General features: G+C 42.2%; 2 long non-coding RNA genes across 2 annotated transcripts in view; both read right to left on the reverse strand.

Annotated features, from left to right (window-relative positions):
• Positions 1-6014: 6014 nt before the first annotated feature.
• Positions 6015-39173, reverse strand: LOC141575844 (uncharacterized). The gene is made up of 5 exons (XR_012503775.1): positions 39104-39173; positions 22240-24208; positions 22029-22124; positions 6757-8072; positions 6015-6231 (listed from the first exon to the last, which is right to left on the reverse strand). It is a non-coding gene; the product is annotated as an uncharacterized LOC141575844 (long non-coding RNA).
• Positions 39174-68797: 29624 nt separating this feature from the next.
• The window catches only part of LOC123617648 (uncharacterized), a 19737-nt gene continuing 16445 nt past the window's right edge, over positions 68798-72089 (reverse strand). Inside the window, exon 3 of the long non-coding RNA XR_006725810.2 lies at positions 68798-70442. This is a non-coding gene — a long non-coding RNA (uncharacterized LOC123617648). The remainder of the gene's footprint in view (positions 70443-72089) is intronic.

The following is a 72089-nucleotide window of genomic DNA, read 5'->3' on the forward strand; positions in this document are numbered from 1 at the left end:
CTTCAAGGATAACAGAGGCCCCTCCACGACGATCAGGGCTTGAAAAGAAAAATCAATTTTCTAATTTGTCTCACTGAAAATGGATGTATGGAAGAAGAGTATCTTGGGAGACGGAAATCCTGTTCTCTAGCTTTGTTTCCCTTCTGACACTCACAGTGGCAGATTGTGAGATTGGCAGGATGGCAAACAGTATCATGACACAGACACACAGTGATTAAAAGAATGGGACTTGGAGTTGGACAGCTCAGGCTTCTACTCCTGGGAGAGTTAATGAGAACCTGTGTGAGATTAGACCGTTCAGTGCAGGCTTCTGTCCCTTGATTTTCTCATCATTAAAACCAGGGTGATTGTAGCACCTATTTACAGATTATTCATTCAATTGCAGGTGGGAGGAAATTCTACTCCGCTGGCTTAAACAATAAAAATGCTGCATTGGCTCGTGTATCCTGAAGAACAGAGGGAGGGAGGGTAGTTGTCACAGGGTGTGTTTCATTCAGTGGCTCAGTGATGTCATCAGGAATCCAATTCCAGTTCTCTTGTTGTCTCCCCCTGTGGCACTTCCTTCCAAGTTAGGCTTCCTTTATGGTGACAAGAAGGCTGCAGCGACTTCAGGGCTCATGTGCCCATAATTTATCATCCAGAAGAGAGACAGAACCTGTACTCAGCATTTGAAACAAGATCGCATGCCATCCTTGAACAATGGACTAAGGCCATGGGAATGGAACGAGACGATTGGCTTGGTCAATAAGGATCCACTTCTTGACTGGAAATTGCATTCAGAATTCGTAATAGTCAAGAAAGGCAGCGTTCTGCTACAGTAACAATACAAGATGACATTTTAAGGGCTTAACACAATGGGAACTGATTTCTGGTTCAAGTCATCTCTTGTGGGTGCAGCAGCTCTCCTCTCAGCTATAACTTGGAAGCCTAGACTATTTCAATTTCATGCCTCTTCTATCTCATAGTTTCCAAAGCTCCCCCTGAATCATTTGTCCAGCATTTGGAGGGAAAAGAGCAAGGGAAGGAAATCCATCAGACACTTAAACTACCATCATTTCCATCTGTAACCGCAGAGCCAGCCAGAGCTGACCCTATCCTGTTTTTAACAAGATACTGAGTTGTTCTTCAGAGACAAAAGAACAAAACTGAGAGTCATGTAACCATAGCATGAGTAGGAGAGATAACTTTGAACTCAAATGACCCGTAGATGAGATAACTTTGAACTCAAATGACCTGAAACCAAAGTTGCTTCCCCCAACGTAGAACCAAAGGGCTGAGACCTGACCAGAACCGGAAGGCCAGACACATTTCAGAAGGGAAGGGTCCTTTTCCTAGGGAGATCTGATGTTGAATCACCTTGACAAACCTTACCATGAATGACCAAGCTCCGAAGGCCTCCAGTGGAAACCTGCCCCGCCAGCACTTCCACATACCAACCCTCCTCCCCTAACTCGTAAAACCCCAGGTCGGAGAGACAGATTTGATCCTTGCCCTCCTGTCTCCTTGACAGTTGACCTCACAATGAAGCGTTTTCTTTTCTCAAATAGCACTGGCCTCTGTGCATGTTGGGCAGTGAGCCCTTGCTGGGGAACAGAGTTGCTTTCCATTTGCCAGAACAAACCAAATGGCAAATCCAAATCCAAGTGATTCTGGGAACTATAATAAGCACATGGTTGCTGGTGAACACTGATGTTTTTGATCTGGTCTTTGAGAATCCCCTTCCTTTCTCCTACCATGTATACGACATACTTACACTCCAGAGGCATAATCCAAAGCACCATCCACTTCTTACGTCGATCACCAAAGCAAGGGCTTCTCCATGAGATCTGCATGTGTCCCCTCCCAGACTATCAGCCTTCAAACTAGAAGGCAGAGTTCATCTTTTCACGTACACAGTCCATACACAAGGGGTCTGGACAGAGCCATACTAGATTTAGTACACTCCCATTTAGAAAAGGGAAAAATAGGAATTGTGTTACCCAGTGTTCATTAGGTGAATTCTGAAATCCTGGGATTCTAGAAGCGTGGGATTTCCATGCGTGGGAGCAGAGGAAGCTCCTTGACTGGATTCTGTGTTTCTCTCTGGAAGTAATCCCTTTTGTCCTTTGTTCACCAGAGCCTCTGGCTCTGCTCTCTTGGAGGTTCTGCCTTTATTTTATTTTATTTTATTTATTTTTTGCCTTTCTAGCCTGTCTAGACTGGACTTTGTAGAGCATGTGCTCTTTGAAAATTCCTGCCTCTTAGTCATGAACATTCTGGGGACACCCGGGCTTGTTTAAGTCTTCAACATCAAAGCTGCTTTTGCTTACACTCTGATGTTTGTCTGTTTGTTTTGTTTTGTTTTGACAATACAATTTCAAAAAAAAAATTTCTTAGGCCTCTGATTTACTTACTTCTGTTCAGTTCCATGGACAGTAACCACCAGCCAAGTTATTTTTCAGATATGATTCTAGAATCTGATTTTGTTTTCTTACCTCTGCATTTCTCCCCTTTTGCAGTTTAAGAGCTTCTCCCCTGAGACGGTCTGGAATAGCAGATTAGAGAGCTGCATTCTTCAGTCTGATCTTCACCCTGAGTAACTTTCTCCACTGAGAAGTTGTACCTTGAGTGGATTTAATCAATGAGGCGTTTCACTGGGCCTTAGTTTCTCAGTGTCTTTTCTAAACCCAAGTCTTACTGTTTGGGGGATTTTCAACCATCCCAGGATCTGAATCTCTGGGCTTTGTTTCTTCCTTCTATTTCTGCTTGCAAAACATACAATTATTTCTTAATCTCATCTTGCTCGGTAACACTCTGCCAAATACAGCCAACAGTAGCTAACATGCACTGTCAACAGCCTTTTTTTTGTTTGTTTCATCTCCCAACCCCTTGCCCTGGCGTTATAAAGTCAGTAGATCTAGTCTGTCTTTCTAGTTACAGAAGTCCGTTTTACAAAATGTTTTGCCTCTACATAACACGGATCCTTAACTCTGCAGGCTCAGAAATCAATTTTCTTACACAGTGCTCAGTGACTCATGACCCAAGGCCACATAGTTTGGGACCTTTTTACTGGTATTGTTGTTATGGCAGTATGCCACACCTAGGATAAATTTTCTATTCGTCAGGATAGAATAGGCTATACCGCAGTAACCAATAAACCCTCAGGTCTGAGGGGCTTGGCACAATAGAAGCTCATTCCTTACCCAGTCCAGCTTAGACTTACCAAGTGTCCTCCAGGAAGTGATTTAGATCCCAGGATGCTTCAGTCCTCTGGCTCCACAGTCCTGTAAATTCCAGGTCACTCTGACATTCCTCAGCCAGCAGATGGGGAAAGATGATCACTATGGAGAAATCACACTTTACCACAAGCCACACGTGCCATGAGCCTAGAAGCATGTTTCACACTGTCATTGCACTGGCCAGTGTTACTCAGATTCCTGACCTGACTATAATAAAGACTGGGAAATTAGAGGAACACAGGGATATTATTGGATACTAACAATATCTACTACAGAGTCATCTGAAGTATATGGGCAATTCTATTAGAAAGGGAATAGTGGAAAATAAATACAGAGAAGGAACCAATAATGTTTATCACAATGTATTTCAACAGGTTGTTGTGCAGATCAGGTATGCACAATACTTAGCACACTTAAGTACTCCATAAACTGCACTCACTATCTTATAATGTTTGTCACCACCACTTCCTTACATGTGAAATTGGACTTGGAATACATGCTCTTGAAAATTTCCTCCAGCCCAGACATTGTATGTTTCTAATTTTCTCATTTTGTCCTATGAATGAGCCCGAGAAGAGGGCACTTCCATTAAACCCATTTCTGTCTTCTGTGCGAATGTCCTGTTCTTCAAGTTTTATTAACAGCCTTTCTGACACCTACTATTATCTTCTCCTTGCTCTTCGGGTCGTTTTTCACATCAAGCCATCACTGAGATTGATCAAATACATTTGACCATAGATGTCCCCTCTCAAAGTCCAAGAGGGCTTGTTGACCTGGCTTCTGTTTCCTGATGGGTTGAAAAATCACGTGTTTCAGCCAAACACACAAAAAAGTAAAACTAACATGATCCCTCAAGGCCAGTGTGGCACAGTGAGGCTATGGGTAGCCTAGAAAACAAGCTTTCACGCAGGGAAAATGCTGTCACCTTGATACTTGCGATACTGTTAATAAATACCTTCTGTGCGTGTGTGTGTTTTAATGCGCAACACAGAACGAGAAGAAAAGGTCAGCCTTCCTTTGCAAAGAGAGCTCCCTTAGCATCTATGGGTGGACTATGGGAAGATTCAGAAGAATTAGATCAATTCCCCCAAACCTCAGGAATACACTATTTAATAAAGAGCCTAAACAGATCTAGCAGGTAAATGTAAATTAAATATTAACATCTTAAATATATAAACAATGAGACCAATATTGGCATATGTGCTTAGGTGTAATAATTTTTTAAATGACAAAAGAAAAAAGAATACGATAAGTTAATGTACAGTGGTAGTTAGGGATGAGGATTAATAGTGATACGGAGAAAATGTGTGAGTCGCCAAACACAACGGCTGCTGCCTGAAGGCTTACCTCTGTGCACCCCCTTAAAAATCATGCAAAACAACAAGAAGGAAAGTCATATCACTTGCAAAGCACCATGTTTACACCGAAAATCAACTATAAATAAAAAAGGAAAAGGAAAAGAAAACAAATTCCAGTGAGCAGTTCCTGGCGCTGCTACCCCAGAACTCTGCTGCAGACGAGAACGGTGTGACAAAAGCAGCAGCAGTGACATCAAACAGAGGAAGAACAACAACAACCCCCCCCCCCCACTGCGCATAGAAAAGAGCAGGCGGGGGTGAGCGGCAGGTCTAAAATGTCTGTGAAATTTGTGCCAGAAGGAGCGAGCTCACGGCGAGTATGAGAGCCTGAAAGAAGCTTCAAGTAGTTCAGGACACTGAATCCACAGCCGAAGTTTTAAGTACGTGTGATTTTAAGGAGCAGCTTTCAAATGATATGCCTTCTAAAGACAAAAAAAAAAAGAAGAAGAAAGAAAAGCTCTCCTTTGGAAATTTAACATCAGAGGAAACTTTAGGGTCTTACAAAAACAAAGAACACATTTTCAGACCCACAAACCCTCTCCGCCACCACAAAAATAAAGCCCTTCATTAAGGGGCTGCCCTTCTCCCCACTGATGGCACCAGTGAACCAGGAACTTTTTCAGTCACCGTCACATTTATAAAATGAGTGGAAGAAAATTATATATGTCTACAGATAATTCCTATTAAAAGAAAAAATTTTAATTTGAAAATAAGAATCAACACACCTCAACTCTCAAAATGCCTTCCCTCAGCCCATCCCCTCCACAGCACACACGTGTAAAACACGAAGCAGAAAAAGCTGTAACGCAACACTGCAAACTAAGCTAAATGTACCCAAACAAGCATTTGGAGATTAAAACAAACAAACACAAAAACGTTTGAATCAGAAACTCCAATGTTAAAGACAGAAATGTACAAAAAGAAAACCCAGAAAGAAATGAAAGTAGAGTGTATTTAATTCAAAATAAAAGAAAACAAAACCCAAATCATCTCAGGCATAAAAAAAAAATCACAAAGTGTGTATGTATGTGCATTTACAGAATTTGGACCAGATGAGCCAGTTAAACGATGTATCTGAGAATTAGCTGGTTTTATTTATGATCCTGTAAAGAACTAAAATATTTCTTGGGAACTTGGATCAGATAATTTTAGTGGCTCGGTAAATATGTTACAGTACTATATTTTTTTCCCCATGAGTGAAACTTGCTCATAAACACAGTAAAACCGGACCTTACTCTCCTTAGGACCATACTCCAGTTGATCCGTTAGATAGTGGCTACTCCATAGTTTATATTTACATCCCAAACAGGTTGTTTGTTTGTATTTATACCAATATTTGTTTTACTACATGTATTTATTTTATGTTTGTTTTACCACTTACATTACTTTCCTGTTGCTGCTGCAGATAAAAATAATGAAGACAAACAGTGGCTTAAATAGAACAAATTTATTGTCTTAAAGTTCTTGAAGTCAGAAATCTCACTCAGCTAAAATCAAGGTGTCATGGACGTCATTTCTTCTGGAGGCTCCAGGGGAAAATCCACTTCTTGCTTTTCCGGTTTCTAGAAGCTCCCCGCATTCCTTGGCTTGTGGTCCCTTCCTCATCTTCAAAGGCAGCAAGGGAGACTTGAGTGCAGGAAATCACCCTGAGGGTCCTGTAAGCAGGACCTTTGTAATTATATTAGACACACCCAGGTAATTAAGAATAATCTTCCCATCTCACGTTCTTTAACTAAGTCTCATCTGCATAGTCACTCTTGCCACAAAAGCTAACATACTCACAGGGCCCATGGACTAGTAGACGGACAACTTGTGGGAACATTGTCCTGCCTCCCACCCCACTCAACTGTTTATGTTTTACAGAACTCATACAGAATGCATCAAAAACATTTTCCAGAAATTAGTTTACACATCTCCATGAGATGAGTATTGGATCACAAATAATCCTTCTCATTAGAATCAGAAAGACTACCTCACAAAGAAGTTACCTTATATACACAAAGTCATTTGATGGGTTAAAGAGGAGAAATACTACATCTTTTGTTCTTGATGGCCTTTATCTAACAAAGCAGCCCCACATCTTTGCAACTTCAACACCTGCCTAAATTTCCTGCCACAAATCCCATTTTGGAATTCGGTTGCAAAGAGGCCAGATCATTTATATTTCTCAGACAGCTTACCTCCTGGAAATCCCAACGCAAAAATGGACCCATCTTGCTTTTGTGAGAGCAGCATGCTCCAGGTGGGCTTAGATAATGCCAAAATCCTCTATTTTTTAGTTGCTTTTTTTCCTCTGTATTAAATGCTGCTGCAAACCCTTTAAAAATATTTGAATTCATTGTGTCTCTATTTATTGTGTTCACACCTTGAGGCGATTTAGCAGAGAGTGTAATTTTTAAATTCTGAAAAAAAAATGTATTAAATGGAAACGTATTTCAGGAAAGGAGCTCTAGAGGTCACATGTTTTGCCTACCACCTGCAGGCAGAATTCTCCCCAAGCCTCTCCTAGATAAGTTGTTTATTATCTTTCTGGTACACAGTAGCCAGCAAGAAAGAATCCCAGTAAATACGACAAACAGATTACTTTAGCAGAAAACAAAACACAAAGAGAAGAAATGTCACCTTAAAAATAAATGCGTAAATAACTGCATGGTCTTAACCACCCACAAACCATGCAGGGTTTAGGTTACTCATCAGAAAGGGCGGGGGGAGCAAAAGATGGGTGATCACGTGATCACTGAAGGTCACTAAAAGATCAGGGCTGTGCAATTTATATGGATCAGTATTTTATAGGTATTTACTTTATATTCTAGGAAGACTGAACACTGTTGAGAAAGAAGAAATGTACCTTCTCTTCTCTCGCATTGTAACATTGTCTGTAAGGTACCCTTACCAGTATGGAACAATCACAGAGAGCCTGCTCCTTCTCTGTTACTTAGATGTGATAAAATAAATGCTCAAATATCTAGGGTTACCAATTTTAAAGACACAAGTCGTTTTGGTGGTATGGATGACACCATATATTTGTTTGTTTGTACATTTATTCACTCAACAAACTTGCTTGTCATTCACTATCTACTAAGTAATGCGTAGACATTGGGAAAAATAACTAAGTGAAACTCTTTACTCTTTCACGGGGGTTTTTCAACTTTTTGCCCAGATTCGCAGTAAGAAATACATCTTACATTGAGACTTAAATACAAAACCCCATAAAACAGAAACAAAAATCCATGCAATCATACCCTAATATCACTTTCTAAATTTCATCTTGCCTTTTTTGTTTTCTCTTTTCTTCTCCTTTGTATCATTATTCTTCTCTCATTAAAAAAATACTCATCGCAGTTGCAAAATAGATTCACTACTGAATAATGGGAAGTGGCCTGCAGTGTGAGAAGTCCTGCTCCGGAGCCATCCTGCTTCAAGTGCGGTCAAAGGACGGTAACCAGCATGGCCATTTTTCAGCAGCTCGTTAGAACTGCAGGATTTAATCCTGTCCCTATATCCAGATATAAAGAATTAGAGTCTGCCTTTTAGAAAGATGCTTAATTAATCCCTGAAACAATTCATGCACATTTAAGGTTGAGAAACAATACTCCAGGACTCATTCTTAAGTGCAGAAGACTTTCGATCTCCTGGAAGAATTTCGAGAAAATATGTAAACCACCACACATCTTTTAATCAAAATGTAAAGTTCTGCATCATAAATTGTAAATAGTTGCAAAGGGTATAATTTTTGTATTTTAAATATTGTTACTTTAAATGAAAATGTTTCCATGTCTATCTGATGACATTTAATACAGTAATGATTTGATACCCATGGTCTTCCATTGATGAAAATATATAAACAAACCCTGCTTTAACAGTCAAAATTTATATTCTTTCTTTTAATTCCTAAAATCAGGTTTTCAATCATCTTCCCCAAAGAATTGTACTTGAAATTAATAGTTTTATATTGAAAAATATCTTATTTATCACTGTATCAAAATTCTTTGCTTTGAAAATATTTATACACACATCTAGTTGTCAAATCTTTCTTCTGGATCAAGTTACATTGCAATTACTCAAATAGAATTAATCTATCTCAAAATCCAGTAAGTAATTATCTGATACACAAAGTTCTTTTTTTTTTTAGGAGGGAGGTGATTTATCTCATGATAAAAGAGATAGGAACATATGAAGCATTGAGTAAAGGAAGGTTTGGCCAATAATAGCATTTTGAATTATGCCTTGCTTAGCTCAGGGTAATGTTCAGAAGTAAGATAGGGTGAAAGCTTCGTCTTTATTCTGTTAAGTGTGAGTGAGAAGAGAAATGGCTAAAGGGACTTTGATAGACAAAAAAAAAAAAAAAAAAAGAACCAGCATAACCATAAGTGAGTTCAGAGGAAAATCAATTTTAGGGAACGTTGCATGTGAAAGTTGAGAACGTGGAACTTGATTACCTAAATTCATTCCCAGGTACCCTTTAGAAAGTCTGCTTACCCCAGCTCTAAGGAGACTCTAGTTTGAGACCCACTGCACTAAACAGTGACTCGAATATCCCCAGATAACACTAGTGTATCTAACATAGATACAGGGAATTATAGTACACGTGTGCAGAGCCATGAAACACCTACTAAGTGGTACGCAGCACAGAGAGAGGAACTCCTGACCGCCAGTGGGGGAGGGAAGTAAAGCTACTGGAGAGAGCGAATTTAATTCCCAAAGATGGCAATGAAACAACACATTTGAAAGCACAGCATAAAAATGTGAAATTAATGACGAAAGATGAGGCGAGGGCCAGATTGTAAAAGGACTTCTAGACTGAACCCATATTGGGTGTTATTTGCAGAGCAATGATTCTCATATCTGGAATTTTTTAAGTGAGGGTTACATGACTAGGTCCTCTCCAGTGATTTGAACTTAGGAGGTTCCCAACCTCGGGCTAACAAGAGCCTAGGAGCTAAGGGATGTTTCTAAGACATATGAGAATAGGTATCAATGCTTTATTAATTTTTAAATTTTTTGTTTATTTTTTAAATTGAAGTATAGTCAGTTTACAATGTTGTGTCAATTTCTGGTGTACAGCCCAATTCTTCAGTCATACATGAACATACATACATTCATTTTCATATTCTTTTTCACTGTGAGCTACTACAAGATATTGAATATATTTCTCTGTGCTGTACAGTATAAACTTGTTTATCTATTTTTATATTTTATATTTTATATATACCACTCAATGTCTGCAAATATTCCCAGTTTATCCCTTCCCATCCCCCTTCTCCTTGGCAACCACAAATTTATATTTTATGTCTGTGGGTCTGTTTCTGTTTTATATATAAGTTCATTTGTCTTTTTTTTTTTTAAGATTCCACATATGAGTGATATCATAAGATATTTTTCTTTCTCTTTCTGGCTTACTTTACTTAGAATGACATTCTCCAGTGCCATCCATGTTGCTGCAGATGGCATTATTTTATTCTTTTTTATGGCTGAGTAGTAGTCCATTGTAGAAATATACTACAACTTCTTTATCCAGTCATCTGTCAGTGGACATTTAGGTTACTTCCATGTTCTGGCTATTGTAAATAGTGCTACTATGAACACTGGGGCACAGGCGTCTTTTTGAATTAGAGTTCCCTCTGGATATATGCCCAGGGATGGGATTGCTGGATCATATGGTATGTCTGTTTTTAGCTTTTTGAGGAATCTCTATACTGTTTTCCGTAACAGCTGCATCAAACTACGTTCCCACCAACAGTGGGAGTGTAGGAGGGTTCCCTTTTCTCCGCATCCTCACTAGCATTTATCATTTGTGGACTTTTTAATAATGGCCATCTTGACTGGTGTGAGGTGATAATTCATAGCAGTTTTGATTTGCATTTCTCTGATAATTAGTGATATTGAGCATTCTTTCATGTGCCTATTGGCCATTTGTATGTCTTCACTGGAGAATTGCTTGTTTAGATCTCCTGCCCATTTTTGGATTGGGTTGGTTTTTTTTTTTTTGTTATTAAGTTGTATGAGCTGTTTACATATTCTGGAAATTAAGCCTTTGTCACTTGCAACATTTGCAAATATTTTCTCCCACTCTCTCTGTAGGTTGTCTTTTTGTTTTGCTTATGGTTTCCTTTGCTGTGCAAAAGCTTATAAGTTTAATTAGGTACCATTTGTTTATTTTTGCTTTTATTTCTATTGCCTGGGTAGACTGCCCTAGGAGAACATTGCTAAGTTTTATGTCAGAAAATGTTTTGCCTATGTTTTCTTCTAGGAGGTTTATAGTGTATGGTCTTGTATTTAAGTCTTTAAAGCATTTTGAGTTTATTCTGGTGTGTGGTGTGAGGGAGTGCTCTAACTTCCTTGATTTGCATGCAGCTGTCCAGTTTTCCCAGCACCACTTGCTGAAGGGACTGTCTTTTCTCCATTGTATATTCTTGTCTCCTCTGTTGAAGATTAATTGACCATAGTCTGTGAGTTTATTTCTGGGCTGTCTGTTCTGTCCCATTGATCTATATGTCTGTTTTTGTGCCAATACCAGGCGGTTGTTTTAAACAAAACAAAACAAAACTGTTTTCCACATAAATGAACTGCAATTTTTCAAAATTATTGAAGATGCAGCTGTGGCACAAAATAATCTGGAAAGGTTCCACCATCCACGCTGATTTGTGTGTTTGGCAGGGAGTTGTGGGAGGCGGAGTCTGTCATATATGTTTTCAATCGACAGACACCATGAGGGCTTAGTCCAAATCGTTTCTCACTATAAAAAGCAAGATCACTTTTATGGTATGGGCCAAAAAAGGTCTGATTTTTCATTATGCAGGAAAATAGAGTAAGCTGGCATAGGTCTGAAGAAGGACATTCAACAACTTTCAAAGTTATGAAGAACACAAATGAAAGAAGACTGTGTTCCCTTCTGCATGGGATCTTACTTTAGGCAATCCCAATGTTTAAAAATCTGGGTTTATATAAAGGCTAAATTTAGAAACTAATTATTCACTTTTTAAAGGAGTCACAGTAGGACATAAGTCAATAGAAAACTCTCTGGCATATTTAAAATAGAATTCAATTTACATGCAACTTTTTGGAATTCCTCCTATTGTACCAAGCAAGGTCGACTTGTAAGCCAGTTTTGTCCACTCTTTAATTGCCACACAGTGAAACGATGGAGCACACCACTCTTGAGAAATCCAAAGTTGAATCTATGGATCTGAGCACCTACGATGTCCACAGTCCACAGGCCATCTTCCACTAAAGCAAGAATAGATACATTTTCAATGCACAAACCCAATGATAGGATCATGTAGCCACGCAGCCAGGCCCACAGCTGCTGGACAGCGATCAGCACTTGACTCAGACATAGAGTAGGTGTCTTTGAGGGACCTGACAGAAGAGGAGCTGAATTTGGGAAGATGAATTCTCAGTCCATCAGATAGTAAGTCCCGAATCATTTGAACGTGAGTGCTATAATGAGGTAGAAAGTTTCAGGTAGAAGCAAAATAAATAAACAAATAAATGATCACTGAGTTATCATCATGGTCAGTACATTAGGTCACTTTTAATTATAAGAGAAAGAAATCAGTGCAAATTGATTTAGGCAAGGAAGGGAATGATTTGTTCATGCAACTAAAGGTCTACAGGTAAATGAAACTCAGGAATAGTTGGGTCCAGGTGGTTAAAAAAGTGGAAAAAATATCATTGGGAATCTGCTTCTTTCCATCTCTTGATTTTGTTGTCTCATTTATTGACCTCAGTTTCCTACAAATGATGATGGAAAGTCTTCACGAAACATTTGTTGCCCTTAGCTTTAATCAGATTGATAAAACCATGAAAAGTCTTCTAGTATCCATGAGGATAAAGCTACTTCCTCAATGAAAGTTTTCCCATTGATGGTAATCCCAACCCATAAGACTGCTGAATACATTTCAAAAGGCACAAAACTGTATCCGCTATTTAAAAAAAAAAATTTCCCTAGCAGTGCTTAGAAGAGTCACTAATAAGTTTTATAAGAACTCAGATTGCATTCAGAAGTTATTTGGAATTCTTAAAAACCCTCCAACTCTTTGTTTTCTTGCTATTTGTTCTAGCCATAGTGCCATCACTGGCTCTGTGGCTTTGAGCAAACTGCCTGAACAGCTATGAATCTAAGTGTTTTCACTGAGACAATGAGTCTTAATCTCAGAGAGTGGTGAAAATTAAATTATTAAGTGGCATGTTTGTAAGTCTCCTAGCTTGGAGTCCGATATGCAGCTCTTTTAGGAACTGGACTCACAGGTCCTATGATGGGCATTCATGATGCTGTGGGGGAACAGGTACTTGCCTTGCGCAGGGAAGAACTCAAGAGCAAGGCATGGTAAAGCGAAGGCAAGTTTGTTTAGAGAGACACACACTTCATAGGCAGACGGGGGTCCGTCTCACTCCAAAGGGAAAAAAGCTGAGGAGGTACACACTCTGCAGGCAGAATGTGGCCCATCTCAGAAAGGTGAGAGGGAGAGAGACCATGAGGTATGGGGGTATTTAGTCCAAAGTAAAAGTAGATACACACTCTATAGGCAGAGTGTGGGCCATTTCAGAAGGCAAGAGAGAGAGTGACCGGGAGGTGCAGAGTTGTTAGGTTTTATGGGCTTGGTAATTTCATATGCTAATGAGTAGGAGATTATTCCAACTACTTTGCAGAAGGGGCAGGGATTTCCGTGAATCGGGCCCTCACCCACTTTGGGATCCTTTAGGGTCAGCCTAGGCATGGTCATGGCGCCTGTGGGTGTGCTGTGAGGCCCAAGGTCTACTGGAAGTCGAATCTTCTGCCATCTTGGCTCTAACCAGTTTGTCCTGTCCTCAATTGCTGTGTCATTCCTTCAGTGGTTGTGTCCTGCCCCTTCCCTCCTGTGTCAGTGGGACAAAATGCTGCTCTGTAGTTTATCGGAACCCAGATCTCCTCTCACAGCACACGTCCAGCAGGAAATAACCTTTGCATGCTGTTGGAAGACCAGGTACTAGTGTTAACCCTCCAGCTAGCCAAATTTAAGACCTTAGCTCATTTCCTTCATTCCTTTGGGTTTTAAGTTTACTCGTTCATAAAAAATAAGTTCTTGAACGAGAATTATTTCTAGAGCTTCTGAATATGTAATACTTTCTGTTTTTAACATATCTTCTCTCTCTATATATATGTATATAACTCTTCAAGAACTTTACTTCTCTACACCAGTTAATAGAGTTTTATCTTCAGGGACAGTAAACCTCAACTTAATTGGGGTAAACAATAAGGAATTTATTACTTCACATAATGAGAAGACTGAACAGAGAGTGATTTTAGAGCTGATTTATTCAGTGCCTCCATGATATTTTTATGGATCCAGACTCCTTCTGTCTTCCCACTCTGTCATCCTTGGTGAGTTGATAAGATCTTTACAGCAACTCTAGACAGCACATACTGTACATTGCTGCTTGGAGAAAAAGAGAGACTCTTTCTTCTTGAACATTTTTGTAAGAAAAAGGAAAGCATTTTCCAAAAGAATTGTAGCTAGGGTGACTGAATAATTTATCTTCCAAACACAGGCTATTTTGAGAGTGAAAACGGGACTGTGACCAGCTTGGACTAATCACATTTTGCCTTCTGCATGGGAGTGGGGCTGGGGTGTTCCCCCACCCCCGACACTTGGAGGGGAATATCTGTACAAAGGACAGAATGGTTGCTGGAAAGACATATAACAGTCAATATGCACTGTCCATGCATCTTTTCCAGCCTCATCGCTTGCTGTTCTTTGATTCACATTCAGAGGCAAGCAGCCTGTAGTTCCAAAACACATCGCGCTGTGGCTTGCCTTTGTTCTTACTTCCCCCTTGCCTGGAATTATTGTCATCCATCCATTACCTTCTGGCCCCTACGTGACTAATGATTCTCCGTTATTAAAGTAAAAGTACTTCCATCTCCCTCCCCACACCTCCACCCTCTGCTTCCTTTGGGTGGAATGCTTCTTCCCTGGGCTCCCACGGGACTTGATCTTATGCCTCTTTATTTTCCACTGTGTAGATTTGGCTTGAGTCTTGGTTTGTCTTTCTAAACCTAGGGCTGAATAAATGCGGGCAGAGACCGCTTCATCCATCTTTGTATCCTAAGTGCCTAGCACAGCCAAGCAGCTGGAGTAAGTTCATGGAACACAAATCAAATTAAGAAATGATTGAATAAGCCCTAATCTGGATCAGAGAGTTCAGATACTTTTTACCATGAAGGGCCTGAGATTAAGAAAATAGAAATTGGATTTCCAGAGTCCAAAATCCTAGTGCCCATCCTATCCAATCCAAATAAAGAAGTCCTCAGCTGAATAGTAATGTGAACTAATGGGGTTTAGGGGAAAAAGCAGGGCTGACTACTGACAGCATCTGGGGTTGAGAGAGATGTCCCTATTATTAGGGTATAATTAACAACTTTCCTCTCATAGACATTAATTTATTTGTCATTAAATTAATTAGAATTAAACAAGCCTTTAAATCATTGCTTGTTCCTGGAAGAAGAAAGGAATTTTTTAATGGAAAATCAAACAGTTTCCCACCACTTTCTTGCCCCTGTAAAGAGAGAGAGAGACTGCCTTCTGGAGAGAGTTCCTTTAGGGTTCCCTAAAACAAGCCTGGGTGCAGGAGCACATCTCACAGGAGTGATGCTTGGCTGTGCTTCTCTGAAGACAGTGAAGCAAGAAGAAATGCCAGTGGAATGGACTTTCAATTATCACGGAGCTGGAGCCCACGGAAATTTTGGGCTTGTTATTTTTAAACAAGTTTCCTCTTTGGTAAAATGAGGTAACAGAGTCTACCTCATAGGGTTACTGTGAAATAGTTAGCTAAATAATACAAGTGCCAAGAACTCATTAGGTTTTCAATAAACTCTACTTAACTTCCTCCCTCTCCCTTAAGCTGAGATTCAAATTTGACTTCAGATAAAATTCCGCAGAAAAAATTAATTGGGAATCTTACTCCCTGCAAACAGAAACAAAAACACAAAACACAACTTTACATACTAGATAATTACATCATAAATTCTTTATATATTTACTCAGAAAAATCTCTTTTCCTTGATTCTACAAATTCTGTGCCCTCTTCAGTTCATTCAATGCTCCTAACTCCAAATTCACCCATCACTTCTGCTCCTTTCCCTCAAACACTACCTGCACCCCCTCCGCTACCTAAGAAACTCTCCTTGATTAAAGCAAAAAGTGATATGGTTCTCTTTTTATCTTCCTCTCCATGCAGAGATCAACAAAGGAAAAAAAAAAAAACATTGAACATGCTCAAATTACAATATGCGTTGTGCATTTGGTTTTTAGTGCAAATTTTAATCTGCTCTTTCTCAAAATAATGCATGTCCATGACAGAAGCATTTTGCAACGTAAACTCTTAGAAAGTGAGACTATTTTTGAATTATAGCCTAGAGGGTCTTTTTAGAATTTTATGTGCTTGAAGACTGTATGGGAGGATCTCTTGAGATGCCCACAGCTCCAGAGCTCCGTGGATCTGTAAGTCAATGGCATTCCCTAGCTTCAAGGAAAGCACCTGTGTTCTCTTAATGAGAGTAGGGGCAAAAGGTTACACTCTTTACTGGTGAATCCACAATTCAGACCTACTAAGGCTTCAGCCCAGACACCCTCGTAGACTCTGATGACAGCTCAATTTTAGAGTGGAGATGCAAGTATTGGCCTAGACCCAGACTTCTTAAAAGACAATACTGGGGAAATGGACTGCCATAAAGGGTGCCTCAGACTGAGAGAGAGGTGACATAGAATAGCCTGTCTTCTCCTGAGTCTGATGGTTAACTAGACAGGTCAGTTTCACCACGTTGAGAACTAAACTGCTTGTGGTCGTAGATCTACCAAGATGTTCAACACTCATATTTAGCCTTGAAGCAAAAACACGAGTAAATAGAACATGTACTCTGGCCTGACAGATATTTAACTGAATAAAATCAACCTGTAACTGAGCGACTCTGAGTGATGTTGACAGCGGTGCTGAGTGCTTTTTCCTCTTGATCTAACAGAATAAAAGCTAAAAGCTGCATTTTTTTTCTTTAATTAATTCTACAGCATTATCAGGCTTTAGAAGACTGAACAGAATGCACAAATGAATTGCTATTTAATTAAGCTTTCCAAGAAACTTTTGAAGGCAGCAGATTAAATATGGACTTTTACTTTTTGCAATATTTTAAGGAACTGTTAATTGTTTTTCTCATGGTGGATAAACATTAAAAAATGTAAAATCAACACAATGTAAGCTGAGAAAAGGAAGCCAATAGAGCCTTTTGTTTTTCTTTTTTTTTTTTTTCTCTTTACTTATTGTTAATGTCAAGAGGCCAGCACTGGGCGATTTCTGTGGATACATCTCTGTATGTGCTTTGAAAGTACATATATGGACCTATGCCTTGCTGACGATGACAGTTATAACCATAAATGTTCTAAAATCTTAGAGAGAAAAAAATCACTTTTGTTAAAAGAGCTGGATTTAAATGTTCTTAGTCACTTACCTAGTTGTAACAAGTATATAAGTAAGTTTAGGCCTAAAAGTTTTGAGCATAAAATAAAATTGCTTGTCATTTAATAACCCAATTGAAGTGTTTTTGAATCTCCACTCCACTTAACTAGCAGTGACCTCGATCTTATAAATAGACCACCTCTCCAAACATAACCTAGAATCCCCAAAGATACTACGTGTATAATCGAATGTGTGCTTGTCATCACTCAGACATCACTGCCATCCAGGAATTCAGAAATCAGCCCCGCCCGTGGGCAGCTGCCGGTGAGGGGTTTGCAGGAGGAGCAGCTGTGCTGAAACCCCCCTAGTCCGAGGTATGCGTGATCCCGGTGGGACTGCTGGCCCTAATGCTTTCCTCTCTCTATCCTCTCATGCCACGAAGTTACCGCTCTTCTGGCCCTATTTACCTTCCATTTGTTTCTCAGGATAAAAACTACCAGTCAATGGAAGTTCTCTGAAAAAATGACCATGTCCCAGTTTTATGACTTTTTGATAACATGGACAGTGACTTTACTCAAGGCACAGCCACGGCAGGATCACAGACCCAGACGGCTTCCGCTGCCGCGTTCAGCCTGAACTCGGTCTAGAGTAGCAGTCTGCTCCATCTCCCCAGGCCAGCGAATGAGCCAAGACTCAGTCCAGACTCTCTTCTCTTAAGGTGCATCGCTATTTATGGGCTCTCATCTCTGTCTGTAACCACATCTCGTTTTGGATTTTTCAGACTTATTTTTATTTGTCAGACACGTTTTTATGGAGGGAGAGGGTGAGAGTGATGTTCCAACTCCTTCCCCTCAGAAGACTCGGAATTATTTAAATCAATGCATGCAGATATTTAGAAAGATCGAGTTCTACTTATTTCTAAGACTCAGATGCAAAGAGAAATGTTGGGAGAGAAACGTTCCAGTTTCCCCCTGTGAATTGCATATAACTTCCAGCCTCCTGCATCATTTAAATGATCACTTACAAGTCATTACCGTTGATTGTGTGACTAAGGTGTATGAAAAACACTGTTGACTGACAGAGGTTTGCAAAATGTGTGACAGTTCCTTCCTCAAAGAGGTTAATAGTTTAGTTCAGTAGTTTTCAAATGAGTTTCATGCTTAAGTGTTTTTTCCAAGCATTTGATTAAACTTTTGTTTTACTTTTCTATCCAAACTAAGGTTAAAACTATAGTAAAATAAACACATTCAAATGCATTCTATTCCAACTTTCTACATACCGATAGATATTAATTCAGTAGCTTGTTCTGCCAACTCAACTTGGTTTTGAGTAGACCTGGGAATAAAACTTTGAACTTTTTATAAATATGTAATTGATTAGGAATGATGTGTCTGGGCAATAATCTTTGTAATTAGGGCTTCAAATGTCTGCTAGGGTAAAATTGTGTAAGGAAGTACAGTGTGACACCTCTTTAAATGCCAGAGAAATCCAGCATCTCTAGATTCTTAAACTTAAGATACAATGTGTTAAATTTGGTTGAGACTTTCTTTTTTCTCAGTTTAAAGGAGAAAATTTTCTACTCTTCTCAGCAAAAAAGCCAACATATGCCGCCCTTCAGTTTTCTTTTTGTGTTTTTCAATTCGGCTCTGTGCTTGGCTTTGTTTTGTTTATTTTTAGGCATTCATTAAGTTCTTAATACAGGCAACAAAATGTGACAGCTTTTGCACTTTACCACATTAGTCATTAGAACTGCCCAGTGAAATAAGTTTATAGGGTGTTTCATTCCATAAATACAGATATTGAGGCTTGTAAATATCCCATATCTTGCCCAAAGTCATACATGGTAATCATACTTGCCTGTGATGGAGTGCTTGTTATATGAGAGATGATTTATAGGTATTACTTCTATTCCATAGAACTCAAAAGATTTGAGTTTGGGGAGGTAAATTTTTATAGAACTTCATGTTGCAAAGTGCACCAATTATAAGCATATAGGTCCATGAATTCCCTAAAAGTGAATATGTTTATATAGCCACTTTCTAGAAGAAAACATAAAATACACCAATACCCTAGAAATCTATCTTGCCATCTGTCTTTGTCACTACTCCCTGCACAAGGTTAACACTAACCTGATTTCTGTAACCATCAATTAATTGTACCTGGATGTGAAATTTTAAATCAGTGGATTTATTTATGCTCTCCCTTGCATTTGTGTCAATCATCTTTGTGACTTTATATAGCAGTTCCCTATCTTAATTGCTGTGTATTATTCTATGTTAAGAATATGTCATGAGTTATTTTTATTCATTCTAGTCTATATGCATGATGTTTCCAGTGGGGACTCTTTTCAACAGTATCATTATAAATAATTTTGCCTAGATTTTTAGTGAATATATGTATGCATTTCTCTTTGGGTGCATATTTGGGAGTAGAATTGATGAATCCTATCTGTATTCAGATTGCAAAATATTGTGTGAAATTTCCAACTTACATTTCTACCACCAGCGGTGTGCAATAATTCCTATAGCTAAATATATTTCCATAATTTAGTATCATCGACTTTTCCCTTTTTGTTTTAAATATTCTGGTGGGTAAGGTATCCTTCTAAAGCCTTGTGATGTTAAACACTTTTTATAATAGGCCATTTGTGTATCTCATTGGTGAGAGGTCTGTTCATACTTTCACCTAGTTTTTCTCTTAATGTAGTTTTCTGTCTTTTAAAAAATTATTTCTAAAGTTTTTGTATATTGCTTTTGTATTTATACATTGTAATTCCAGGTACCATTCTATGTAATTGCTCAGAACTAACAACGTTTTTATAGATGTTTTGATATTTTCTACACACATAATCATATTGTTTATGAATAATAGCAGGTTTTTCTTCCCTTCCGATGCTTGTATTCTCCCATTTTGTTTTTCAACCTTTTGCTGTGCCTGCGTGGACACTTTTTGATATTTATTCTGCTTGGTGCTCTCTGAGCTTCCTGCATCTATGGTTTGGTGTCTGCCATTAATTGTTGACAATTTTCAGCCAATATAACAGCACATATTTATTCTGATCCATTCTTTCTTTCTTCTACTTCTGGCGTCCCCATTACACATAAGTGACATCTTTTTAATTGTCCCATAATTCTTATATATTGCCTTTGTTTGTTTGCTTTTCATCTTTTTTTTTTTAATTTGGGAAATTTCTATTATCATATCTTTAAGCTCCCTGATTATTTCTTTGGCCTGTCTATGGATGAGTCTATCAAAGGCATTATTCATTTCTTTTACAATGTTTTTAATTTCCAGTATTTCATTTTGATATTTTACCTAAGAGTTTCCATAGCTGTTCTTACACGACTCATCTGTTATTGCATTTGTTCAATTTTCCATCAGATCCACTAACATATTAATGATAGTATTTTAAGTTCTCTATCTGTTCAATCCAACCTCTTGTTCTTCTGTGTCTCTGGTTCTGTTGTTTGCCTTTTCTCTTGAGATTATTTTTTCTTGTCATTTCCATGCCTTGTAATTTCTTGTAGCAGGTGGAACATGATCTATCAAGTAATAGGAAGTAATGTACTTAGAGTTTTTAAGTGTGAGGTTTCATATTAATTTGGCTAGGAATTGGACCGTGTTTAATGTTTCCTGGAGCTTTACATGCTAGAGGGCTTCAATTTCCTCCAGTTTCCTTTTAATTCTACCCTGCTGACTTTGGGATTCCCTAATAACTCCTTAAATAGAGTCTTTATCTCGCAGCTCTGAGTTGCAATCTTCTCATATTATTCTGGGGCCTTGTTTATGTGCTGGTAAGGCATTGGGGAGGGCAAGTGTTCTCTCCTATTATGATTAAATCTTGTTTTTTTAATTAGGTCTGGTTCCCTGCACTGTGACCTTCAGAAGCTTTTCTTGGACTTTTTTTTCTCTCCTTTTGTGAGGCTGGAAGGATAAAGGAGACAGGGCTTCTCTAACTGCGCTTTCCCCAGATCAGATGAGTCTCTGGGAATCGTTTGTCTTAGTCCTCTAAGAATGCTCTGGGCAGTGAGGATGGTGTAGCTCAAGTAGTAGAGTGCTTGCTTAGCATGTATGAGGTCCTGGGTTCAATCCCCAGAACCTCCATCAAAAAACTAAATAAATAAATAAAACCTAATTACCTCCTCCCTGCAAAAAAAAAAAAAAAAAAAAAAAAAAAAAGAATGCTCTGGGCATATTTCAGAATGGTTACTTTTTCTCTACCTTGCCTGAAACATGAGAGGTTTTTTCTTTGATCAAACTTAATTGTGTTTGGCTGTGAAATGCTGGTCCTTTGGCACAACGACACTTAAAGAGATGGTCAGAGCTACACGTGTAGTCACCCAGTGGAAAATGGGAAGGACGTTCAGCAACAGGAGTTAAAGTAAACCCCCAGGAGGGAGCTGATGGACACTGTAACATTTAATCAGATAATCAGTCCTGTGAAGTTCATCAGCACTGCTAAACTCTTCTTACAGATGAGAAAATTGATGCTCTGAGAGGAAAATTATAACTTAAATGCAATACTTTTCTAAGCAACATTCTGGAAAACTTGTAATCTTCTGTATCTACAAATTCTCTGTGATATAAAGGCTTTCAGGCACTATTTTCTAAGAAGAATTGTATCCTTTTATATAAAACATAACTCTTTAGGAAAAAATATTAAACAAAAATTGTACATAGCAGCTCTAAGTGTTGCTTTATGAGAGATTCTCTACCTGTGAATGTTTTTGTACTTGGGGATGCAAATTGATGGGAGTATCTTTGACTGAAATAACGGCTCTTCCAGGCCTCATACAATGTTTCGCATTTTGAAAATCTAATTAGGCCAATTAAATTATAAAAGCTCCATAGAGGTAGCTTCAATTCTCAGAACATGGCATCCACAACACTAAAGATGAGAAGCCATTCAGTCGGAAAACTTTGCTTGTCTATCCACAGTTCACGAAGACTTTTATTTTCTTTAGTTTCATTTTCTGACTTTTTAGAGAGAATTTTCAGCATGGACTGCTCTTCTACTCACCAAGGCACTGAGTTCTTTACTTTACTGTATAGAGTTGAAAGAAACACCGAGAGCGACTTCTGGACTGGTGAGGACCTTGGTGAAGTTGCTTTCCCTCTGAAACAATGACAATACACCCAGAACAACTAAAATCGATCATTTCAGAACTCTGGCAAATATCAAAAGCCACTGCAAGAACTGAAAAATCATCTATCCAAGATAAACTACTCACATTTGATGAAACAGTGGGATCTGTGAAGTTCTAACTTGGAACTCTTCCCGCTTCCTTCTCTTCCCAGCTCAGCGGCGTGGTAACCCAAATCCAGCAGCATTGTAGCCGATGGAGAAATGTGATTACTTTTTGAGCTCTATTAAAACCACAATCCCCCCTCCTCACCTTGGGACGCCCTTGGAAATCAGATAGTGTTGGCTATTTTATTAGACTTAGAGCACAGCTTGGGTGAGGTTTGGGGGACTTAATCCCAGGACATCAGTGAAACAGGCAAAATTTAAACCACCTCAGGTGGTTTCCCTTCAGTTAGGGCAAACAAGAATCAGCCTAGGAATTTAAAGGAAGTCCTAGAGAACTCGACAAACATAGGAGCATTTTAAAAGCTATAACAAATTCTTGGGGATCTAAACGTCTGCCCAAGGCTGTATGCATGCTCAGGAAAGTCCTGGGAAAAGAAAAAACAACAGTCACTCATGTCTAGCTTGAGGGTCTGTGCAAGAAAAAAATGAATGCTATGACTAAGTGAAAACAGACTTTTGCCTGAAGTTTGAACCTGCGCCTTTTTGCATAGATCCTCTTGGACAAAAGGCAGAGAAAATACAGATTTCCTTTTTGGGAAATCTTATGAACACTCATTATTTAGTCACAAAATTTTACTGAGCAAAGTATGACTCATAGGAAGCCAGCCTGAAAAATAAAAACAAGAAATAAAACTAGCGCAGAACTCAGTGGACAAACACTGAAGGGAATACACAAGCTACAGAATTAGTCCAAGACAGTGCTACATGAGCAGCGGGAAGAAATATGACAACCAAGAAAGCTAGCAACAATGAACTTTGAAGGTAGAGAGTTATGAATCCAGAGCTGTTTCAATATATTTTCTAAGATCTCGAGTTTTCAATAAAAAAACTATGAGACATTCAGACAAATGGGAAAATATGCTTCATATACATGGGAAAAATGCAGCCAACATAAAATGTACCCAAGGAAGGAGGCAGATTTTGTACTTAGACAAAACCTTTGGATTGACCATTATGAATGTTCAAATAATTGAAAGAAGAATTAAATAAAAGCATGTCAATGATGTGTCACAAATAGAAAACATCAACACAGAGGTAGAAATCATAATAAACAAGAAAATAGAAATTCTAGAGTTGAAAGTTACAAAGAAAATAAAAAATGAAAATTGTAATTGGAGGGGCACAACCGCAGACTTCAGGTAGCTGAATAAAGAATCAGCAAATGTGAAGACGGGTTAATAGAGACTATCCAGCTTAAGTAGCAGAAAGAAAATATAATGAAGAAAAAGGAGCAGAGGCTCAGAGCGCTGTTGATTATCAGCACGTGTACCAACACAGGTACAGGAGTAACTGAGCATCCACGTGCAAAAGAATGGATTGGTTCCCATCCATCATAACACACGTGAAACATAGCTCAACATGGATCATAAACCTCAATGTTTGAGCTGAAACTATAAAACTTCTTGAAGAAAATACATGAGTAAATCTTCATGGCCTTGGTTAAGTAATTGATTTTTACATATAACACCAAAAACACAAGAGAGAAAGGGAAAAAAATAGATAAATTGGACTATAAAGTCCTCTTGCCTCTCAACAATAAAGACACCCTAATTTTAAGAGTGAGCAAAGGATTTGAATCTTTACAATACTGAATCCTTAAGAGATTTATCCAGAGATACAAAAATAGCCAGTCAACACATTAATTAAAAGATCCTTAACATCGTTCATTAATAGGGAAATGCAAATCAAAATCCCTGTAAGATACCACTTTATATTCATTAAGACGGCAAAGATGAAAAAAGATAGACAATAACACATTTTGGAAAGGATACAGAACAATCTGAGCTCCCGTATGTTGCTTATGAATGTAAAATGCTTCAGCCTCTTTAGAGAACAGTTGGTCAGTTCCTTAATGTTCACCATAGGTTGCCAGGTAACCCAAGCAAATCCTGGATGTAGACCCAAGAGAAATGACAGTACAGGTTAACACAAAACACTGTAAATGAATGTTCATAGCCGCATCACTATCACAGCCACAGTGCGGAAACAACCTAAATGCTCATCAGCCAAAGAATGGGTTTTACAAATGTGGTGTATCCATGGAGCCAAATATTACTTGACAATTTAAAAGGATGAAGTACTGGCACATACTGAACATGGAAGAAACCGAAAACACTATGCTGAGTGAAATGCACAGGCACAGAAGATCACATGTTATGCGGTTCCATGTATGTGAAATATCCATTTAGAGACAGAAGGCCAGTTAGTGGGGACCCGGCACAGGGGCAGAGGGAGGGGAAGTGGGAATGAGAAGTGATGGCTAACGACTATGGTATTTCTTTCTAGAGTGATGAAAATATTAAAAAGCTGGCTGTGGTGATGGTCACACAACTCTCAGTACACCAAAAACCACCAAAGTCTACAATGTAAATGGATAAATTTTATGGTCCAAGAAATATATCCTAATAATTCTATTTAAAAAAAACAAAATAAAATAAAGCAATTTTTAAAGATATAGGGATTAGGGAAAGCTTGCTGGGCAGGCAACACTGGAGGCCACCAGATGCTACATAGGGGAGCTAACACCCTCAGAACCTTTAGAGAGATTACGTATCATGGTAACACGGGCCTGCCCCCTGCCACCCGGAGCCGGCTCTCCCTCCCCTTCAGCCCCCTCCTTGGCCTCTGCCCTCCCCGCAAGGCTTTTACTGGGACACCTCAGGGGGCCTGCTCTTTGCTGAAGTGACCCGCATGCTGACCTTGAGCACCCCTCTAACAGAATCTTCTCCATCAAAACTCACATTCCAGGAGTGTTTGGTCACATGGAACAATTAATCCATGCTTAAAAATGCAAACTGGAAAACCTTAACTCTCTTCCCAGGAGAATTCTCATTTATTTATAGAGAATTCCCCTCACCTAAACTACTGCATAATTGAGGGGCGTTTGGAGGAGCGTGTTTGGACGTGGAGCGTTACAGAGGTAGAGTTTGTTGAGCGTGCTTTCACCCTTTCAGCCTAATTACCTGTTACCCCTATTCTCTGAGACGTTGAGTGGGAAGGAGGAATGTGCCTTTGGGCTTCCCTCCTCTCTGCTCCCTGCCACTCAGGAACTCAGCGATACCCCCTGTAGGCACAGAAAGACACACAAACCAGGTGCCGTCTGACAGTGCCTCCCACGATGGGGGGATAAAGCCAGCGCATGGTGTTTGAGATGCTGTCTTCTGATACAACAAACATATCTGAAATCTACACGGCACATGGCTGAATTCGTTAGGCACCTAGAAATTTTCGGACAAAGTCATGCAATGGAGCTGAAAGCTGACTGGGCCCCTTCAGAGAGAGGTGTGCTGCCGCATCATGATCATATGTGCATCTCTGTCAGCTCACGCCTGCTTCCTGGAATATTCACCTTCTACTTCATTATTGCTTAAAGTCCAGAATAGCATTACCATCATCATTACTTCTGCTAAATATGCCATACATCTCTGCCTTAAAAGGCCCATCTTCAAATACACTTTATTTGATTTTAGAATAAGAGTCAAAACAGTCATAAGAATTAAAGGGCCAGCATGTTGACATAAGAATATAATAAAGAATTGCATGCCCTCTACAAGGTACCATCTTTCCCACACACTCCTTGGGAGGACAAGCAAACTGTTCCTCTGTGTGCCTAATCAAAATGTCCTTATTTTATATTTTTTCTAAACACCCTCTATCCTTTCCACAGCAGTTCCATGAAACTCAAGTTTAAAAACAATATGTATTAGAGTTGAAATCTTACCCCACAGTCTGTGGTCACACCTGCTGTGTGTTGTGCTTTGTCACGTTCACCAACTAGGTTTCAGTCTGGATGGGACAGAAACCATATTCTACACAGCTCAGGTCCTAAGCACCTACCCTCAGCAAAGCACCCTGAACACAGCCGGTGCCTGCTCAGACAATTGTTACCTGATGCTGAAAGTTCAGAAGATAATGATGCTCTGTGAGTCTCACTGGTGAACTTGGACAAGATGTCTATACACAGAGCTGCAGCTCTGTCTTCTTCCCAGTCAGCAGCCACTGTGCCTTCAGGCGCCCGCCCAGCCAGCCAGGGAAACAGCACTTCGATCTGAGTGTGGGATGTGAAGATCTCACTCTCAGATCAAGAAGCAACTGCCTGGCTCTGTCCACACATGTGGGATCTAGAGGTGCATTTCAAGAAAATCCCTCCATGTTATTTTTAATCAACGTCTTTATCTCACTTGGGATACGTAAATATCACTTGGCGTTGTGATTCAGTAAGGGCTAAGTTTACAAGCTCAGACAGAAATACATTCATTCTCCCCTGGGTATAAAGTCATGGAAAGAAAATTGCTACGATGGTAGATGGGTCTCTGCATCCCTTTCTTAGGTTGTTGTAACAAGACAGCATAAACTGGGTGGCTTGAACAGCAGAAGTGTGTTGTTTCACGGTTCCATAGGCTAGAAGCCTGAGATCAAGGTGTCGGCAGTGTTGTTCCTCCTGAGGCAGGGAGGGAGGGTCTCTTCATGCTTCTGTCTAAGCTTCCAGTGGTCTGCTAGCAATCGTTGGCATTCCTTTGCATCACCCTGATTTCTGCCTTCATCATTGCTTTGCAGTCTCCTTGTGTGCATGTCTGTGTCCTAATTTCCCCTTTTTTATAAAGAGACTGATCGTATTTGCTCAGGATCCATCCTAATGACATCGTTTGAACTTCGTCACACTCTGTAAAGGTCCTGTCTCCAAATAAGGTCACTTAGGAGGTCCTGGGGGTTAAGACTCTGACATGTATTTTTCTTGTGGATGTGGCACAATTCTGTCCATGACCATCTCAGCCTGGTATGTATCATGCACACGGTTAATTTAATATTAATAATATGCATATATGATTCTATTTCTCTCCACCATAGAAAAACAACTTTCTCATTACATTTTTAGCCCAGGTAGGTGAAATGCTGCTGCTTGAAGAGAGAGGCTCAGGAAGGGGACGATCATCAGAAAGGGAAAGGAAACGTCTGGCTGATGAAGGGAAGTTCTGTGCACTTGGATAGAGGACAGCTGGTGAGCACAGCTTATTCAGGTGAAGAGGCGCTGAAGAGGGTGACAGAGTGGGCAGTCTTTAATGCAGCTAAATAGAGCCTGGCAGTCAAAGCTGCAGTTTGAGTATCCAGTGTCCACTTAACTGGGTCACTATCTGGAGGGGCTATTGGCTATAACCCCAGGGAGCTCCTGAGCTTTTGTTTCTTGACCATAATGGCTGCCGTGTCCTGGGTGGTTAATATATCCCAGGTGGTGTGCTGGGCGCTACCTCGCAGCACTGTGCCCTGCGCTCCTTCACAGACTCACGAGAAAATGTGTACAGATGAGAAAATGCAGTCTGAGCCGTTAGCTATCTTCTCTAACACTAGCTTGTGATGGAACCAGAGTTTGGACCCTAGTTATTTGAGCTCAAAGTTTTGGTCTTTGACTCTGCCCTCACCCTTGGAACCAATGCCTTTCCTCCTCCCGGTTCACACTAGTCAGACTGGGTGGCAGGAGTGCACCAGACCACAGTCAGCATGCACTGCCCAGCGGGCAAGCACGGGGCACGAGGAGCATCTCGGGGGCTGAGACCTGAGCCTGCTGCTGAGCCGATTCCATTGTCTCTTTTCTGCAGAGCTGGGCAGCGCGTGCACGCACACACACACACACGCACACGCACGCACACACACACACGCACACACACACGCACACACACACACACACGCACACACACACACACACCACTGGAGTCCGTGTGAACTCTTACCCGGCAGGAAGGACTACCCATCTTTTCACCTGCTGTAGACTTCCTTGAGTTTCCTCTCCCAAATTCATATGTTGAAACCTAATTCCCAAGTGGTGGTATTTGGAGACCAGGGCTTTAGGAGGTGATTAGATCATGAGGGTGGAGCCCTCACAAATGGGATTAGAGCCCTCATAAAAGAGACCCCAGAGAGCTTCCTTGCCCCTTCCACCATGCGAGGGCACAGTGAGAAGACAGCCTTCCTTCTGTGAGACAGGAATCAGGCCCTCACTCAATACCCAACCTGCCAGAGCCTTGATCTTAGACTTCCCAGCCTCTGGAACTATGAGAAATGCGTGTTTGTTGTTTAAGCCACCTAGTCTACGGCATTCACTAAGACATCACCTCAACCCAATACACTCCAGTACTTAGATCCCATTCCTGCTCCAGCATTTCCCCAATGTGTAACTTTGTGTGACTTCACTTCCTCTCTTCCTTCAACTTCTAAATCTCTTATTTTCTTTTTTTTTTCCTTCCTCCTACAAAGTACAAGGCAGCCAGACTACATCTGACTTGGCTTTACTGCAGAAGAATCATTGATTATATAAGTGCAGTTTAGGGAATAAGATTTTTTAGTTAACGTCTGCTTTTCCTAGCTGGTTTGGTGATTAAATTCTCAACAGGTAACTTTGTCATCCCTCTCTGCAATAAAACTACTTTAGAGGAAGGAGAGCTGGGCTGGACTGCCTTGTTCCCAAAACTCAGACTCTTGAGGGAAATGACCCTCAGCACAACTGCTGCAGGCATTTCAAATGCCTGACTGTGCTGGGTTTGAATCCAAAAGTCCTAATCTCAAAGGTTTGGTATTAGACATTTTTGCCCTAAGACTACATCGTGTATCTGACTGACAAAATATAGCCAGTCTTCTTTTGTTTTTCCTTTTTCCTTTTCTGTAGTTTACTGAAATCTATCTTCAGAAAAGCGTTCCTACCACGAACGTACAGCTCAGTGGGTTTTTACAACCTGAACACCTGTGTATTTGTCACCCAGATCGAGAAACAAAACATCACCTGTGCCCGGGGAGCTCTCCCATTCTCTGTTCCAGATTTCGGTCTTCCCTCTCCACTCTAGGCTGGGAATCAGGCTTTAAGAAATACTGTGCCTGCATACCTTTATTTTCTTGGAGACAAACCACAGAAACAGCATACGAGGAGGCACAAGGAAAAGACATCCTACAGCCTCTCCTGCAGCTCGGCTCTGAGGACTGGCATCCCCGTGGATGGCAGAACATTTAGGGTAACTTCTGTGGCTCCTGCACTGATGGGCTAACAAGGACAGGGGTTCCTCGTGGGACTCCAGGGTGGAATCAGCCTATGGAGTTCTTCACTTCGGAGGCTCCTCGCTTTTATTTTCCTCCCAACTGGGATTAGAGAAGCGTTTGAGATGACAGCTATGGATGTGCAAGGTGAGTCTTGGCTGTCGAACCCTTAAATTGTGGGAAGTGCCTTGTTCTTTGCATCTTTCTTCAGGGCCATTCCAGCCATTTTCTCTGCTCTCTGGGCTCCTCTGTCTCAATACATGGCGTTTCCCTAATAGTTCAGATAATTTTCTCTCTGGATATTATTTCAGCCACAGACTTTAACATGTTTGATATTTGTAGATAGTGTCCTTCTCTGTTGGTCTCAGGCAGCTTGCAAAGGTGACCTTATTCCCTGTCTGTTGTATATAAGACATACGGGCAGTTATATTAACTGTATCTTTTGATTAATATACATAATTTTTACTTGATAGTTTTCACTCACAACAAGCTACAGGTGCAAACAATATTTTTCAAAACATTTCTTAATCTGAAGTGGAGTCCATATAAAACAATGTGGTTGTAAAATATTCAGTGCTTCTGATACAGTAGGTTCCCCAGATTCCCTGTCTGCCACACTAGGAAAAGCATGGTTATCAGGGATGGTGCAGCCTGCGTGGAGTTTGCCTACCCCGGCCTCACAGGAGAAACATGAGTGAATGACTTATTTTGTACTGTTAGCAAACTAGAGAAAAATGTTATCTTTAAATAAGTACTAGATTTCAAGTAGAAAAAAAAAGAAGTTTAAGACTAATTCAAGAACGAATTCATCCGAGTACTAGATAGATAAGCTTGACAAATCACCTAGCGCCTAAGAGTCTCAGTGAGATGCCTTTGTGGCCGATGAAGACCTGTGAGTCCATTGTCACAGAGAATTCTGCACAGAAATAAGTTATCATGGCTCCTCTCGTGTTGCCCTGGGGCCAAGAAAGGGGCACACTCTTCGAGTCATCGTTTTGCCACAAGAAACCTGTTGGGTTACTATGCAAGGAGATACAGTTTCTTGGCAAAATTATATGCATTTTTTGGTAAATAAAAAGATCACCACCAACCTGTTATCTGCCCAGTTTTGTCGTGAGGCAGATCCACCGGTCTTTATGATAATAGACCATTTTAGTAAACGGTGAACCACCACTATTTCAGCTGGTGGCTGGGGGAGGAAGCTTTGCGGGGCAACGAAACACACACACACACACACACACACACACACACACACACACACACGTGCACACACACAACGTATTCCTCATGAAGAGATCATACCTTGAACCCTGGTATCACTACCAAAATTTAAAAACTAACTGAATTAGACAGACATTCTAGAACATATGTTCTATTTCTATGGGATATGTAAGGACCTCCCTGCACCTGAATATCTAATTAGATTTTCTTAACTACATTAGCAGAATGCCTAGTGCAAAGATATTTTTTAGGGTAATAGGGGAAAAAAAAGTTATATACAACCAAACACAGAACCCTGATGTCTCTGTAAAGCCCAAATTTACCCTCTTGAAAGCTGCCATTCTCTAATCCTCATTTGATGTGAGTTGCACGTAGGGAGATTGCATAGCATCGATATTAGGAGCACGTATTTTGCAATCAGACGTCTTGACTTTTCCATTTGCCTGCTGTGTGATCTTAGGCGTATGCACTGCTCCCTCTTTGTTCTAGTTTTCCCGTTTGTAAATAACGTATCTGCTTTAGAGAGCTGTTGTGGGGACTGAACGAGATAAAATACATTCAGAGCTTAGAACAGTGTCTGGCACGTAGTAGGCACTCACTAAACCGAAGCTTTTATTATTATTCACGTTGCGTCCGCTTATGAAGACGTGTAGGAGTGAACTGATCCGTTTCCATTATTTAGCGCTAACATTTCTTCTGGACTTCTAGCAACGCTGCCTTCTCAGACATGCTCTTTATATTCTAAATTGTGGGGGGGGGGGGAAATCCACATGATCCAAATTATTTTGTGCCATTAAAGCACTTATGTTGTAAATGATAGGCAATCAAATCTCACGCTTCAAAGACTAGGTTGATCGTTAAAAAGTCTCCATTCTTTCTAAATGTGGGAACTCTGCAGCAGATGGTGCTGTCAGTGATATAGTGTCCTTCCTACAATGAGCAAGGATGGTTTAATAGGGCCTTACCTCTACAAAGCAATTTCCCCGCTAGTTAAACGCGTGCGCTCAGAAGTCAAATTATGCAGGTTACATCCCAGCTCCTTCATTTACTTATTGTTTAACCTTGGGAACGTTATTAAATTTCACTTATCCTTACCTTCTCCAGCAGGAAACTGAGATAGTAGCAGTAGTTACCTCAACACATTGCTGTGTGTGTTCAGTGAAATAATGAGACAATACCTGTAAAGCTCTTAGCTACATCCGGCACGTAGTTCGTTTTACTACGAGTTTTATTATCAGTGATAACGTTATTTTTACCTGTGTCTATTTATGGACAAAAGGCTGCTGGAGGCTGATAGTTTACATCCAAAGAAGGTAATAACTCCACTGTCATTTTTAAGAAAACCCTAGAATGCCCCCCTTACAACTTAGAATATTGTAAGAAGCCGTGAAGAGCAGGGTGAGTCTCTGTGACACCAGCAGATAACTGCAGGGCCGCTGCGTGACAAAATAGAGTTTCATTTACTAATTTAATAATTATGTGATGACTACGTTCAGGCTGTGGGAGTGTGAACCTGGCTTTATGTTTTCTCCTCTTTCATAACAGAATGTTTTTTGGATGGCATTTCTTCTCAGCTTGCAGAGCAAGGAATCCACATGTGTGGGCTAACCCGTGCTGCAGGTGCGCGTATCCGTAACCATCTGTGTGTGCTGAGCTAGACGTGCTCCTGGTGATGCCTTTACCTCTAGTCTGTCCCATACGGATCATTTTAGCCTCTTCCCCTTGCTTATTTGTATATAACCCCCACTCTATCCGTAAGTAGCCTGGCTCTCGCCATCTGCCATCACTTTAATTGTTCAGTTCAATTACAGACGTGTGGCAGTACCAGGATTGTTGATCTGTACGCCTCCTGGGGGAGCGTCTTTATCAACTGGACTGAAGTGCTTGTGTACAATCTCTGTTGCCTTTGGTCTTACAGACATCGTTCCCAGTCGCAGAGGTCAGCGCCTTTTCTCCTCACCTCCTTTAGTGAGGTGCTTGCTCTATTCATCTGTAATGCAATTAGGTTGTTTTGTCAGATTCTACATTCCATCCTGAGATCTGGTGACCTTTTACGTGAATTTCTAAAAAGTTTATACACATTAAGGTTCACTCCTTAATGACGTGGAGTTCTATGTGGTAAAGCTCTATGGATTTTGACAAATGAATAGTGTCACCCATCCGCCATTTCAGGAGAAGTCTCACCTCCCTAGAAAATTCTGTTTCTCATCTATTCCACACTGCACTCCCGCCAACAGTCCCCCCAGCATCCATTGATTTTTTTTCCCACTGTCTCTTTAGTTTTTCCTTCTCCAGAACGTCATGTAATTGAAATCACAGTGTGTGTGGCCTTTTCAGACCGGCTTCTTCCAGTTAGAAATATGCAATTAATGCTCACACATGTCTGTTCACAGATTGATGGTTCATTTCTCTTCATTGCTGAATAATAATATCCCATTGTGTGGATGTACCAAAGCTTGTTTAGTCATTCCCCTACTGAATAACAGAACTATCGCTTCATTTTTTGCAGATTATAAATAAAGCTGCTATAAACATACAAATGCAGGTTTTTGTGTGTACATACGTCTTTTTGCCCCGGCTTTATTGAGAATAATTGAAAAATAACAATGCGTCAGTTTAAGGTGTAAAAGTGTTGATTTGATACACTTCTATGCTGCAAAATGAGCACCACGTTACCTAATGCCTACGTCACGTGACATCATCACCGTTTCTTTCTGTGGTAAAAACATGTAAGATCTACTCTCTTAGAAACTTTCAAGTATGTAATACAGGATTATTGACTACCATCACTATGCTGTACGTTAGATTCCCAGAACCTACTTATCCTCTAACTGGAAGTCTGTACCCTTTGACCAACATCTCCCCTCTTCCACATCCATTCCACTCCCACCCCAGCCCAGCCCCTGGTAATGACCTTTCTGGTCTCTGTTTCTATGACTGGGCTTTCATAGATTCCATAAATGTGATATCATAAGGCGTTTGTCTTTCTCTGTCTGATTTATTTCACTCAGCATAACATTTCTTTCAAGGTCCATCCACGTAGTTTTAAAAATCAGTTGTGTAAACAGGTAGGAGGGCATTGACCGCATCCTGTGGCAAGACTGTTTATCTCTGCAAGATGTTGCCACGTGGTACCCCACAACGGCTGTGCAGTTTGCATCTTCCTCAGCAATGAATGAGACTTCTTGTTTCTCTGCATCCTTGCCAGCGATTGGTATTGCCAGGGATTTATTCTTTAGCTGTTTTTAATAAGTGTGTACCAGTATCTCATTGTTTCAATTTATAATTCCCTAGTGAGATATGATGTTGAGAAGCTTTTCATGTTTATTTTCCATCGGTACATTTTCTTTGAAGTCTCTGTCAGACCTTTCCTCATTATTTTAATTGGGTTTTTTTTTTTTGAGTTTTAAAATTACCTTGAATATTTTGAATATTGTCTTTTATCAAATACGTGTTTTGCAAATAGTTTTTCCCAGTTCGTGGTTTTCTTTCCATTCTCTTAATAGTGTCTTTCTCAGAGTAGAGGGTTTTAATTTTGATAAAGTCCAACTTACCAATTTTATTCTTAACACGGATCACAGTTTTGGTGTTATATCTAACAACTCACTACCAAACCCAAGTTCACTTAAATTTTCTCCTGTTATTTTTTTCCAGAAGTTTTATAATTTTAACTTTGCATTTAGGTCTGAGATCTATTTTCAGGTCATTTCTGGGAAAGGTGTAAAGCCTCTGTCTAGGTTTTTCTTCTTTTTTTTTTTTTTTTTCAAATGAATGCCCAGCTGTCCCAGAACCACTTGCTAAATGATCACCCTTTCTTCACTGAATTGCCTTTCTGTTTTTGTCAAAGATGAGTTGACTGTATTTTAAAATCTTTTTCTGGGTCCTCTCTTCTATCCCATTAATCTAAGTGTCTATTTTTTCTCTAGTTCCATGCTATCTTTTTTTTTTAATTTGTTTATTTTTATTGAAGTATAGTCAGTTTACAATGTTGTGTCAATTTCTGGTGTACAGCATCATGTTTCAGTCATCCATATACATGCATATATTCCTTTTTCATATTCTTTTTCATCATAGGTTACTACAAGATATTGAATATAGTTCCCTGTGCTGTACAGTAGGAACTTGTTGTTTACCTATTTTATTTGTAGTAGTTAGTATCTACAAATCTCAATCTCCCAATTTATCCCTCCATCTACCCCCCCCACTCCCATAACCATTAGTTTGTTTTCTATGTCTGTGAGTCCGTTTCTATTTTGTAAATAAGTTCATTTGTGTCTCTTTTTCATTCCACATATAAATATTATCATATGGTATTTTTCTTTCTCTTTCTGGCTTACTTCACTTAGAATGATGATCCCCAGGTCCATCCATGCTGCAGCAAATGGCATTATTTTATTCTTTTTTATGGCTGAGTCTAATTCCATTCTACCTTGATTACTGTATTTTTATAGTGATTCTTGAAAATAGATAAAATTAACCCTTCACCTTAGTTCTTCTGCTCCAGTAGGGTGTTGACTAGTCTAAATTTTGTGACTTTGCACATAAATTTTAGAATCTGTCTGTCAATATCTGAAAAATATGTTGCTGGGATTTTCATCGGAATTTTGTTGAATCTGGAGATCAAGTTGGAAAGAACTGACATATTAAGAATATCAATATTCCAACCCACAAACATGGAATATCTCCCCACGTAGTTAGATCTTCTATTTTTTCATTAGAATTTTGAAATTTCCTGCATATAGACCTAGTATAGTTTTTAGATCTATGCCTAAGTGTTTCATGACTAATTTTATTGTAATGGTATCATTTTGTTTTGTTTGTAGTCAAATTCCAATTGTTAATTGTGGGTATATAGTAAAGATACCAACTTTCATGTATTAAACTTGTGTTCTGCAACCTTCCTATGCATGAATGTGTATTAGTTCCAGGAGCTGTTTTTTGTTGCCATTTTAGTTTTTTCTACATAGAAAATCATGTCAGTTTTCTTTCTTCCTTTCCAATTTTTATATTTCTTTTTCTTATCTCATTGCATTGGCTAGAAATGTCAGTATGATGATACATATGAGTGGTTAGAGTGAACATTCTTGCCTTGATTTTGATCTTAGGGAAAAAGTGTCCAGTTGATGTTATAACATGATTTTTCTTCATGAGCCAGTAAATATGGTGGGTGGTACTGATTAATTTTCAAGTGGTGAACCAGCCTTGTATACTTGGAGTCAATTCAGTTTGTCTTTGTCTATAATTTCTTAATACATCATTAAACTTGCTACTATTGTGTTAAAGATTTGTGCATCTGCATTCATGAGTGATATTGGTGCATGGCTTTCCTTTCTTATAATGTCTTTATCCATTTTGGTATTAAGATAATGCTAGCTTCGTAGAATAAGAACTGTTCCATCTGTATGTATTTTTCTGGCAGATATTGTGGAGAATTGATATAATTTCTTCCTTAAACATTTGGTAGAAATCATTAGGGCCTTCTGTTTTGGAAGAATTTTGTTACTTTCTATCTTAGAAAGTTACTAGCCATTGATTCAACTTTTTTAGCAGCTGTATACCTATTTAAACTATTTCTCCTTGTGTGAGTTTTGTTTGTGTCTTTCAAGGAATTGATCCATTTCATCTAAGTTATCAAATTTGTGTACATAAAGTTGTTCATAATATTACTTTATTTTTCTTATATTGCCCATGAGACCAATAGTAATGTCTCATTTTTCATTTCAGATATTAGTAATTTGTGCCCGGATGGAGGTCATCAATTTTATCGTTATCTTGAAAGAATTAAGATTTTGACTTCATTGCATCTCTGTACTGAGTTCCCATTTTCAATATCACTGATTTTCGCTCTTATTACATACATATCTTTTCCTCTGCTTGCTTAAGCTTAAATTGTTTCTCCTTCTCTAGTTTTATAAAATGGAAGTTTGGGTTATTTATTTTGGATTTTTTCTAATGTGTATATTCAATGCTATGTATTTTCCTCTGAACATGGCTTTTGCTGAATCTTACGGATTTTGGTAAGTTATATTTTCATTTTCATTAGTTCAAGCTTTTTTTTTTTAATTTCTCTTGAGATACCTTCTTTGATCCACATAAAATTTAGAAGTGTGCTGTTTAATTTCTAAGTATTTTCAAATTTTCTAGCTATCTTTCTATTATTGATTTCCAGTTTAATTCCATTGTGGTCTAAAAGTATTTTTATGATTTCTACTATTTTTAAAAAGTTTAAGATGTACTTTATGATCTGGTCTGGAATATGGCCTATGGCATTAGTAAATGTTCCACGTAAGCCTGAGAAGAATGTGTAGGTAGTTGCTGTATGGAGAATTCTATAAATGTCAAGGAGATCAGGGAGGTTGATGGTGCTGTTTGGGTCAACTATATTCTTATTGATTTTCTGCCTGCTTGAGATACCAGTTACTGAAAAAGGAATGCTAAAGTGTCAAACTATGGTGGATGCCAATTCTATCAGTTTTTCGCCTCACATATTTTGATGCTCTGTTGTTAGGTACATCCAGCTTAAGGATTGTTCCATCTTCTTGGAGAACTGACCTTTTATTAATATAATGATTTCAGATTGTTTTTGATTAGTGTGATCACAGTATGCCTTTCTCCATCCATTTAACTGATCTGAGTCTTTATATTTAAGGTGAGTTTCCTTTAGGCACTATAGAGTTGGGTCTCTTTTTTATCCACTCTGATAGTTTCTGTCTTTCCATTGGCATATTTAGGTCATTCATGTGTAAGGTGATCATTGATATTGTTGGTTGAATATCTGCCAAGTTTGTGCTTTCTATTCATTGCATTTGCTCTGTATTTCTTTCATGTCCTCTTTTTTTTTTTTAAATTATCTTGTTCTAACTAAGCATTTTATAAAAATTCCATTTCTCTCCTCTCTTAGCATATCCAATATTTTTTAGTGCTTTTTAGTGGTAGATCTAGTGTTTCCAAACTATATTTTTAACTAATCTAAGTCCATCCTCAAATAACGCTATCAGATTTCATATGAATGGCAAGTAACTTGTCACAGACAGTTTCTAACGACTCCTTTCTGCCCCTTGTGATACTGCTGTCATTTCTTTCACTTGTCCATATGCCATAATCACCCAATATATTGTTACTAATACTGATTTAAACAAAGTGCCATAAAATAAATGAAGCTAATAAGGGGAAAGAGTAATTTACTTTACTTTCCCTTATTCTTTCTCTAATGACCATTCTTTTTGTATGTAGATCTGAGTTTTAATTCTGAAGTTTATTTTTATTCTACCTAAAGAACTTTTGTGGGGTTTTTAAAATCATTTATTGCAGTGCAGGTCTGCCAGTAATACATTTTCTCAGTCTTTATATTTGAAAATCTTTATTTCTTCCTCACTTTTGAAAGACCATTTCACTGGATAAAAAAATTCTAGGTTTGCAGGTTCTTTTTCTTTCTCTACTTTAAATATTTCACATCATTCTTTTTAGTACTATGGTTTCTGCCAAGAAGCCTACTATATTTCTTATCTTTCTCCTCTTTAAGTAAGATGGCTTTATTCCCTCCTCTGGTTTTCTTCAGAATTTCTCTCTGCCTTTGATGTTTGCTCTTGATTTTCCATTTCTATAAATATATTACACCTAGGTATGTTTTCAGTGTTTACCCCATTTGGTGATCTCTGAGCATCCTGGATATGTGGTTTAGTGTCTGTAATTAAGTTTGGAACATTCTCAGACATTGTTACTTTAAATATTGTGTCTGCTTTAGTCTTTCTTCTCCATGTGGTATACTAATTAATTGTGTGTTACAACTTCTGAAATTGTCCCGTCATTCTTAATTTTTTTCCTTTGCATTTCAGTCTGAGAAAATCTGTTGACCTATGTTCAAGCTCATGGATTCTATCCTCAGCTTTATCCAATCTACTGATGAGCCCATAAAAGACATTATTCTTTCTGTTATGGTGTTTTTCATTTCTAGCATTTCCTTTTTATTATTTCTTAATGTTTCCATCTTTCTGCTTACATTACCCATCTGTCTAGGCTGCGTGTAATGTCTGTACTTGCCAGATGCTTCAAATTCTTCTAGTGTCCTACTTTTTGTCTCCTCTCTGGACATCTGGCTTCCCTAAAAAAATCTTCCTCAGAGAGAGTCTGTATAAGGGAGTTGCTACAAGATTCATTTTAATTTAAAACAATGATTTAATTTTCAGTCTATTCCCATGACTTTTAAGGAAACTGGATTTAAAAAGGCAATCTAGTGGCCAGAGTACACGAACTAGAAGCAACTCAACCGGACAGATTACTTGGTCCTGAAAATTTAAATCCTTGTCTACTTTTCTCACTATTAAACTATAAGAAGATTTAACTCTGGTTGCTCATATTCTCATTTCTTAAGCTTTATAAAATCTGCTCCTCTTAAAAACAAACAACCAAGCAAAAAGAAAACTTTCACAATCTTGATCAGGGTAAAGCAAGGAGAGTACAGAGATATACAATAACAGAATTATTTTAAAATCCACCTGACAATGAACAATGCAAAGAAAATTTTCTGCCAGTTTCTAACCTACCTTAGGTAGAGTGTTCCACGTTAATTCTCTCACCAACAATATCCCAGAAGGTGGCTATGATTTATGACACAGTGTATTAGACACAAGCAGCAAACGGGGTCAGACCATGTACCCATGACCATTCACCCAGCAAATATTTACCAAGTGGTTTCTGTCTGCCAGGCCTGGTGAGGTGCTGTTACTAACTCATCCTGTGAAGCTATGCAAATCAGTTTGTGTTTCTGAGTTTCAGTTACTATGGCAGCAAAACAAAGAGAATGATATCTGCCCACAGCCCTTACTGTGAGGTCCAAATGAGCCAGTGATTGCAGATGTCATTTGAAAAGCATATAACAACATATAGTTTTATTTATTCAGACTTTAAACTAAACATAGTTTACACACAATGTATTTGTGTTTGTTCTTATTCCCAAGATTCCTTACTAGTCTCATAATACAAAAGTTCAGTTTTCCTGGCTCAGTTTTGGGATTCACCCTCTTAGAACTTCCGCCTTAACTCTACAAAAGTAAACTTGTAACTGGATGATGTCTTACTAGCGTCTAGCATTTTAGATCGGCGAAACCTACCATCAGTTTGTGGTGCGGATGGGAAAGTTGAGCCAAAGAAAGTGGCCGAGAGAGGCAAGGGCAGGGCTCAGAGGAAGTGACAAAAAGCTTCAGTCCATACGGCCACCTTCCTGTAAACAGCACTGACCCTTCACATCTGCAGTGAATGAGAGTAACATCAGGTCCTAGACCAGGCTGTTCCTGCTGCTCAGAGCTGTCCCTGGAGGCTACTGGACTGTGGCCCCCGTCTCCTCCCCATGGCATGCTCCCTGTTCACTGTGAAGGCATTACATAGAGAGACTGATTTATCTGTGTCCGCTTCCCCAGCCAGCATTCTGAGCCTCATTTCCACCCATTATGCTTACTGGAGCAATGTGCTATGCTGTCCAGAGGAGATAAAACCCAGAGACTCTCTCTGTATTATACTCATCGAGTGACTGAGAAATAAACTAAGTTCGAAGCACAGCACATGAATAGCTGCAAGGGGCACTGGTTTATCCCAGCACAACACCTCTCTCCTCCAGAACCTCAGTCATTACACACAGCTGGTTTCCTCGGCGGAAGCTGGACGGCACACTGCACAGAGCATCTAAACTTTAAGAAAAAGCATCCATCTGACTTCCTGGAGGCTGTGAACAAATTCTGCTGTCTTTTCATTGCAGCTTTTTCCTTCGAACTAGAACCCCACAATGACATGTCTCTAAATGTCATTCAGAAATTAAAAGCACTAGACTCGGGGGTGGAAAGGCAGAAAATTGAAGAAAGAAAAAAAAAATGTATAGAAAAAACTAACCCTTCTTGGAAGCAGAAATTGTAATTTGCTACTTAATTTTTATCCTAGGGAATTAAAAAAAAATAAGAACTCTCTAAAATAAAGTCATTGGACAAAAAATATTGTATAGAATTTACTGTGTAAAATAATGAATTCTTGGGGAAAACAAATAAGAAATGGATGATAAACATAAAATATATTTTTACAAAGCACAAAGCAAAGGTCAGAAATACACTTCCCTGATATTTATTTATCCTTCACATTATCTATTGAAACTATAGAAAAACAGACTGAAACATTGTGGTTCCAACCGTTTGTGTCATTGATGGGATTGCCGCCCACCCCCGCCCCCCGCTATTGAGTTAAATTCTCCTTATTCCGTAATACAAGTACTAATTTGTGGAAAGAATTAATGACATTTGGTCATACCAGAAATAGTAGACCATTTGTGGCAAAATAAATACCAACAATAAGGTAATGAGAAAAATGACTTATTGATAATAATAACATGAAGTCATATTTGGTAAGTTTTTCTAAAGAGGGTATTCCAGAGGAAAGAAGGTATAACATCCTTTTAGAGATAAAAATAGCTTGAAGATAGTGAGTCTAAAACAATCCCCTGAAAAATGACTGAGGCTAAGCAACCTAGTATTTTGGGCTGTTAAAAAGGTATATTAAAACTTCTAAATCCATCGGTCTCAGCTGTGTTCACACTAACCCTGTGAGATCGATAAAAATGGAAGAGTTTCTCTCCCTTTTGGGTGTAGAGAAACGGAAACCAAACCGGGAGACAGGACTACTGCAAGAGATTAGAATCTAACCCATCCGACCATCAGACGAGAGCTTTTTTGAAAATATCATTGTCCTTATTAAACACACACACGTAGAGAAACCAAAAAGAACCATTATTAGCTGATGTGATAATTCACATTCGCTTGCATACGGCAGTGTCCCATCAACGAACGACCCTTAAAAATCCTCTCCGTAAATCGGGGAGCATGGTGACCAGTCTGGACTGAATAAATGTAAGTAAGATAGTGCATTACATACAGCAGGAGCTGTAACTGCAGGAGCCACAACTAACCATTCCGGGGTGGCCACTGAGATACATATTTCATGTGGATTACGTCAATCCGTTTTCTCAAGGTTTCTGTAAAGCTGTATCATGAGCCCCTCTGCGCGATGAAGACAGTGAGCTACGAAGATACTAAATAGTACTTCCCTGCAGTGCAGCACCCAGTGCGGAGCTGGGGTTCTTGCCCATTTAGTAAGACGCTGAAACCTGCTCCCTCAAACCCCCCACTGCCCTGCCTGGGTCAGGCCCGAGCTGTCCCACCTGAGCGTTGTGAATGCTTCCAGAACACTTTTTTCTTTTCCCCTTAAAATAAGCCTCCTTGCAGGGGTTTGGTCCTTAGAAAGCACGATGAGTTTCTAGGAAACCTCCTAGAAGAATGTGTGATACAAAGATCTCAAAATGCGGTTTTGCTCTGGTGAATGGTCAATTATTGTGTGCCTTTCATTTAAAAATTATGTATTTGTCCTTAAAAGCACTTCTAACTGGACAGGAGCACGCAGCTCAAAAGCGCCCGGTTAGAGGTAAGGATTTAATTTCAGATGCCAGGTTAACATGCTGGTACAGGCAGGAGCTACTCAAGGGCGCTCAGACCCGGAAGCCTGGGAGTCGGCCCCCCAGCACCGGCTGCTGTTAAACCCTCCAGAAAAGGCCAGTGGAGGGACTCCAGCCACACTGCAAATTCTTTGCATAAATCCTTCTTGGAGCGAATCACACTAATGCAGTTGAAGAAACAGTAATACCTAGAGAAAAAGAGAAAGAAGAGAGAAAAGTGGTGAACTGAAGCTTGTTTCCCAGGAGCCACTAAAACCACCGTCCCCAGGGCCCTAAGAAAGACACTGCTACCACCTGTACTTCTGCACTTCAGTGGGCTGGGAGGTTACTAGGCAGCAATGTTCTCCCAGCTCTCAGGAGCTACCAGCATCCTGGCTTCATGAGTATTTGCTCTACCCTGATAGAAGTTATCCAAACAGAAGAGAGAGAGTTCACATCGTAAAGCTAAGCTCCAAAGAGCTTTGACAAATTTTGCTTCATGTCCCAGTAAACCAGCTTTTCATACTGAAAAATGTAAAGTACTTGTGGTTGCGTATGAAAATAAAGCCAAACATGGAAAAGAGCTTTCAGTGGAAATTCATCAGTTTTACCCCCAAATGTACTCCTGCATCCTTTCAGCATTGGAGTTACACGTGCCGACCAGCACAGCCAGTCTTGTTTCAGGCTCTGAAACTGGAACTTCTGTAGGTGAGGGGACTTCTCAGCGAGATCTGGTCTGGCCTTGAAATTGACCATCTGTGAGGTTTCAGCCACAGATCTGAAGATCAATGGGTAAAACCACATGCAGTAAGGCAGACAGAGGGGTGATGGGACCAGAACTAGCTGTGGGCTTTACAAGTGGTGCCAGCACCGCAAAGGAGATAGTCCAGTTCTCAGTGATAATCCGTCCAGTGGAAAAAGCAAAGTTGGGTGTTGGGAGGGTATAAAATGCAGAAATGAGACCCAACAGCAAAGGGGTGCCTGAGAACAGGGGCATCTATTTCTGCTTCCAGGATCCAAGTTCTTGGACTTGGTTCAAAAGTGTGACTCTATTTTCAGTTCAGGGGCCATCACACACTAGACAGAGGGGGGAGTCAACACAGTTCTTGCCAGGTTGCCTGGCATTTAACCAGCAGAGTTACTTCTGCTGCAGAGTAGGTAAAGATACGGTAGGTAGAATTCCCTGTTGGGAGCCCTCTAAAACAGTGGGACGCACTGCTGTCACCCAGGAATAGCGCCTTCTGGCAAGTCAGGGCCCCGTGAACAAGACAGAGGCGGGTCCCTGGACAGTCCACTCTGTGACGCTCCCTGCTCTTGCAAATATCCCATCCTTCTAATGGTCCCCACGTGCATGGGTGCTGAGCATCCTGAAACTGGCAATAATGACTTCCAGGCTACACAGACAGGGCAAGAGAAAGCAAAGGAGAAATGTAAGTGGCCACAAGTGGACCAAAGAGGGAATGGCACAGAGGTGACTGGTGGCTGAGAGAGGAGAAGTGACGAGAAGCACGTGGCCGACTCTTTGATTTAAGCTCCAGAGAGCAATCACCGTTTGATATGGTTGGTCTCTACCTGGAAAAACTTTCCTGTTTGCCCGGCTAACACAGGACCTTCCTCTTGCTTCCCTTCTGTCTTAGTCTGTTTGGGCTCCTGTAACAAATCACGTATGTGGTGGCTTACACAAAATAAATTCATTCTCTAACATTTCTAGCAGTTTTGGAGGCTGAGAGTTTGTGATCGGGCTGCCACCGTGGTCAGGGTCTGGTGACAACCCTCTTCCTGGCTTGCAGACAGCACCTTCTCATGTGGACTTTCCTCGGTGCATATATGAAGAAAGATCTCTCCCTCTCTCTCCCTTTTCTTATAAAGTCATCAATCCTGTTGGATCAGGGCCCCACTCTCATGCCCTCACGTAATCTCATTACCTCCTGATAGCCCTGTCTACAATGCAGCCATGCTGAGGGTTAGGGCTTCAGTGTGAACTGGAGGGGCCACAGCACCCTCCCGGCCTAGAACATCTGGGAAAGTCGGTTCTGCTGAAGTACCTCCTACCTAGTTACTTCTGATTAATTCCCAGAGCCTCTTCCTGGTCCAGAAGGTCCCCAACGCTCCCTCACGGAGCATTCCAGCCCAGAAACCCCTGCAGCTGCCTCAGCCTCCTCCCTCAGTCCCGCACTTCATTAAGACAGATGTGTCTTGTTCTGATGGTACGTGAGGACAGTCCACACTTCTCGTCAGGATCCGTTGCTAAAGCACAGGGAATAAGAAACGGATGTAAGATGAGGTTCATCATATGTTGGTCGTTTCTTCCTTTACTTCTTGTTCTTTATTATTCTTAGCTAATCAATAAGAAGCCACTGAATGATTTTCAGCAAGGGGATAACGGAATCAGATTTATGTTTGATGTGGGATGTGGCGAGAAGAGGGGTGAGGATGACAGGTGTATTGAAGACGATGACTGTTAGGATTTTGGCGTTAGCACCGGAATGGATGGTGATACCGTCTGGCTAATATAGGGAACATTGACAGAAGAAGATCATCTAGGGAAAACACCCCAGTTTTACATTAGATCTACTTTGAAAAACTTTTATGTCTTTCGAGGGTATACGTCAAATAGATAATGAGATGGTCGATTCTAGAACTCAAGGAGAGCTCACCTCTCTTTCCTTTCTTGGCCTCAGGAATCTTATTTCTGTTTCCAATTCTAAAGAAACTCCATTCTCCATTCTTTAATGTCAGTCATGCTCTCTCCTGTACCGAATCCAGTGACATTTTCCCAAGAATCATCTTCCTGGAAGAAAAGAAGTTATTTTGAGAAGCAAAAAGTTAGACAGGATATTTCAGGTGGAAGCATAGCTTTAAAATAAAGGTAAGTAGACAGAAGTAGGGAAACATGATTCAAGGCAGCATGCAAAGCCTGTGGGCAATAAAGGATGCGCGTTGGAAATAACAGGAGCTAATATTGGAAAAGTAGGACAGGAATTAACTCGGTCAGCTTTTGCAGGTGAGCTTCCCCTGTTCAGACTGAATTCTATATGCAGGGGAGGAACACCCAGAATTTTTTAGCAGAGAAATGGCATAGAGAAAGAGCTGTTTTATAAGACTCATCTGTTCAATATCAGAATGAATTAGATACGGCTAAAGTCTGTGGATCTAGTGACAGGGATTAAATTCCATTCAACAGGCTTCGGTGAGCTTCCCTACCGACAGGTGCTGTCCGGTGTCCTCTGATGCAGCCTTACGAACAAGCAACCTGCTGGCTCCAGGCGTAAGACAGAGTAAATACAATACGACCTGTGTTCCTCAGGACATCGTAATTTCAGTAACTGGAGCTATGGGGAAGAGCTTTGGATAAATGTCTCTAATGTAAGGCATTACAGGCTGTTTCAAACCAGAAATAGTCACTAAATTTTATGTAAGTTTCAAGGAGCGATTAGTTACTACCAACTAAAGTGGAAGGTTCAGGGAAGGTCTACTGAGGTGACGCGAGTGAGGTCTTGAGGGAGCAGAGGACATCAGCTGGTGGAAGTGATGACAGTTGCACAAAGCTGGGGCTTTTGCCCCTTACTCTATTGATCCGTATGCTGACTTCACAACTTGCAACCGCAAAGCCTGGCGTTGGCTTGGAGTTTCAGGTCGATGGTGCTGAGTGCTTGGCTATGACACACTCTCCATCCTCTCAATATTCCGACTGGAGGGAAATCAGAAGCAGGCTGCTGGAGCAATCCAGTTCCTGCAGTAGTGAGATAATGTTGACTATTGATCTACTAGAAGATGGCATTGACGATCTGTCCTGCTGGTGACTAGGCAGCAGCAAAAAGAGACAAGAGAGAGAGGTAGCCCCAGAGAAGGGGGTGATGCATGACCAGGCCTTCAGGAGCATTTCAGGAGACCCTGATTCCACTTTCTTTGGGGTCAGGGCTTGGCTCGGCACCTCTGGTGGGCACCTCAGTACGCGGGTCAGTGGAGGCTGCTGGCAAGATGGGAGACGGGCAGCCACATCACGGAGCTGCTCTGTGTCCTCAGGCAGACCATCCTTCCATGACTCACTGTCCCGACCTGTGAACTGAGGATGATAACCCGTGACCCTCTGCTATCACTCTGCGTGGGAAGTCAGGTCCTGCAGGTGAAGGACTTCCAAGTCACAAAGACAAAGGAGCTCTTACACTAAATTTCTGGGGAGTCGTGTCAGCATCAAGTAACATTTATGAGTCCTCGCTCTGCACTGGGCACCATTTCGTCTCATGTACAGTGAACTGACTAAAACTCCAAATTGCCCGTCTCTGAGGAGTCTGCCCTTCAAAAACTGTTAGCTGTCGAGGTGATAGAAATATATTCACAGAGGAGATAAAGGGTTTAAAGAAGGAAAGAAAGTTTTTTTTTTCCTCCGTAATGCCCAAATCTCCATGCCAGGCTGACTTGAGAATTTTGTTTATTTTTACCACTGTATTTCCCATGCCTACACCCCAGGAGCAAGCAGGGCCCTTCAAGGAGAGTGGTGGCCAGCGATGGACCGGTGGCATCCTGTCGCAGTGCCGCAGAGGCGGGGAGCCGAGAGGGGACGTTGGCAGTCCTCGCCAGCAGGTCCTAAGCACAAAACCTGTCCTGGTTTTGGAAGGTGGACTCAAGGTGGGTAAGTAAACAGGCCTCGGGTGGGGTCGTGCCAGGAGCCAGCTCTGATCCTGCTGTTTGGGGAGGGGGAGGCGGGGGGCATAGAATGATGGCAGGGGAAGAAGCGTCTCTACTCCTGGGGGCTTGCGGGGGAAGCGGTGCCTCACACGGCAGGTCTCCGCGCCTCGGGAGTCCCTTATCTAACGTGCGACCGCAACTGTTTTCCCAAGAAAATTAAAGTGACTTAGTCAGTTAACCTGAAATTCCCAGCAGGGCTCTGCCAGTGGACTGGAAGCTTTCTCACCAGATTTTGGAGGCGGAGCGAGCAGGCGGCTCAGAGCCTGCCAGAGGTGGGATTCTGCTGCCACCTGGTGGGCAGTGAGGGGGCTGCCCCCTTGTACCCCATGGCTCCAAAGGATGTCAAGACACCTGGGAAGAAAACAGCCAAGAAAGAAGTTAATAGAAAGCCCTCCTTGGATTCAGCGGATCTCAGGGGACAGCCAGGCCCACTTCTGAGGGAGTGCATCTCTGACCCTTGCAGAGGGTGGGGGCCTGTCACCTTCCCTGAGAGCGCGGCCCCTGGGACCCCCAGTCCCGGGCTGCTTCTGGGTGATCTGGGAACCACAGGGAGGCATCAGGAGCCTCAGAAAAAACCTATTACATAATTGAAGCCAAGGAGCTTGGAAATTTATGACCAGTCAGTTCACCATCGTTGAAGACGGCAGCCTAGTCATTTCTGGTTCCCCCGCCGTCCCCTGCCTCACGCACTGAGTGTGTCACTCTGGGAACACGTTTTTGTTTCCTGTTGTTTGGGTTTTTGGAGGTTTTTTTGGTTTGTTTTTTGTTTTATTTACTCCTTCTCTGCTCTTTCTGTTAATGGAAGAGTCTAGACGGTAGATATTGTTTCTGATGGCAGCTGCAGTGCTCAGAGTTTTCTGTGTTAGAAGAGGCGATGTTCCTTTACATGTGGTCACAGTGAGACTCAAATTTAGGCTCCCTTCCCCTCAGCAGCTCATATTCTAGAGGAGCTGGCAGGCACAATAAAAAAAAAAAGTAATTGCAGAGAAATGTAATAAGAGCCTATTATGGTGAATTTTACGTGTTAACTGGCCTAGGTCATGGTACGCAGTTGGGGATCAAAAACCAGTCTAGATATTGCTGTGAAGGTATGTTTTGAATGAGGTCAAGATTTACAATCAGTTGACTCTGAATAGAGCAGATTATCCTCTTGTGATGTGGGTGGGCCTCGTTCTATCAGTTGAAGGGCTTAGGAGAAAAGACTGAGGTCACCCAAGGAAGAAGGAATCCAGCCTCCAGATAGTCTGCAGACTTGAGCTGCAGCATTAACTTCTCCCTGCGTCTCCAGCCTGCTGATCTGACCTGCAGATTCAGACTTGCCAACCCCCACAATTGCATGAGCCGATTCCTTAAAATAGGTATCTCCAGATAGATGATGATAGATGATAGATAGATAGATAGATAGATAGATAGATAGATAGATAGATAGATAGATAGATATCTCCTATTGATTCTGCCTGGGAGACTGAGGTAATTCTTAGGCTACTTTTTCAAGGACAGACAAATTGAAATTCCCCACATGAAAAAAAGGGAAATATATTTTCTAGGCAAAGGGAATGAGCAGAAATGCGGTAATCAGAGACCCTTGTTGTGCATGTCACGTGGTCCTCAGTCACTCAGGTCTATGCTACCGAAGGTGATAAGAGCCTAGGGATGCGATAGGTGGGAGCAGGTTACCTGGGACACGTTGTGAAGTCCTTGAGTCCTAAGAGTTTGGCTTTTATCAGAGACACTGAGCTATCTGACATCATGGTTGAGAATGGGCAGCGTAAAGTGAAGGTAAGAAGTGGGGTGCTTTTGAAGCTGCTAGGGATAGAAAAACCCTAGGAGGCGGACTACAATTTTTAGCTCAAATTCTAATGAAAATAGTCTGTAGGTGTGAAGACTGAGCCGTGAACCAAAAAGAACCTTGAGGTTTGGAGGGAGGGTATAGCTCAGTGGTTAGAGCACATGCTTAGTGTGCACAAGGTCCTGGGTTCAATCCCCGGTACCTCCATTAAAATAACTAAATAAACCTAATCTCCTCCCCCCCCCCCAAAAAAAAACCGAAAGGAAAAACCATACAAAAAAACCCCACAAACAAAATTAATAAAATGTTTTTTAAAAAAGAAAAGAATGTGTATTTAAAAAAAAAAAAAACCAAAGAACCCTGGAGAAGCAGAAACCATGAAAGCAGCCTTCTCTCCAGTTTTTCTCTAATATCTTAACAAAAGGAAGGACAGGATGACGGATGAGAGGTTTGCTCCTGCGTACCTGGAGGAATTCTATTTTAAAACTGACCAAACCCTTATTGTGTAAGCAAAATAGCTTGAATCCTGGAGGATCCAAGCTGTGATTTGAATTCCATGACATTTTTACTAGGCTGAAATGTTACCACTACTCTAAGTGTGGTTTTAGCTTCATAATATTGAAGCCTCGTCGCCTCACTCTAAGACTTTTGAATTTTCATTTTTAAAGGATATATAAAACTTTACCTTTCAAAATAAAATTTAATTCAATATGTTAAAAAAAAAAAAAAGAAAAGAAAAAAAGACTGCACTGGTCAGGATCGCCCCTCCTCTGGTTAAGTAAGCTTGAGAAAATTACTCTCCAAGCCTCAATTTCCTTATTTACAAGCAAGCAAGCTGATATTAGCACCGGCCTCCCAGGGCACCTTGCAGAAGCTTACTAACCTTTATTTATTATTGGATAAGGCTATTAAAGCAAGACCCCAGAGCTGCCTGCTATAAGCTTGGCAGTTTGTAAAAGGGCCAGTTTCTCATACCATCCCAGCCCTTGTTTCAAATACTTGTGTTTTCATCAGCAGCATAAGCATTTGTCTTCTGTCTTTGAAAATAATCCACTAGAGGTCCCAGGTCTTACAGAGGGGAGAGAAGAAAGACGCCAACGTGATTGTGTCACTCAGTGACCGGGGATACAGGAAGTTCAGAGAACCCATTACTTACCTCCTCTGCTGTTTCCCTCAGAGTCAGACCACAGGGCTCCCAGCGGGTCATTGTGGGGCCACGTAGGGTGATCAGGGTGTGTTGTTCTAATGTAACGTCACCAAGGAAGATGCACTCATACTGTCTTCACCATTTCCAGCTCCCTGAACTTTCCCTAGGAGTTCCGGATCTCTGCAGTGGGGGTTGTGGCTGGGAGGTGGGGTGATCAGATGGCTATGTGACTGAGACGTGGCCTCCTGGAGCGCCCGAGGCAGCCTGGCCCTCATTAACGCATCCTGCCCAGGTGCCTGGGGCGAGAGTGACAACTGGACAGTTGCACTTGTCATCTGCCTAGAAGTTAGAATCAAAAAAGTATCTCCTCCTACAGGGTTAATGCCAGTTGAATATTCCTGGGGCACCTCCGGATGAGTCCTGCACAGAACCTATGATCAGCGGGGACATTTTAAACCACCACAGATTTGCACAGCTATAAATAGGATGATTCAAACATGCACCTGCACGCGGACACACGCGGACACCCACACGAACACACACACGCACGATCCCAGGTGACAGGTGCAACTTAGGGCTTTGCTGTCCGCCGCCTGGGAGAGGAGTCTCCAGGTGAACCTGCCCCAGGTGGGACTCCCTAAGCCTGAGACTAGCCCTCACTGCGCCCCTGGCCTCCCTCTTGCAGAGGAAGTGCTAAGAGGCCTGGGAACCTCTTGAGATGCCATTTGGCTGCCGAGACCTTAGCGCTAAGTTCTGTGTTCAGCGACAGCGGTTATTTTAAGACTGGGATGCAGGCAGTATTCACCCTCCCACACACTCCTCGACTGCTCAGCTTTGATCTTTCATTTTTGTGCTGGTGATTCTCCAATATTTCACAGCTATGCTGTACGTAGTAAAATGCTCTATGTTGGGGACAAGCACATACGTACACACACTGGCCTCAAATCTTACACAACGGCGACAGTGCTGTAGATAATTTGCCTCAAATCTTAAATAATAGTAACAATGCTAATAACAGCCAACACATCCCACTTTCCTGCTGCTTCGCAGGGAAATACATTTTATCCCATAATTTATACCATTCCACATTCATAACCATGAACGTTGTCTCTAAAGGCCCTCATGGCTGTAAATCACATGAATCCTATTTCTACAAATCCCAGAGTCACGGGCTAGATTCTGTTTCTTCTAATGGCATCACTAGCTCCTAAATGTCTAGTTGAGGTAAAGGTTGGATTTAGAAGGGCACCAGGACTCCCGCGGAAGGAACACAGCCCCTGGGTTACTTCTCTCATCGATACGTGGGTGGCTGAGATGGTGACAGAGGCTTGCTTCACCTCGTGGCTCAGTGAGAGAAGAACTGGGGACCTGGGCCATGACCCTGGCCTTGACCTGACGACCCTGAGGCTCCAGGGCTCAATGTTCCATCTCTAACAGGGTGGAATCAGCTGAATTAAAACAGACACTTTCAAAAATATTTAAAGACAGAAAAATTTTAAACAAAACATTGTGATGGTGCCAAGAACAACAGAAGCGATAATAATGAATATTGTAAGCGTCGCTAAAACTGGTGGATGTGGTAATAGGACACACAGTTTCTCCCTTCGGGAGTGTGGCCAACAGCAGACAGCCCTCAGCTGTCGGACCTCCGTGGGGACAGCCCTCAGCAGCCCCAGCTCCAGAGTGTCCCATGGAACTGGCTGAAGACTTAGCTGGGGCTTCCTGCAGCTCAGCTTGTCCTCCCGTCCGATCCTGCCTCCCGCTGCCCTCCCATGCTGACCCCCCGAGTGCTCCATAATCCCCCCCTGCGCTGGGACCCACTCCTGGGAACCCTGCTGTAATAGGAGCCTCATTAAGCCTCAGGACCTGCGACGGGCTTTCTGCAGGCACGGCCTCCAGCCCGCTCTGCAGCCGTCTGCGCAGAAAGGCAGTGCAGTGCAGGGCAATATCACAGGAATTAGCGTCTGCGAGCCTGCCTCGGCCCCGGCATTTTATGGGGAGCTTGAGGAATTTCCAGGGCTCACTCTGAATATATGCACACTTCCTTCACTTGCCAGCTGGCTCTGGGGTCTCACCCCCTGCAAGCAGCATTTCTGCTATTACAACAATGCTGGCCACAATAAATGTAAATAATTGCCTTATTAATATTAAATAAATGCAAAGTGCTTAAAATGATGCCAAGCATCTAGCAAATGCTATACAAAACTTACACCAAATGAAGACATTATCGCCATTACTGTCACCCTTATTTTACAGACTGAAGTACAGGTGCTGAATAGCCCTTAGGATCAGTCCCCGTCGTCTGACTTAAACCTCTGGGCTCTTCCTCACTTAGCTGCACTTAAAACTATGAGACAAATAAGAAGACAGATACGGGGGAGGGTACAGCTCAGAGGCAGGGTGTCTGCTTAGCATGCACGGGGTCCTGGGTTCAATCCCCAGGACGGCCATTTAAAAATAATTAATAATAATAATAATTTTAAAATGGATAAATAAACTTAATTACCTCCCTCCAAAACACACAAATTAAAAAGCTAAAAAATAAAAAAAAATTAAAATTTAAAAAGGTACATAACAAGAAGACAGCTGTCTAGTTGGAGGGGTGAGGAGGGAGGGACTCCGCTTAGCTGCCCACCCCTCCCCCACCTCTATAGCAACTGAGTGGACACTGAGCCCACGGTGTCCTATCGAAAGACCCACTTCTAGTTCTAAAATCCTGTGATCACTAATGAGACTTGGGTAAATCCGATCACATTTCCTAAGCACGGGGCTCTTTGCAAGGTGGCCTCTCTGATCTAGGCATGCCATCTGCCGTCCACTTCTCTACGCTGGACGGTTTCCATCATGTCCAAAGCTGACATCCCCCCTCCCAGTCCTTCTAGACCAGGACAAGCTCTTTAGCCACAGGAGCCAGAGAATCCTGGCAAACGTTCCCTCCTCTCATGTCCACGGGGTCTTTCCTGGCAAAACAGTGGGAAGGGGGGCATGTGGTTAACAGAGGCCCAGCAGCGTATATATGGGGAGCAAAGAAGGAGATAATTAAGTTTTCCGATGCTCATAAGACCTGGCCTCTGGAAGAGCACAGAACCTCCCAGTAGGTAGAGAAAAGCTCTTGCCATCTGTTTCCTTCCATCGTTCGCTTGAACACTTTTCTTACCATCAGACACGCGTTTCTTGACCTCAGCTCTCCAAGACAGAAGTAGCCTCACACCCAAGAGCCGCCGCAGGAGTTACTGCTACGCTTTGCCCGTCTGGCAGCTACCGAACCAAAACCCTCGCCAGCTGGAACCACTGACCTGGTATTTTATAGCTGTTACCATGCGGTCAAATGCAGCCCCGACCCCAGTGCACACGCGGCCCTGCCGTAATGAAAGAGGGAACAAGGCGAGGAGGGGGTTACGAGGGGCGGACGCGGGTGCCCGTACTTGGCTTTTCCCAGCGCCAACATCTTACCACGACGCCCCCCAACTGTACTGCTGACGTAGTGATGGGAGTCCTGGTGCGGAGTGTCCACTAGAGGGCAGCAGAGTTCTTCCCACGTCACTTCGGCTTTTTCAGGGATGCTCATTAAAGCAAAGCAAAATAAGCGCTTTGAAAAAATATGCACGCCCCGCCTGCACTACACTTAGCTCTTTACGCAGGCTTCTCACAAGCGTGTTTCGTTTGTCTTCTCTGGAACTGGAAGTCAGCCATCTTGGTAGAAATGTGTAGTAGGAGGCGCTTAGAGGGGTTTGGGGGACGGCGCGTAACACCTTAGCCTAGATTTTACAAGTGATTTTTTAAATGACGATTCCACCCCTCGGAAAAAGGGCGTCATAGCAGTGCCTATGTCTTGGATGTTGCGAGTTTTAAATAAAGTTATTTCTGTAAAGCGCTTGGCACAGTTTTGGAAATAAAGTAAACCATCTATTGGTAATGTCTCGTCGTCTTTTTCTCCTTTAAGCACCAGCAGCTGCAGGAGAAGTGGAAGGGGCGTGCAGCAGGAGGAGAAAAGAATGGTAGTTCAGACCAAAAATCTGGTCGTCGCCATTTCTGTCTTCTTAAGGAGGGGAAATCTTGTGTCCCTGGGGTAGATCGTCCTTTTGTGCAGAAAACCCTCCGGAGGAGGCTTCTGTTCTAGGCAGTGGCCCAAGCTGGGCGCTGTGACCCAGGGATGAGGGTGAGGCACGAGCCGGTGTGTGAAGAGGACCTGAGTCCGAGTCCAGAGGCGACAGGTCTAGAACAGAGCCAGAGAGAGGCTCTTCCCAGGGACTCAGATGGCCGGGAAAACTTAAGAACAGGGAGTCATAAATAATTTAGAATTGTTTGTTGTACCAGCATGTGATTGTCCTCTCTAGCTCCAAGCCCTCCACAAAGGTCTCCTGCACACCTGCTGCAGGAATAAAGCGATGTGGTAACGCCGTCCCGCCGAATTCGTGTTTGGTTGAAGACCCGCGGATGCGGGACCCGTGGATGCCGAGGGCCGAGCGCAGCACCGAAACACCTGTGTACCAATTGCCCAGATTCACCTCCTGTTTACATTTAACCCTCTTTGCTTTGTCATTTGCTCTATGTGTGTATCTATATACACTCTCACAGAGCTCATTTTTTTGGTGACACATTCCAGGGTGAATTGTATTCATCCTGGCTCTCCACCCTCCGACACCTCAGCGTGCATTTCCTAAGAGCAGGAATGTTCTTTCACGTGATCACAGCACAGTTGCCAGCTTGAGTAAATGCAACGTCCGTGCCATAGTTTAGTTAGTCTGTCAACGAGGACCTGAGTGGCACTGTTTCTCTTCCAATACAGGTGAGTTAACTGTTTATAGCCCTTTAGCCTGATTTAATTGCGAACATCTCCACAGCACTTCTTGTTTTTTTGGTCACACTGGCATTCTTGAAAAGTGTCACCGCCCTTTTCAAAAAATGGAATTGTCCTCCTTTGGGGTTTCCTGATACATCCTTCTGTGTACATTCAGATCTTGCATTTCGACCCAGAATCCAAAATAGGTACTATTGGATCTTTCTCAGAGCATCCCACACGAGGCACATGATGTCCAACTGTCCCTCACTGGGGACGTTCATTGTGATCACCTGCTCAAGGGGCATGACTTCCGCACTGTGTAATTACTACGCCTGCCCCTTGCGACAATGAGCCATCTGCAGGGGGACACAAAATCATGCAGATGTCCTGCTCTTCCTCAAGACTTCCCCCAACATCTAGCACCCATTAACCATTCTTGCCTGATCCAGTCTTCATTGTGATGGTTGCCAATGATAACTTCCTGTCTCCATCCTCCCATCCATTTACTGGTCAGCACTCAGCATTCCATTGTAATCAGAAGTCCTCTGTCTCCCCATCTTTTAATTTTTCTACTTATTGTCTGTTTGGACTTAAGTTTTTTTTTCCCCCAGTGGTTTATAGTCCATTACTATACATGATCATTGTGATGCTCAACATGCCCCAGAGTTCGCCCGCAGGAGCCACTTCAGGCTGGCTCCCGTGTCCCTGTGTCAAGGTCTGATTATGCTTTCAGTGTTTCCTTATTTTCTGACACAAGCTGTTCTAGGCCCATTTTGCACTTACCCTGTCAGCCAGCCCTCTTAGGATTCTTGGTTCCTCTCAGTATTAGAGAACAAGATTTGGGCACTCAGTATACTCATCACTCCCAGAATATCGTTACCTCTGGGCCCTTCCAAAGGACAGAGACAGGAAAGATTCGCACACACAGACACATGCATCCAGATCACTCACATGCATACACACCCCTGAGCGGGGCATGTGTGTGCACGTGGTCTAGAACTCACGAACTCCCATTGACACCCCACTTCCCATCCTTCCACACAGGAAATTTTTCTTACCATCCTGAGATGGTTGTGCACTCTGTTTTGATTTAAATATTAAAGCAAGGATTGATTCCAAGAAATAGACCATTTGGGGCCAATTTGGTAGCAGACAATAGAGGTGTGATATCAGAAGTAAAAAGCCCCAGGAACTGGGGGAAGCAAATCAGAAAATCACTATAAATATCTTTCTATTTACTTATGCACTCATTTAAAAACATTTTTTGGCTCTTATTAAGTATCAAGCACTATTTTAAGCATGGGGTGAACAAAAAATTTAAGTCTCTGACTTAAAGAAGGTAGTCAAGCAGTGAAAGACATACAACATAAAATTAATATAAAATATCTAACAAATGTTCGTGGTGAAAAGCTTTGCAAAAGATCAAAGCAGGGAAAGGCATGGAGGGGTGCTTGAGTAAGAATGGGAGGTACCACATTATAGAGGGTTTAGGGGGCAGGTCTTTCTGATAAGCTGAAGTTTCAGCCAAGACCTGACGGACGTGAAGGAGCCGCCATGAAGATGTCAGGGACAAGAGCTGCAGGTGAAGAGCAGGAGCGATGGGTCCCAGGAGGATGTGATGGAGAAGTGGTTGGGGGGTGCTGTGGCCAGAGCACCTTGGGTTGGGGGGTCGTAGGAGCTGAGCTGGAGGAGGCCGTGCAGGGCCAGGTCCCACAGAGCCTCAAATGTCTGTGTGAGGTGGGAAGTCACTGGAAGCTTTGGAGCAGAGCAAGGGCATCATCTGACCTCTGTTTCAAAATCATCACTGCAGCCTCTCTGTGAGGAACGTACTGGACACCGACACCAGGAAAGCTGGAAAGTCCAACCAGGGAGGAAATGGTGGAAGCCAGAGATGAGCTGGGACTGTCGCAATAATCCAGGGATGATGAGGTTTGTACCAAGGTCATGACAGACATGTGCACTTGAAGAAGGAGGCAGGCATCCCCGTGGTGAGCACTGATGGTCACTATGTGTCTCACTCTGTGGTAGCTCCCAGGACTACAGAGGTGAAGAAAACACAGCCACAGCCCTCAAGGAACTCACAGTCTTTGGAGAACGTGGCAGGTGAGCTAGACATGCAGACACTGAGGGTCACTGTGGTAAGCCCTGAGACTAACTGAGAGTGGGCTGAGCCAAGGGCTGTGATCACACAGACGAAGGGCCAGGTGTGCATCTCTGCAGGTGCAGGGACAGATGTAGAGAGAAGGTGATTTTGGAAGAGAAGGACCAGACAAGGGGCTCTGGATGGGGGTGGGATGGAATGTTCAATTCCTAAATTGCCAGTTTCTGTCACAGTCCTCATCGCCTGCTGGGTTCTGTCATCCCCTGGGGGCCCCTGGAATTGTCTGCCATGGGTTTAAAACAAACATCATTTACCTTGTGTGAGTTTCCATTCCTTGCCATCGATAACTCTGGTCTGAAACACAGGTGATGAGACTGGAATCCGCTGATTGGGTGTGGATCACCGAGGTGAGCAGGGGGAAAAGGGACCTCAGGGATGCTACCCAGATGTCTGGTCCAGCATGATGGCAACATCATTTAACAGGAGAACCTTTCAGGAAGAGGACCGTCATTCAGGAAGACACGACCGCGTTCTCAGGTAGGATGATCGGAGCCGCCTCCAGGACGTAGGTGGCGCGCCTGCAGCAGAGCGGCAGCCCCGGGGGAAGGAGGGCTCCGAAGGCTGTGGAAGGCGATGCGGGTGAGGAGGAACTTGCAGGGAGAGGAAGGGTCAGGTGGGCAGTTCCGAGGAATGCCTAGGCTGGAGGCAAAGGGAGAGGAGCCAGCAGGCAAGCCTGAAAAGAGCAGTTGGGAACGAAGGAAACCAAACAGAGGGAGAGGAAGCCACCACGGACCATGAGCAGAAAGCTTTTCTAGGGAAAAAAATAACTCAAGTTCCTCCTATAGTTCCAGTGACCCATGCTGCCGTGTCCATCTCGTTTCACTTATCATTGCAGACGACAGAATTCCCGCCCTGGGCTGCAACTCAAGAGCTCAAACCGTGTGCTCGTTTACAAACTGCCAGCCTTCCCAGAGCGCGGGCCCCCGGCAGCCGGCCAGCGGGCTGCTCGCTGAATGACTCTGTGCGTCCCAGGTCCCTAAAGTGTTGCTTCGCCAACTAGGATTTCTTCTATCTGAAGCTAGGACAACATATGCATAAGAACTCAATACATTTTCTTAAAAGTAAAAATAATAAAAAGTAAATTAAACATATATATATATATATTCTCCTGCAGAGTTTCATTGAAAGTCATGACACAGCCTTCTTGGGGTCACCTCTGGTGTCTTCCTGGGATTGGCTTTCCTCTTGAAGGATCCTGGGGGTGTCCTGGCAGCTGCTGCTCTTGTGAAAAAGCCTTGACCACCTCCCTCGTGTGTCCCAGCGACACCAGGTGTTTCTCGCCCATCCGAGTGGTCCAGCCATCTTCCCTCCTCCCTTCCCAACACTTTGTTCTTACCTGTGATGGAGACACTGCCTTGTTACCTGCAAGCCCTGAGGGACGTCATCACATCACTCTGGGTCTCATTTGTTTCCACGTGCAGACAGAGGAGACTTACATTCATCTGTAAAAACCACCACAAGTATTCTCTCCTCCCCTCGGGCTGTTCAGTCTTCCCCAGCGGCGAGCTCAGTCCTGCTTCTGGGTATCGCCTCTGTGCTCCCAAGAGATGGGCGTCCCAGCTGCTTCAACACTCACCGCGGCGCGTTTCGGGGGCGGCTCTCTAGTCTGCACAGTCAGTGGGCTCCCTGAGGTCAGGGACCACATCTTACCCATCCTTGAATCCCAAGTGTTCAGTCCAGTGCTTGGCACCCAGAAGGCGCCCCACAAATGTGTGGTGAATTGGAACAAAATGGGTCCATCAACTTAACTTTCTAATCCTACAGACTTCGCTTTTTCTAATTTGAAATTCAAAGTCAGAGTTCTGTCTCTTTCCTGGCTACGTGAGCAGAGCAGGATGCAGTGGAAATTTTGTTCTGCATCTTATCTTTTTGTGTGTCTTGTCTCACCTCACACTGATTACACAAAACGTCCATGGGAACGTGGTAAGATCTTCTTCCTCTTCTTACAGCGGGGAAGGGTTGGAAAATAAACAAGAGAAGGTTCAAAGACATTCTGGGAATTCAACTGGAAGTGAGCGCTTGTCCCCCTCAGGGCTGGAGCCCACAGTGAGCTGGGGCTTTCTAAACTCCAAACAATGAGGAAATGAGCCTCGTGGCCGTATCTGTGGTTTAAGGCAGAGGTGTGGTCGAAATGACTTGCATGTGGAAAACTTTCAACATCGCAGACAAGTCTGCTCAGGGAAGCCCTTTAAAGGCCGATTCCAAGTGTGCACAGGGCTTCAAAATCTGTGGTCAGTGGAAGTGATGTTAAATGTCCTCTGGCCAAGGGAAGGTGTGCAGTCCGTGTGTGAGCCCGGAGGGGGCCGCCAAGATAATCTCCACCTGCCAGCAGGTCATTTTTCATTACCTTTTTTCCAGTCCCTGTGGGGAGAATGGCCTTGTGGGCACCATCCGTCACTTCTAACGCCAGCAGCAAAGCCATCTTTGGCAAGACTTCTGTTCTCTCAGCCAAACCACCAACAACTCCCCTTTCACACAAGGCTTCCTGGCCTGGCCTACACTCTGCTCACCACACAGGCAACGCCCCTCATGACTGTGTTGTGAGGAGCTGAGCGGGCAGCTGGGGAGAAGGGCACGCGAAACCAATTTCAAAGTGCAGACAACAATTTGTTGAGAGTCACGTGTGGGTTGTGCCAGAAATAGATGGTGTTTGCGAGGGGAAAATATGAGAGAGGGTTTGATGAAGGTGATGTTTATGAAAGGCTGTTACTGAAATCTCTTTCACGTGTGTATTAGAAATTGTTGGGGGAGGGGAGAGCCCAGTGGCAGAGCATGTGCTTAGCAAGCACGAGGTCCTGGGTTCAAGCCCTCGTACCTCCATTAAAATAAATAAATAAATAAATCTAATTAACTACCCCCCCAAAAAATGAAAAGAAAGTTTTTAATTAAAATTTTTTAAAAAATATATAAACCATTAAAAAAAAAAAGAAATTGTTGAATACATCGATTCTCCCTCCATTTTCCCCTAAATTCATATACTTACACAGTATCCATGACGGGGGTCATGTGTTAGCTACTCGGTACAGCAGGGAAGGCATTGTTGTTCAGTGGCATTTCCTCCGTGGTGTCTGCAGCACTGACTGTCACATTTTCTCTGCTTAGTAATATTCGTTCAGTTTACCTAACTTTATTACTGTAATAGAGGCAAAACGAAATTCATTGGTGACCCTTATTATGAGGAGTCAATGAGCAAAAATAATAAAATTCAGGAATTGAAAGAATACGTTCTGACTCGAATGAGGTGCCGTGCTCTAAATAAGACATTATTCATGATAAAAGAGTAACCTTCTTACTTCCTGAAGAAAAGAACTGATGATCATTTGTGTCTTTGATAAACACGCTTTGGATGACAGTGGAGGTGTTTACGTGAGTCAGTGCACTCAGAGCGTCCGCATGGATTTCCATTTTAGTCGCTGCTAACCTTTCTTCCAACATGATAACAGCAGGATGAAAGAACAAGACAATAAATGGAGTGAAATGAATGAAGCCACAAGTAGGAAGACCGAGCTGCTGCTCACTCAGCGAGAAAAAGGACGCTCAGATCCCAGCACCTATCTTGCCCCCGTCGTGGCTGGACCAAAGGCAGTCTTCCCCTTCCACACGGGTGGAAATGTAAATTTTCAGACACTTGCAAAAGAAAGGTTTGGCTGTGACAGACAGGGTTTGAGACTCAGGGAATGTTGAAACAACTGGTCCTTGAAGCAGGGAGTGTTGAAATAATATGTTGTTTTAAGAATCTTCACTGGGAGACTAATATTTCAACACATTTGAATGACTTCCTTGCTGTAAAATGTTTAGGCTTAAAAAAAAAAAAAAAAAAAAAACGAAGCTGGATAAGTAACAGGAGCTTCCAAGAGGAAAGTCACTCAACTTAGATAATTTCACGCCAGAGAAATCAGAGACTCTGTGAGTAGCCACGTTCCCAGCAACCTCACCCCCATGTTGTCTGTTTCCAACGAGTTGCTTCAAGTCGGGTCCATTTCCGAAATTAAAATTTTCGGTGAGTGAGAGATGAGTTTGAGAGTCTCAGTTTCTCATGAGGAAATTATGGAGCAAACTGATGTCTCAGTGACAAGATTTGACTTTCTGAGAATGAGGGAAGGTAAGATAAACACGTCCATCCAGCCCTTTCACAAACCCACGTGATACACAGTAACTTAGTGAATACCTACGTGGAAAAGTCCCGCGCTAGCATCTCACCCACGGAGTCTAAACGATCGCTCTACATGTTAGAGCTCCACCCACCTGAGTGGAGACACTGTAATTCTTATTTTTAAAATGATATTATCTGGGTTACAAAAGCTACAACCATTAGACTAATACCAGCAAGCTGGAGCACTGGGTCCTTTTCCAGTATTTATTGGAAACAACAATGGCATAAGCTTTCCATTTTCATCCTTTTGGTTTTGCTTGTGCGTTCTTGTGTTCTTGTTTCATCAACAGAAAATGAGTTGTTGTTTTTATTATTATTAATTATTATTGTAAAAGCACATGGAAATATGGAGGTTTCAACAGCAACCTAGACTTCCATAACAGCTTGAAGAGACTTTTACGAGCATCTTTAGGTCTCTCATCAATAGGAAAAGCTGGTCCTTTGTGTAGGAATTGTGAGAAAACGAGACCATAAACAATGTGTTCTCAGCATCTTACATTTATATGCAAAACCAATGTCCTGTATAAAATAAGTGTCATTGTTTGTTCGTCATGGTTACTATTAGAAGTAAGGGTAAGTAAATGTAAGTAGTTTTTGCTTTTGCCTTTTTAATGATTATTAGGATCTGGGACCCAGGACTGCCTGAAATTTGCCTTGCAAAACTCCCCTCCCCGCAGGTAGCATTGCCAGGAGATAGATGTGAACAGCTCAGTGGACAAATAAGAAGCATCGCTTTACTGTAAGCCGGGTGAAGGCCCACAGCTCGACGCAGAGCCCTCTGCAAAGCCTGCTTGGCGTGCCTGTGTGAGCGAATGTCCAAATTGGGCTAAGTCGGAAGTCTGGCTTCTGCCCGCCCCAAAGCCAACGTCAAAATCTTGGTCCTTACTTCTAATGATCAGTTGCACAAAAGAAGGAAAACCAAGGATGTGCACAGAATGGTGCGGAGCACTGACCCTGCCCCATAGAGCAGGCCTCTGTTTGCTCACCACCCAGAAGTGATGGAGGAGATAAGGTGCCTGTCAGGTGCATGACTAATGGGTCCATAGTCCAGCTCAGTCGGCAGCCCTCCGCTCTTGGCGAGGGACCCAGGGCAGAGTGGACGGAATGGCAGGCATCTTTCCCCGTCTCCACGTCTCCAGAGCAGAGGTGGAACGCAAAGAACTCAGACGTGTGCCTGCACTGATGGGAGCTGAGGAAAAAAAAAGAAAAAGAAAAAGGTGACAACCTTTGGTGACCTTCTCTTCATGGCTCATGATCTGAGGACTGATAACTAATGTTTCAAATTCATGTGTCACATCCCTTCTTCTAGAGTCTGTCCACCTCGATCTTAACAGCTCTTACGCAAAGATATTGAAGACCCACTTTTGGGGTCAGAGAGCACCGCAGTTTTCTCTTTTTCCCCAGCCCTGCTCCTGCTGCCGAGTCATTTCCGATAGACTGGGAAACATACAGCAGCATTTTCATTTTAAAATTTTAAATGATTTTAATGTTAAATCTGTAACAACTGCAAATAGTTTCTAACGTCAAACAATTCTGAAAGTCTTAAAATGAAAGAGAGTCTCCTACCCCAGCACGTCCCCTTCCTCAGATGCTTTCACCCTGAAGTCAGCGGCTCTCAGCCCTCCCAGCTGTGTCCCGTGATCGCTGCTCCCACATTTCTGAGTAGCATGTTGACTCTACTAGCCTTGAAGTTTTTCCTTTTTTTTTATTTTAAGCATTCTGTATGAAGGACCTGCCATTGGAGAGAAGGATTAAGCTTTTCCATACCAGTCATCCCAGATTCACCTCCTCCCAGCTTTCCAACATAGTCAAATCACAACTTTTAGTTAAATTATAGTTTGTTTTCTTGTGACTCTCCAAATATCGTTCACGGCTACTCCCCTCTTTTCTTACAAACTCTGCGCCGTTGTTACTGTTGCTGTTTTTGTTGGGCTTAATCATTCGCACCATTTTTTGTCTCGCTTTCTATGAACAAACTAATTGATACCTTTACAAGAGCCCCAGTCTTTCTGCCCCAGGTCCATCAATATTATTTTTCTTACACTCAATTACCTCTCACCTCTGTTGGATATTCTTTTTGCTGAATGTAATATCTTCTTCTTGATCCTTGTTCACTTTATATTTTGTTGAAAATCTTTCTTTGTTGTTTTAATATCATCCTGAGAAAATGTGGTTAAGTTAATTTTTCAATCCCGACAGACCTGAAATATTTATCACCACGTCTGATAACTTGTCTGGGTAAAGAATTCCATGTGGAAAATCTTTTCAGTCAGAATTTGAAACTAAAATTTTCTTGTCTTCTGGTTTCCAGTCTCATTTTTCAGAACCTTGCTGCTTACCTGATTGGTAAGACTTTTGGAGGCAATAATCCAGAGCGGTTAAGAGCTAGTTCAAATCCCGTCTTTCCCGCCACCAACATGGCTAAGTGATATTTAGAATGTTATTTAAACGCTGTGTTTCATTTTCCCACTCTGTGACATTGGGTGTGATAAAATTATTTTCATCCTAAATCGACGTTTGGGGTATAATTACATCTTTAGATGATTTTAATTTAAAAGAGGGAGAAAGGGTTTTGGATAAAATTTACCTTTATGGGATTTAATTTTGTGATGAGTGAATGCAATTTTCAGCTTTGGTCTTAATGGAAATTTGCAATAAAATGCAACATGTGATGCTCAGCAGATCCTATACAGACAGACACCAAAACAATTATGGTAGATGAATTTCTGGAAAAAAAATAGCACGTATTATGATAGATAATAATATGTAAGTTATAATCTTTCTTTTGTAATTCTATTTTGAATATTAAATAAATTGTTCACTGAGAACCAAGAGACCACAGTGCGAGGCTTGAGACATCAGCGGAGAGCGCAGTTAATTACTCTCCCCACGTCAGGAGCACTGAACTTCGCTGCACCGTGGCCAAGCACGCCAGCAAAACTCTGGTCAAACAATTACAGCACAACTGTTACACATTTATTAATTTGAAAATGATTAATTGTTTGTTGCTCTCCGAGCACAATAATTCATTGTTCTGAAGTGGATTTCCCGCAGCTCGTTGTGGTAATTAGTGCGGGTAATGTGCTTCATACCCACAGATGTGAGGCTGAATTTTCAAAACACCCTGATTTGGAGATGGAAAATGTGGGCTGCTTGTTCCATGTCCTTGAGCAACTCAGTTAACCTCTGCTCAGTTTCCCTGTCTGTAAACTGTCGCAGCTTTACTGCTAGAGCGTTCTAAAGGCTAAAATAATTTGTGTGAAAATTCTGGGCAAGTGCTGTGAAATCTACCGTTTGTAGGACCTGAGACTGGGGCAGTATTTTCCCATGTAATATAAATCCTTATGAGAGTAAATTCTTCCTTCATTTAATGCTTGGTTACCTCTTAGAACAGAAATAACTAAGAACCTGGTTAATGTAATTTCTACTAGAAATTCCATGTTGCAAACATTAAACAAGTCTTTTAGCCTAAGAAAAAATTTACCGTGCACTCAAAAATAGGTCATGGTTTCTGTGCATGTTTTTTGTGCCTTGGTTGCTAGATCGGAGGTCTCTTGAAGATTGTCATTACGCCTTTTGGGCTTGCACTGATATTAAAACAGCATTTATTGATGACTTTGCGCTGAGACTAACTCTATCTGTTGTCTTCAGTATCTTGAGAGTGGAATGACATTCTTGAGGCAGTATTAATTTTGTAATCATTGTTATCTTTCATTTGGAAAACAAAAACAAAAATTAGCATAACTCCTGTGGGGAGAGGTGTGTTGTGCAAAAATAAATAAAGAAAACCCTTTTACTGTCATGGGAACTTGCTAAGCTAGAGGGAAAAAAAAAAAGGTTTTATTCTGAACTTTCCTTTATTAGTACTCAGTACTATACAAGATTAAAACAATGGGATTTGGTAATGAAACAGATAAAAGGTCAAATGACTGAAAATTCAGTAGAAGTTGGACAGGATGGCGAATATGCAGTGTTTGCTGTGGAAACACATAAAGGAACAGACAAATCTTTCACTTTCTCGTTTATTTTTTCCCTGCTTCACTTGATAACTTGAATGCATGAAACACGAGGATTTAACGGGCTTTGCAGGGCAAAGGGCAGCTTCCAGCTTGGTGGTTAAGGGATGATTACCAGATCTAGATAGAATTTTTTTTCTATTTGCTTAATAACTGTGTGCTTTATATAAATTGCTTAAACCCTCTAAGCCTCAGTTTCCTTGTTTATGAAATGAGACTAAGAATCCTTAATAGGGTAATTACAAGGATTATATGAGGAAATATAATCAAAGTAGTTGCCACTGCGTCTAATCCGAGCAAGCATATAATAATCATTAGCTTTATTGTAACAGAGATGCTATGTATTGACTCTTGGCTACTGTATCAGTTGTGTGAAAATGTTTCCATTTTATTGAAGTTTTTCCAATATCCCTCACAGGCTGTGGAAACACTAACTGAGTGAGTTCTTCGTCAGTCATTTTAAACACAAGAGCTCAGGTGCATGGCTTCTGGAAGCGGCATCACCTGGTCCTCAGTTACCAGCCCATCCGGGGACAGTCGCAGCTCACACACAGCACACCACACGCTCGACTTCTCCCCAAGCCCAACCCCACAGTTGGAAAGAGGGTACCGACTTCTCCACTCATGCCACGTTGCACTTTACTCATCAGCCAGCAAAACAAAAGCCACATTTCCGGTTCCGTTTTGTTCACTAAAGTCGGATCCATAAATAATCAGGGGATCCTCAGACTCAGCTTGAAGGAGTTTATCCCAGTCTTCAAACACGAGAAAGGTCACTGCAGTTAAATGAGGAACGACGTGAGCAGCGCTGTGACGTCCAAACCAGCTTCCGGGAACTACAGACCCTCTCATCTCGGCTTCTGTCTTGGGTAGAGAGGGAGGTGCTTTACGTCCGCGTGTGCCCCCAGCCTCAGCCATCTATTTATGCTGCAGAGAGACATTAAATAAGGCATCCTTAAAGAAACACGATCCTTAGAAGCATGAGACAAGACAAGCAAATACACAAAATCGTTCAATAAACGCTAAGCAATCCCTCTGGCACAGCATATGCCTTGCTGATACTGGCTAAGGATGGAAATTCGCCAAATTCAGTAAAATGGGGTTGGACTGGAGAGCGCAGAGGTCTCCAAGTGCACTTTTAATATTTCATGTATGTAACTTACTATTCCTATTACAGCTACTACAAATACAAATGCTACTCAATAATAATTCTGAAATAAATATGGTAAAGTGTAGCCAGTGATGCTGGTTATTGTCCCCACTTCTCAGGGTGTTCGTGGATTCATGATTTTTTTTTTTAATGACAAAAAGGGTTAACGTAAAAAAAATGGCTTGTGTGACATAGTAGAAATTGGAGGCACACATTTGAATTCTGATTCTGCAGCCCAATAGGTAATTGCTCTTGTCAATCCTTCATGTCTATCTATAAAAATCTGTATCTATTAAAAACAAAACCTATAAAATTGGCTACTTCGTTACCTGCCTCAAAAAATATTTTACAGCTATAAAAAGTTAGTGCGAGAATCTAGCACAATGCCCAACATAGTAAATTCTCATTAAATATTAATTTTATCTGAAAAATAGTATTGCTAATAGGTATTGTTATCTTTGTGGTGACTTGTACACACGGCCAGACGAACTGCGTTGACAGTGGATTTCTAACGCACCTGGTGACAATGAGCTGCGTGTGGAAATGACCCAGCAGTGACACACACTGACCAAGAAAAGTGGAGAGAGAGACTAGAGTTGATTTGTGGCCACAGCGGTGGAGTTTCAGAGTGTTAAATGGATACTAGTACCTGCTTTAGTCGTGCTTGGTAAAGGCTAGATGAGATTTCTCAGATGCAAACAAATTGACAGACCTACACGGAGGGTGGACAATTCCTGTTAAAACCAGAATAAATTATTAAACTATAAGAGAAATGAAGGTTAAAATGTATTTTAAAGTCAAAATTTAAATGACTGTTGAAGGAGGTGATTTATGTGAAAATACTTTAAAAATTATGAAATGCCGCTGTGGTGTCAGACGTGCTTGTGGCTCTTCCCGCCGTGGTCTCCACCATCACTGACGCTGTCTCCTGTGGTGCCACCCCTGGCTGGCTGCAGCCCCCCACCCTGGGGGGCGCTCTGCTCCATCATGTTTGGGGGCCACGGCTCCTCGTTGTAGAGAAGGTCCCGCCCATCGCCCCCTCTGGAGACAGTCGAGGGGACATCATCTACTGAATCCAGCTACACATCTCACCATGAGAGAGATGGCAGCGGGCTGGCTCTTTTCCACTTCCACCCAATATGGAATAGGAAGAGATGGTTATAAATACAGCAAGAGAGATGTAAGTTCAGAATTTAAAAAAAAAAAGAAGAAGAATTTCCTGCTGTTTATGCATGGAAACAGGTTACTGAGGGAAATAGAGCTATGTGTTTCCTAAGGGATGGTCAGAAACAGCTTCCTGCCCGTCTTCAGATGTTCAGAAGGATAGCTCTTAGGGGTAGGGCTTGCTGAAGGGGGGCGATTTCAGGGGTCTGTTCAAATCCCAAGGTGGTACTGTTATGAATTGTCATCTGTTTATCAAGTCAAGATGGGTTTCTGGTCGAGACACTTAGATGTGCCTCAGTTCCGTGTCTCCTCAAGTCGCCTTACACGGTTAATGCCATTTTGAAAATATCTTCAGTTCTGGAAATTGTCGAATACACTGGGAATGAAAACATTGAAAAAAATTCAACTATTTCAGGTAATAAAGAAATCAATATTGGATTTCTCTGTTTTGAATTGCCGTTTCACTTTTTTCTTTCTCTCACCCTGACCGTTCTTGGCGCAGGCTGGGGCACATTCATTTGCTTTATTCACCCAAAATATAGGATTTGATGTTTCCTTCCACATACAACTTCCTACTCGCATCTCCTACCCTCCTGAAGGCTGTGAAGCCGTTCTCTGTTTCCTTATCCTTTCAACCCAACCTGGAGAGTTGTTTCCCCTTTTGTTAAGAGGTATAAAAATGTCAGTGCCACTGAAAATACAATATCTCTATTCTCATTGTCTGTGAGGCAGGATGTGGGGAGGGTGTGAAGCGCCAGTCATGTCAGATCTCGCTTCCTGCTTCATAATCAATCCAATATGGGTGCACAAGTCCCTTGCCATGCCCCAGCCTTTCCAAGGAGATCTTGCTTCTAATCTGACCTGGGCTGCACTCAGTTCAGCTACCCAGGGACGGCGTGAACAGTACCTGGCGATACCCCTCCCCGTCACCCACCTCCTGGCCCCTCTTCCGTCTTGAAGGTTGTGAAAATGAAGGAAATCTGTTACGACGGATTCCCGTGGCTTGAGAGCTGCTTGCTGAATGATTTCATAGTCTAGCTATTAGCTGTGAAGAAATGTGATGCCATCCTTACGTATCTGGTTTTAGTTGGGAGGGAAAGGCTCAGATGACAGCCTCCAGAGAGGCAGAGGGGAATGGAGAGGAAAAGTGTGCATTCTGGGGACTCAGTCTGATGATTTAAGAGGGCGATTAGGTGGCATATTTACAGAGCTGATCTCGGGGTTTAATGCTCCCACTGCTTTTACTCGCAGTATGTGTGCCAGGTGGGAAGGGACCCTGGGGAGTCGCCGTGTTCGTCCCGGTGGAGGGAGCTGGTGGGGAGAGAATGAACAGCTTTTCCACTAGTTAGTTTGCCCCGGCCGAGGGTCTAATGCTGGCTCTGACAACCGAGAAGCCGGGGCTCTTGGGTTTAGGTCCCATTCCCACAGCAGTGGGTGGTCTTGAGGCAAAAAACTGTCACAATTAAGAGGTTGGGCTCTGGGATCAGGCTGAGGAACGCTCTGTGACTTTGTGAAAACGAACCTCATGTCCTCAGTTTCCTGAACCGTAAAAGGAAGCTAATCATTGTATCTAAACGAGAAAATGTATGAACTGTGCTAAGCATGGTGTTTAACACAGGAAAACTGCTCAAAATGAGAAACATAAAGACCATAAGAAACAAAATAGAGACGTGTCTGAAAGAATTCCTTGATTCCATGCACATTTATTGAATATCTATTATGAATGAATACGTGCCCGTGGTATTTTGAAAGAGAGCAGGGCGTCCCGCCCTGGGTACGAATGTTCTCATCCGTCAGACAGAATGCAATTGAAATCTCCAGCTATTGAAATCCTGAGAGCTTAGGAACTCAGGAAAGGGAGTAATTACTGTAAACTGGAGTAAGGAATCTCGTGAAATATTTAAAATAGTCAGAGAAAATTAGACGTGTTGTGGTATTTCATGAAAATTATTAGAAACAATGGTTACTGAGGAAAAGAAAAGGTGAGCCAGAAACTGCGGACTCCGTTCCGGTGGCTTTGTCCTCCTCTTCTGCGTGGGCCTGGGACTTCATCTTCCCTCTCTTCGTTCGAGTTTCCGCATCTGTAAAATCAACGTTAAGCGATAGCTCGTGGATTTTGTGAGCGTCAGGCAAGACAACACACATAGAAGTGCCTGGATTTGGTCTTGCGCTGGGGAGCATTTCAAGGGGTAAATAGGAAGAGAATAGAAAGTGCGGGGTCGCGCCTGCCACGTGGTTCTCACACTTTCCCTCTTCTCCGCACAGGGCTAGAGCCTCCCTCGTTTGACTCCCTTGCTTCCCGTGCTGTTTGAGTGGAAAAGAGCAGATTCATCTGGTTGAAAAGCTGTCTTAAGTCTGCCATGGTGACTCGCCGGACACCATGTTAGTCGTTTCTCCCGAGTCATCGAGCTGCCTCCTGGACGCTCTGGAACCAGAGCTGCCGTCAGCGACGGTCCAAGGGCTGGGGCCCAGGACGCGCCGCACGGAAGGTCCCGCCTCCGCCCTTGACTCTGCAAGTTTCACCAGGTTACCCTGGTTAACGCGACCTCCACCTCTTTCCTCCCTGTGCTGCCAAGGAGATGGGGAAGCCACGGCTTCAATTATGTTTTCAAAAACAGTCTGTGATCCAGATGCTAGCCGTGTGGCTGACTAAACGACACATAAATAAACAAAATTTCCATGCCTTTGTACCCTGAGTGGGGATGAGTCCAGCAGCATAGCATGGAAAATATACTCACTTGAGTTAAGCCAGCAACACGAGAACGCGACCAGCGGCTTATTGACCCTTTATTATGCACCAGGCCCTGTACTAAACTCTTCTTATTCGTTACTAAAATTTAGCCCTTAGAACACACTTCTGACCCAAACGCGCGAGGTGATGAGAAGCAAGTAATTTGCTCAAGGTCAGCAGAGAATTTTTATTCACTCAGCTTTTTCTGGCCCAAAGGCCATGTTCATAACCACCCCGCTGTCCGTGGAGAGAAATCTCATTGACTCACTCGAGGAGCTTGAAAACGGTTACAAGTTGGCGATGCATTTTAGGAAAGCCTGGCACTTTGATGTAAGAAACAAAGTAACTATCTCTCCTACTCTGGAGAATAATTAGCAGAGTCTGCTAGCTGGGAGGGAGGCGTACAGCTCCAGCAGCGATACGGTGCTTTTAGATCCGACTGGGGACTCTCTTATGCAAAAATTAAGCCATTTGGAATTGATCCAATTCAATTTATACTGCATCTTCTCAAACTTTCTTGCATTTCCTTTCTTACATCTGCAGCAGAGAGGAAAGGCCACTTTGCCATAGCAACAAAGCCTAAAAGGTTTGGGCCAGCTTTTGGGAATTCTCTCTCCGTGAATCCTGGGCACCTGTCAGGAGAGGAGACAGAAAAAGCTGTGTGTGTTTCTACACTCCCCCACCAACCCCCATTCAAAGCAGAATTTCCCATCCAAAAAAGTTCACAATGGCCTGGAAACAAGTCAGGCAGCTCTTTTACAGATGGAGATTGTATTCAGATGCAAATAAAAGTCTTCTAGAAATCCAGTGGTGTTCCTAGCTCTGACAGCTGCAGCTTCACCTGGGTTTTCAAATAACTCCCTTGGCTCAGCTTCTGATTCTATTAAAACGTAGACACTTGTCTGTTCCTTTCCTGAGTTTTGTTCTCAGAGCTTCAGTTTCTATTAATAGAGACTTTGGGGACAAATACCAAGAGAGGAAGAAACCTCTCAAATCTTAGGCTATCTTGCTGGCCACACATCTGATCAAAAGTGTCAGTCTGGGGAGTAAAGCAGAACAGGGCATGAATAGATGTGTGATTTGTAAAAGCAACGTGGCACATGGCGGCCTGTGTGACTTGTTCTGTATTTGCACGCCCTTGTGCTAAGGCATGCCTGTTACGCTTAAAGCTTGTGACACCCCAGCTAGAGGCCACCTTCTGTAAGGACAAGGGCCGAGCTCCCCTCAGCCCCAAACACCCGAACTATGTTTTTGGTATTGAAACTTCAAAGGTGCTTCTGTTTACACTTTACTGCACCGTCAGGAGCAACATAATATTCAATTTCTCCGCTTTTAGTGACATTAAGATTGATGAGTAGTGTCTTTTTTTTTTTCCTACCATGGACTCATGGCATACACACACACACACAAATCTTAAGGGGATGACTGTGTGTCACTGAGGTCTGTGCTTCCCACAGACCCACGGGGAAGTTAGCAGAACCTTACTGCTTTAATCCTAGACTTACGAAGATGAGGATGGATGTCCCCAAAGAGGAAAGGGATGTACGCTTGTGCTGCTAGAGGAAGGGAGGACTTGTCAGAGCTGATGCCCTGCTCACCACGGAGGGGCAGGCTGGGGGTGAAAGGCGGCAGACGCCTGGACTTCCCTCGCACGCTGCCTGGAGGTGCCAGGGCCTTAGCTCTGGATGATTCTCCAGGGCTTGTGGACGTGGGGCACTAAGCACTATGTCCTTGAGAGCATGGAGAGGACCCAGCGAGCCTGATTACCATCAGCATCTCTGTGTGCCCAGTGACCTGGAAGAGCCCCCACCTGCTTGCCTGTGGCACTGTGTGGCGGGAGGGCGATGGCTGGTATAAGTCCTGGGCCTCCTTGCGCATCAGCACCTGGCACCTTTGCACCGCCGTGGGAGGAACACGGGGCACCAAAGTGATTCGTACTGGACATTATAAGGGCTTCAGTAAGTGAGGCCTTGGAACCAGCTTTGACTTGACTTGGGGAGGAGGGCACGGTTATCAGAGCAATCACTTCACAGTGCTTACTATGTGCCAGGAGTTGCTCTGAGAACTTACCGTTTTTATATATATTTTATTGACCTATAATCAGTTACAATGACAATGTTGTGTCAGTTGCTGGTGTACAGCACAGTGCTTCAGTCACACAGGAACATACACATACTCGTTTTCATACTCTTTTTCACCATAAGTTACTACAAGATGTTGAATATAGTTCCCTGTGCTGTACAGTATAAACTTGTTTATCTATTTATGAAATAGTATCT

This window comes from Camelus bactrianus, chromosome 33 (genome assembly GCF_048773025.1).
Source record: "Camelus bactrianus isolate YW-2024 breed Bactrian camel chromosome 33, ASM4877302v1, whole genome shotgun sequence".
In the NCBI taxonomy this organism is placed as follows: domain Eukaryota; kingdom Metazoa; phylum Chordata; class Mammalia; order Artiodactyla; family Camelidae; genus Camelus; species Camelus bactrianus.